The sequence below is a fragment of the Gobio gobio genome (genome assembly GCF_949357685.1).
Source record: "Gobio gobio genome assembly, chromosome: 11".
In the NCBI taxonomy this organism is placed as follows: Eukaryota; Metazoa; Chordata; class Actinopteri; order Cypriniformes; family Gobionidae; genus Gobio; species Gobio gobio.
Window position 1 is genome coordinate 53,044,795 of NC_137104.1, and position 72,089 is coordinate 53,116,883.

At 37.8% G+C, this 72,089-nt stretch overlaps 2 protein-coding genes across 7 annotated transcripts in view; one reads left to right on the plus strand and one right to left on the minus strand.

Moving 5' to 3' along the window:
• Window positions 1–2,401, minus strand: part of dgat1a (diacylglycerol O-acyltransferase 1a) — a 39,269-nt gene extending 36,868 nt beyond the window's left edge. For all 6 annotated transcript variants that reach the window (XM_079829808.1, XM_079829809.1, XM_079829811.1 and 3 more), the window contains exon 1: window positions 2,080–2,401. In XM_079829808.1, the coding sequence (XP_079685934.1) occupies window positions 2,080–2,276 (197 nt within the window). In that variant the 5' untranslated portion in view covers window positions 2,277–2,401. The remainder of the gene's footprint in view (window positions 1–2,079) is intronic.
• Window positions 2,402–6,993: 4,592 nt separating this feature from the next.
• Window positions 6,994–47,202, plus strand: LOC307133978 (TBC1 domain family member 20). The gene is made up of 8 exons (XM_079829390.1): window positions 6,994–7,243; window positions 7,830–8,015; window positions 8,093–8,173; window positions 14,302–14,488; window positions 17,887–17,988; window positions 25,358–25,499; window positions 33,028–33,212; window positions 45,999–47,202. The coding sequence occupies exons 1-8, from the start codon at window positions 7,180–7,182 to the stop codon at window positions 46,252–46,254; spliced, it is 1,203 nt and encodes a 400-aa protein (XP_079685516.1). The 5' UTR covers window positions 6,994–7,179; the 3' UTR covers window positions 46,255–47,202.
• Window positions 47,203–72,089: the final 24,887 nt, after the last annotated feature.

Genomic DNA, 72,089 nt, shown 5'->3' on the forward strand with positions numbered 1-72,089 from the left:
CATTGCGGGTGGAAAGAATAGGCTTGGTGCTGGTAACCCAATGCACAGGACAACGGTGACAGCAGAATAAACATATTCATGATTCTGAGGCTGAGTAGATGAAATAATGTTGGCCACTTTTTACTAGTAACATACAACATTTGGCATTATCAGGTCACACAAGTATTCCCCCATTGCATTATTATACATTATATTCAACATTATATATACATGTAGTAGTTTAATGTGACACTAAAACTCTGTAAACTTGAACTATACACAATTGTTGCATTTTTGTATTATGGCACGATATATTGTTACACCCCTAGTATGCGTTGTACAGTATTGCTCAGTGTGCTCGTATGCATGGGAAGAAGATATTTCACTTCCATTCTCTTTAGAGATCTGCATTATCTTGATGGTCATTGCTCAAACCGATCCAAAGTGAAATATCTAAATAATGTGACTGCTTGCACCATTTCTCAATCCTGACCTCCCTAAACTTTCCTGCCATTCTTCACTGTGCATATGAATACACAAAGCCTCAATTCAATTAGTAGTGTTTGCTAAATTCTGCATTTATTAGAGATCAAATGAATATATAAATAATAAAGTGTGACTGGAAAACTAGAAAATTAGCCCAATTTACTGTGATTTGACAGTGACATCCACACATACATTTTTTGTTCAAATATATATTATATATATATATATAATATTTAAGTATATATAGTCTCTTATGCTCGCCAAGGCTGCATTTATTTGATCAAAAATACAGAAAAAAATAAAGAAATATTGTGAAATATTATTACATTATAAAATAATGGTTTTCTATTTTAATATACTTTAAAATATAATTTATTCCTGTGATCAAAGCTGAATTTATCATCATTACTCCAGTCTTCACACTCTCAGAGAAAAAGGTACAAAAGCAACGGTCCCCATTAAAAAGGTTCTAATACGTACAAATTTGGTACCAATATGTGCCTTTGAGGTCCTAATAGGCACTCTTTAGGTACAAAGGTGTACCTTTTTGAAAGGGTACCACCCCAGTGACAGCTTTTGTACCTTTTTTTCCTGAGAGTGTCACATGATCCTTCAGAAATCATTCTTATATGATGATTTATTATGTGTATAATAATTTTTTGGGTACTTTTTTCAGGATTCATTGATGAATAAAAAGTTCAAAAGAACAGCATTTATTCAAAATTATTTTCTAACAATATAAATCTTTAATATCACTTTTTCTGATCTATATAAAATCTATTTAACACATCCTTGCTGAATAAAAGTATACATTTCTTTAAAAAACAGTTTTTTTTTTTTTTTATTAAGTGAAACTACTCAACTTTCTATTGTGTTATTGACTTAGATATTAAAGCATAGTCTACATTTTAGTAAAAATGTATTGCAAAAGAAACTTCAAATAAGTAGAAATTACTCAACCTTTTACTGGCCTTATTATAAGCGTGCCATAATGATTCAGGGTAAGACACAAACACGGTTTGGAAAATGGATTCATGTTGTACATTCTCATTATATAATCTTTGTAAATCTTGAACACAAAAAAAGTTACGGACAGTAGCTTTAATTTCATATGTGAAATGTACTTAAGAATATGTGTGCAAAAACTTGCTAAAGAAAAATTAAGTAGATCTTTTCAGTGTATTTTGAATAAACGCTGTTCTTTTTTTAATTTCTTATTCATGGAAGAATCCTGAAAAAAGTATCACATGTTAGCCTATATATATAACACAGTGTTTCCAACACTGATAATAAAGCATATTAGAATGATTTCCGGAGCATCATGTGACACTGGAGTAATGATGCTGAAAATTCAGCTTTGATCACAGAAATAAATACTATTGTAAAGTATATTAAAATAGAAAATTGTATGTAATTATGTAAAAATAATTTTTTTTTTGTTTGTAACTGGAGTGTCCACATACGTTTTGGTGCCTCTGTTGATCTTTATATCAAATGAAGATGTAATATGCTAGTATGAACAGGCCTATATATATGTGTGTTCCCAGCGCTATGTATATGCACAGATGCTGCACACATCAAGTCAAAACATAGTTTTTCAACAGCATATTTCACCTGAACGTGTCCTCTCCAGCATCGCTGTGGTTCTTCAGTTTACTCGCGGATGTCTCGTGTCGCGGCTCTTTCTCCTTCACCTGCCCGCTGAGCGTCTCTCCTGCGCCGCTGCGCTTCGCTTGAGCCGCCGCCGCGTCTCCGGAGACCGTGGTTCTCCGCTTGTGCTTCCCCGAACCCCTCTCGCTTCTGTCGCCCATGTTATACGGTTACAGTGAAACAAACACACACATAGTTTCTCTCATGTTTGATATCACCGCGCGGAATCGAGTCGGGAACGGCGCGTCAAGCCATCCGCGCTGCGCGAGCGTTGCGCAATGCGCGCGGCGACACCCAGATGCACCATGGCATAATTCACCCGGCCATAAAGCCACTGATTACACTGATTTACAGTCAGACACAGGATTTACCAGATGTCATAAAACACATGTGCTTTCAAGCGGTGTATTGATCCATAGGCGAACCTATCATATCAATAAAGACCTTAAAAATAAAACAAGATTGAGATTATAATTATAGTTAGGCCATATATAAAGAACCTACACATTGTTTATTTACTGCTTTAAGTTTCTATACATCTATGTGACCGAAAACCAGTCAATTTTTGTAAATTGAGATCATCTGAAAGCTGAATTAATATGCTTTCCATTGATGGTTTGTATGACTATATACACTCACCTAAAGGATTATTAGGAACACCTGTTCAATTTCTCATTAATGCAATTATCTAATCAACCAATCACATGGCAGTTGCTTCAATGCATTTAGGGGTGTGGTCCTGGTCAAGACAATCTCCTGAACTCCAAACTGAATGTCAGAATGGGAAAGAAAGGTGATTTAAAGGTCCTGTTCTTCGTGATCCCATTTTTCAAACTTTAGTTAGTGTGTAATGTTGCTGTTAGAGCATAAATAATACCTGTAAAATGATAAAGCTCGAAGTTCAATGCCAAGCGAGATATTTTATTTAACAGAAGTTCCCTTTCAAAGCCTACAGCGAACGGCCGGTTTGGACGACATCCCTGTACATCCTGCTTTAATGACGTCAGTAGAACAGTTTGTCGACTAAACTCCGCCCACAAGAGTACGCGAAAAAGGGGGCGTGGTCTTGTTGCTCCCTCGTGGAGAAGAGGAAGTGTTGCGTTCGGTTCGGTTCGGTTCGGTTGCGTTTGTCGCCATGTTGTTCAGACGCTGTTATTTTCATCCCGGAGTCAAATCACATTTGTTTGGCCTTCAGGGGCTGTAGTTTGAGCGCGTTCATCTCTCCGTTATGGTAAGAGGCGGGACCTTCCCGGGCAACGTGCGCTAAGCTGCTGTCCAATCACAACACGGGAACCACTGGCACAATCAGAACTCGTTACGTATTTCTGAAGGAGGGACTTCATAGAACGAGGAAATTCTCAGGCCGTTTTGAGGACAGTGAAAACAGCGGTATACAGATCAGTAAATTGTGTGAAAAATACTGTGTTTTTTTACAACTGAAACATGAACACATGTTATATTGCACACTGTAAACACAATCAAAGCTTCAAAAAAACACAAAAAACGGGACCTTTAAGCAATTTTGAGCGTGGCATGGTTGTTGGTGCCAGACGGGCCGGTCTGAGTATTTCACAATCTGCTCAGTTACTGGGATTTTCACACACAACCATTTCTAGGGTTTACAAAGAATGGTGTGAAAAGGGAAAAACATCCAGTATGGGGCAGTCCTGTGGGCGAAAATGCCTTGTTGATGCTCGAGGTCAGAGGAGAATGGGCCGACTGATTCAAGCTGATAGAAGAGCAACTTTGACTGAAATAACCACTCGTTACAACCGAGGTCTGCAGCAAAGCATTTGTGAAGCCACAACACACACAACCTTGAGGCGGATGGGCTACAACAGCAGAAGACTCCACCGGGTACCACTCATCTCCACTACAAATAGGAAAAAGAGGCTACAATTTGCACAAGCTCACCAAAATTGGACAGTTGAAGACTGGAAAAATGTTGCCTGGTCTGATGAGTCTGGATTTCTGTTGAGACATTCAGATGGTAGAGTCAGAATTTGGCGTAAACAGAATGAGAACATGGATCCATCATGCCTTGTTACCACTGTGCAGGCTGGTGGTGGTGGTGTAATGGTGTGGGGGATGTTTTCTTGGCACACTTTAGGCTCCTTAGTGCCAATTGGGCATCGTTTAAATGCCACGGCCTACCTGAGCATTGTTTCTGACCATGTCCATCCCTTTATGACCACCATGTCCCCATCCTCTGATGGCTACTTCCAGCAGGATAATGCACCGTCACAAAGCTCCAATCATTTCAAATTGGTTTCTTGAACATGACAATGAGTTCACTGAACTAAAATGGCCCCCACAGTCACCAGATCTCAACCCAATAGAGCATCTTTGGGATGTGGTGGAACGGGAGCTTCGTGCCCTGGATGTGCATCCCACAAATCTCCATCAACTGCAAGATGCTCTCCTATCAATATGGGCCAACATTTCTAAAGAATGCTTTCAGCACCTTGTTGAATCAATGCCACGTAGAATTAAGGCAGTTCTGAAGGCGAAAGGGGGTCAAACACAGTATTCCTAATAATCCATTAGGTGAGTGTTTATAGTTATTTTTGGTGATCTTAAATAAATAATTATTTTTTTATAATTATTATTAATATTGATGAAGCTTCAAGTATACAGAAAAATATATATATATATTAACTGTCTGAAACTTGAAAACTTGAAATTGCGGTTGAGCAGCTTCATCATCAGGTAATCTGATATATTAGATATTTGGAAAGTTTCTATACATCTGTGACTCAAACCCAGTCATAAGGGTCAATTGGAAATTGAGATCATCTGAGAGCTGAATTAATAAGCTTTCCATTGGTGTATTGTTAGGATATTACAATATTTGGCATGACAATAATCTGGAATCTGAGGGTGCAAAGAAATCTAAATATTGAGAAAATCTTTAGCAATGCATATTACTACTAATAATATATTTTTAGTAGGACATTTACTAAATATCTTCATGGAACATGATCTTAATATCCTAATGAATTTTGGCATAAAAGAAAAAGCAATAATTTTGACCCATACAATGTGTTGTTGGCTATTGCCACAGATAAACCCGTGAGTCATTTAGGCCTTATTTCAAGTCAAAGTTGGGCCAAGCTGAGGTTAAAGGGACAGTTCACGCAAAAATGTAAATTCTGCCATCATTTACTTCTTCCAAACCTGTATGAGTTTCTTTCTGCTGTAAGATATTTAGAAGCCAAACAGTTGACGACACCCATTGAGTTACATAGTTTTATAAGCCTTCCATGTCAATGAACTACATGTACTAACGGGTTAGGGTTGGATTAGATTTGTTGCATGTAATTATGCATCATTTACTGTTATTACTATAGTAACTGTAAATAGTATAAAATTATACTATTATTTTTATAAAATTATTTTTATTAAAGCTTGACCAAGACAAATTCCTTGTGTACGGCAGTAAATCTCATTCAGATTCTAATTGTTTTTATGATATAATAAGTATTTATTTAAGATTACCAAAATAAATCACTATATATATATATATATATATATATATATATATATATATATATATATATATATATATATATATATATATATATATATATATATATATATATATATATATATATATATATATATATATATATATATATATATATATATATATATATATATATATATATATATATATATATATATATATATATATATATATATATATATATATATCTATCCTATAACTTTTTAGCTACACCCATATTATTAATTATAATAATTATTAAATAATAATTATGTATTTGGGATTACCAACAAAATAAAATAATAATAATATTTTATTTTGGCGCACATATATATATATATATATATATATATATATATATATATATATATATATATATATATATATATATATATATATATATATATATATATCATTTTTTATAAATATATATTATTTTCTTTTTTAATAAATAGGTATATAAAGTTTTTTGTTATTTATTTTGTACACCAAAAGAAAATATTATTATTAATACTTTTATTTTGTTGGTAATCTTATAATATAATATAATTAATATAATATAATATAATATAATATAATATAATATAATATAATATAATATAATATAATATAATTAATATAATATAATATAATATAATATAATATAATATAATATAATATAATATAATATAATATAATATAATATAATATAATATAATATAATATAATGTATAATTCAATATATATAGTTATTTTATCTTGGTAATCTTAAATAAATTATTATTATTTAATAATTATTATAATTAATAATATGGGTGTAGCTAAATATATATATATATAAATATTTTTTTTAATTATTTTATTTTATTACTTATATATTAAATAATATAACACAATATAACACATTATAATATAATATAATATAATATAATATAATATAATATAATATAATATAATATAATATAATATAATATAATATAATATAATATAATATAATATAATATAATATAATATAATATAATATAATTAATATAATATAATGTATATATATATAGTTATTTTATCATGGTAATCTTAAATAAATTATTATTATTTAATAATTATGAATAATATTGGTGAAGCTTCAAGTGTACAGAAAAATATATATATATGAACGGAAACTTGAAACTTGAAAACATGAAATTGCGGTTGAGCAGCTTCATCATCAGGTAATCTGATTTATTACATAACAAGTAAATACCATAGGTAAATACAAACACGCCGCATGAGCAGGTGGAGAATCGATGTTTAAAATGAGCCAATGGCGTTGACGCCCCTTGACGTCTTAAATCGCTTTAAACCAATCAGGTGAGACGTCGACAGCAGTCAGGGTAGAGTGACTCACCGGCGTTTTCAGCCAGTGAGAGACTAGTAAAGCTCGTGTGACGAGCACTCCTCTCCACGTAACGACGCGGATCTGAGGGGAATCATAATATGCCACTTCCCTTTCGTTTCAACGGCCAGTTCTGAATTAAAATTATATTATCGTTATCGCAAAGGCATGTGTTTGATATCCTCATGACTGTGAGTCGCAGTAAGAGATGAGAAAAGCGAGAAAGCGACTGCCTGCGAGTGGATCGCAAGCGTCTGTCAAGAGACATGAAGGTACCGGTGTCCATTCGGTCCATTATAAACTTACTCAATGTGTGTGGGAAATCTCTTATAATGTGTTAGAGTTCCGCTGTATTGATCCATTAGGAAACCATTGAACGTGTGTAAGACATTTGTTATGTCACTGAATGTGTAAGAAGGTCCATTATGTTGTTATTGAATGATTGACAGGTCCAATTATAATGTCATTGTTACTGTTATGATATGAGGGAATGAGGGTCTTTCATATCACACCACTGAATAAGATCCATTTGGATGTCATTGCAAAATATAGGCCTTATTTGTGGTCTAATTGGTATAAATGATCTCTCCATATGTTTTTTTAAATGCTAATTTTATTTACATTTCACTCTCTGTGAAAAACATCAATACTTCATTCATGATTTGGTTCCTCATGTTTAGTTTTGGTGGTTTAACCGCACAATTCTGTTCATTTTTGGCTACAATGAAGGAACAAGTTTGTCTAACTTCTTGCCTGTTTACTTTCCACTGAGGTAAAAGTGAACTATTTGACTCCATTTGGTGCATGTTGAGTGTTAATTTTGCATCCTGCCTCATATGTCATGTGCTTTATCTGCAGAGCAATTGCCGTTGAAGAAACAGAAGCTTCTGGATATCCATCAGGCCCTGAACAGTGACCCCGTGGACATCGAGACCCTTCGGCGGGCGGCTGTGAGCGAAGGCGGTTTGCTGACGGATGACATTAGGAGAAAAGTTTGGCCCAAACTCCTTAGTGTCAACGTGTACAGTCTGCCTGCCAAACCCTGTAAGTGTGTGTGTGTGTGTGGAACGTGCCACAAAAACTTCCAACGACGCTTACTCTCTTATTTTCCTCTTTTAAAGCCAAAGATGTCCGAGAGGACCACAAAGACTACAGACAGGTGGTGCTCGATGTCAGGAGATCAATGCGGCGTTTCCCGAAAGGTCAGTATCTGATATATCAGAGACACACCATCACACACTCACTCTGGAGACGGATACATCCAGTCAGGGGTAAGATAAACCGCTTGAGATGATAGAAGTTTGTCTTGTATGCCACAGAAGTTGACATCAGAAGCGTGAAAAATTTGATCTGACAAAAACTCTGACAATTACATGACTTTTAAAAAAATAATTATATTTTATTTCAGTAGTTTCTTCCATTATTTAAAAAAAACATTCTTCCATTGTTTTAACTTGAATATTAAACATTTTCATTGCAGATTGTAGTATCAGTTTAATATAAATAACAATTTGAGTGCAAATCAGTGATTAATATTTAACCCATATCACATTTTGTGTACATTTTTATATAGAAGAGAAATGAGATTTGACAAAGTTGCATGACTTTTTAATTTTTAAACTATTTTAATTGAGTAGTTTCTTCCATTATTATTATTTTTTTTAATTCATTATTTTAACTTGAATATCAAACATTTTCATTGCAGATTGTAGTATCAATATAATATAACAATTTGAGTGCAAATCATTAATATTTATTATTGCCAGTTTTGGTATCCAGTGTGCCACAGAAGAAAAATTAGATTTGACAGTAGGGTTGGGTAAAAAAATATAGATTAGGGTGTTTCCTTTTTTCAGATGATGAATGAACAGAACATTGTAGCGCTCCTCCCATCCAATAAATCGCAATAATCTTTGTGCTTTGTTACTATTGATATGACTCAAAAGTCTCAGATACATCCATTTTATTATGTAATTAAAAAACATAAATACCGTTTTGGCGCTGTGGCGTGAGATCGCTCTGGCTCAGCTCAGCTCAAGAGAAGCGGTAGCACACGTGAACTGATCCGCTTTAATACTAGTTACAGCACAAAATCAGTGTTTCAACCGCAGAAAGACGTCAGTAAAACAGCTTGTATACAATCAATGTCATGTAATGTCAAATTTACCTCAGAAAAACCATATTCAGTGTCTATAAACTCGTTAGTCAGCTAGAAAAATGTACTCTAGAGAGGAGCATTTTGCTAAATATATGCCACATATCAAATATTCATTATAATTTTTAATGTTCTTTAATATTTAATGCATGTATGAATAAATCTGGCAAGTTTTTATGACAGCCACCATTTAAATGTTTATATATATATATATAAAAAAAACGAATTTGAGAAGAAATATGATTATTAAATTGTAAGGTTAATATTATAACTTTATTATAATAAAAAAAAAACATAATTGAGTGTAATTTAAGTGTTTCAGTAAACTTTTACCTTCAATATTATAGTAGGCTATAGTAGGTACCTGATATATATCCAAAATAATCGATATTGAATCGAATCGAAATTTAATCGAATTGTGAAATTTGTGTCCATAGAGTGCCGAAGTTATGACGTCACTTTGTAGGCCAAAACGCGGAAGTGAGTTTGCATTTTAGCCCTTCCGGTTCCCTCGCCCTAAAGTCTGTGGGTTTTTTGAATGGGTTTTTGCTAAATCGCCTGAAATAAGGTCTGTGGTTAACAAAGCCTCTAAATATTTTCACGTTTTGATCTATGACATAAAACACATTAGTTAAAACCTGCTTGTGATTTTTAAAAAACTTTATTGTGTCTTAAAAACGGTGGTTGCTAACAAGTTGCTAAAAGGGACTACATCCTTTGGCGGGGACTAGGGATGAAACGGTATGGAAATTTAACATCACGATTATAGTGACCCAAATTATCACGGTTACCAATATTATCACGGTTTTGTTCAAGTTTTATATTTGAAAATTAACAAACAAACTAAAGCAGCTCTATGCACTTTTTTAAGCAAGATTCTGTGGGATTTTCTTCCTTATAATGGCCGTCGTCAATAGCAACGCATAAATAATAATAATTTCTCGTAAATATAATCTCTAATATTATCTCTGTAAATATATTCTCAAGCAATATTCTCATCAGTGTTCAGCAATGATGCATTTAAATCTAGCATGTTTTGTGTAAGAGCCCAAACAGTATCCTAGAGAAATAATGCATATCCATATTTCCATATGATTTGACAGTTTAGTTTATTTTATTAAATATCAAAATGTCTGCATCATACCTGACACCTAGATGATCACTTTACAGTCAGTTTTATGACTTTCATTCTCTTCAAATGCTATTAAAGTTTCAAACGTGTATAACGTTACCAATGTTGTGTGTAACTTTAGAGACGGTCCCTAAATTCACCAACTTTATGCCAGTCACATCAGATGCGCTGTGGTTCTGCTGTGTTTGTTTGAAACTATTTTCGCTGCTGAAATAGAACAAAAACAGTCAACCTCTGTATGATGAATGAATCTCTTGTGTACATCGCATGTTTATCTCTGCTTTTAGTGTAGATTTCAGCGAGTGACAGCGGCGCGCGCTCTGAACAAAATTCCGGATAATCTGAACGCCTCTGATTATGAGACATTGCATTCATAACTCAATATAAACACGTGTGAGTGGTTATAATGCGCAACGCGATTATAACAGATGGCTTTTGAGAAGACTATAATAAGTTTAACAGCAGAGTGGCTAATGTGCAGCCGAAATAACGTTAATTTACACCCGCAAACGGCGGTTGTTAATGGCAAACCCTGATTATTATGCCTTAAATTTCACCCTAGTCTTGTCTGAACTTGTTCGTTCGCTTCACGTAATTATTTCCCAGACGTAGTTTTGGTATTCAGGTCAAAGTCCACTTGCCTTGCGTTCGTAGTTTTGAAGTGTTTCCCCCATTACAGCGACTTTATTCTGGCATGTTCTGCAGACAGGGTGACTCTTCGATTGAGTTTCCCTCAGGACTTTTGTAAAAGCCAAAATATGACAACGCCTCAGATTTTGTCCTTTTAGAAGTCTGAACAATCTGAGTGCTGTCACTGCCTTCTGCCATTTCTTCTTATTCAGAAAACAGCGGTGCTGCGCCAGACTGACGCTGACTGGACAACATTTACCGCGAGTTTTAAAATCGTGATAATCTCACGCGGTTTTAATGATAATTAAATTTTATACGATATTACTAACCGTCACTAAATTTTACCGTGGTTTATCGTGAAACCGGTAATCGTTTCATCCCTAGCGGGGACTTTAGACGTCATCGTGACAAACTCACTAGCCCGCGTTTCAGCCTCACTTATGAAGAACTTCTGTGGCGTGAATAAATCGCGCTATTCGCGCAAAGTTGGATGCTTGAACATTTGGAGTTTACTGTCTTCACATGTTCGTCTCGTTGAGAAATGGCTGACATGGGCTGTGTTTACACGTCTTTTTGTGTTAAAATCTACTGTTAATGTGTGACAATGTAGTTTTAAGACTTTTTCAGTCGATAATATAGTTGTTTAAAGCTCAAATCTGTGGTTTATTTATATAAAGAGTGCCTATTTGAACATTTTATCTGGTGTTTTTGGAGTTGTGAGCTCCAGTGGATCAGCGGCGCTCAGCGCTCATTAACCCCGGCGAGAGCAGCCTTTCCTCGGCCAGTCCTTCTGCCGTCTGCCGCTGGCTCTGATGTCTCTGTGGCGTCTCGAGCTATAATTCGTCTTGTAACGGCCGATCTTTGGTCACATGGATCTATAATTTGTTCCCTGGCAAATCGTTTAGGCTGAGGACAAAGATAAGTTTCATTACTTGTTTATTTTTTGGCTATAACTTTACGTTACCGTTGTAGCCGACTAGCACTGACTTTGAATGTTTGACTGAATTGTTTGCTTTATTTAATGTGTAGCTTATTATACATTTTACTTATACTTTTGTATTATTGATCATACATAAACTTGCATTTAACAAAAAGAGACTGGGTTGTGTTTCATGTCATTTAATGTTATCACAGTGATAATCATATTGTCTGAAAAAACATTAACAAAAGATAAATCTCAGAGAGACACGCATAAACAAAATTAGTTTCTAACATTTTTGGAAAAAACGAATGGGCAATATTTCTCATGAAAAAGTGGATAAGTGTTCATACACAGCGCAGATCATAATGAGCGAGCGTGTTTTTAAAATAAAGTTTGAGGAAGCTTGATGACGACGTTGATCCGCGACCATGGTGTGCTGTAGTCCGTTTATAGCCTACCGTTAGCATTTTATATCTGACGGCTTTATTTAAACTTTGTTTAGCTTCAAACTTTATACATTTTGGATTAATTTGTAGAGATTATCTTGATAGACAAAACGTGTAAGGGTCATAACTCTTTGTTGAACACAGATCTATGGGGAAAATGCATGGCTTTTCGATCGAGGGAACCCATGCGCCGCTAACTTCCGGGTTGGCCTACAAAGTGACGTCATAACTTCGGCACTCTATAGAGACAGAGCGTATTTAGGCCACGCCCACAACGGGGAGGAAAACAATCCAACACTCTTCATTGACTTTGCATTGCGTGAGGCTGCCTCATTGTCATTTCGGACTTATAACAAAAAACAGAACAATGTCTAAAAGCTGGTATGTGACAAGGTGTACAGCAAACAAGCTAAAAAACACAGAAATATGTTTTTATAAGCTGTCGACCCAAAAAAACGAGTGTTTAAGGAGACAAAAGTGTTATAAAGGAAATAAAATGTGAAGCTTCAGCAGGAAGAATGGGTACATTTTGGGATCCTGACACTCAGTATGCCTCAGCAAACATTCTGTCACTGTTAAGTCAAATATCCAAATGTCAGTTTTATACATGATATTTCCTGTCTCTGATGACGTTCTCCTCTAGTGTGTGTAGTTCTCAGTGTAATATAACATATCGCGCTCTGTCTCAATTGCCTGTATCCACTTTTTTGTCCTTAAACGCTCGTTTTTTGGGTCAACAGCTTATAAAAACTTCTGGGTTTTTGCTTCTTGGTTTTGTTTAGATTGTTTGCTGTACACTTCGTTGGATTGTTTTCGTCCCCGGTGGGTGTGGTCTTCAGATTATGACGCGTGTCGCTCTGTCTCAATACCCATCCAGCCCTATTTGACAGTATTTTTCATTATAAATTGCATGACTTTTTTAAAATAAAAAAGCCAAACAATTGTTTTTCAATAGATGCTTCCATTATTTATTTAATGTTTTTTTTTGGAATAACTTGAGTAACACAAAGACTTTCCATTGCAGATTAAATGATCAGTATTACAATTTGCTTAATTGATGTATTAGACATTAGTGACTAAATTAAATATTTACTGTATACATTCATTTAGCAGGTGCGTTGATCCTAAATTAATCTTAAAGCTACACTGTGTGATATTTTCACCCATCTAGCGGTTAAAAGGTATATGACCATCCAGTGAATATTAGTTTCTGTTCCTCTCAATTCCGATTTCGTTTTAACTCCTACGGTGGCCGATTTAGTCCAAGATTAATATGGCTTCCAGCTCGACCTCGTCCACATTGGACACGGTGCCATCGAGTGTTAAAACGCAAAAGGCGAAGCTTGAATTTACGGGTATGTCCCTCTTTGGCTGATGTACTTTCAAGATGGAGGGGCAACATGGTGACCGGCATTCGAACCCATTACCGTATTTATTTTCAATGGCATATTATAAACTTACGAGAATACTTTATTACTTGAAAGAAGTAAATATACATTAATGAGCACATATATTTTTTAAAGAACGAAGTGTTTTTAGCTAAGAACAAACTAAAAAAAGTTACACAGTGTAGCTTTAAGGAGGCAATAACATGAAAAGTGCTAATAATACAACGTTTCAAATGTTTTATAAAAAATTTCAGACTAGAACAGGGTGGGAAATAAGATATTTATTATATTTATTTTCACTTATGTCTTTTTTTTTATTTGAATTGTTTTTTCTAAAATTAAATTAGATTAGATTTTAAATCCCATATTTTCAATATGCTCTCAGATTTAAATATTTTTCCTGATATAAAGGATTGCTTATATAATCGCCCCAGTATTATTCCCTCGTTGCGCGTCTGGAACAATGCCTTGATATTGTGTGTTATCTATCTGATCACAAATACGTGGAGCTTCCCATGTGATATTTGAACACTTGAGGTTTTTAGGTCACAAGAATAAGGGAGACTTTTACACATCATCATGTCTGTAGGGTGTGTTTGATCCTGTGATAATCCTGCTCATAATGACAGGTTTTGTTGTTGATGTAATGGTTCTCAGGCATGCGTGTGGACGAGCGAGAGGTTCTCCAGGAGCAGCTGATAGACATCATTCTGGATGTTCTGAGGAGAAACCCTCAACTGCACTATTACCAGGGTTATCATGACCTCGTGGTGACCTTCCTGCTGGTGGTGGGAGAGAGGATGACCATCGCAATAATAGAGAAACTGTCCAATCATCATCTCAGGTGAATTAAACTGACCTAGAGCTGCACGATTAATGCCTAACACGCAATCTTATTCCTAAATAACAGCGATTCTATTTAACCTTTGACAGGTAAACTTTTATCCCACAGACGTACTGGGAGAAAAGTTTATAGTTCAGATGTAAACACTGATTTTTACGGTAGCGATCAAAATAGAGTAAATCAGCTTCTGAAAGTAACTTGGCACTTCAAATAAAGATATCAATTACATTGTAATGAAACAAGTGAAGCCTTTATGAGTGAGTCATTGAATCATTAATTCAAGAGATTTGTTCAAAAATGCTGATTCATCCAGTAATGAAACAAGTGAGGCCTTTATGAGTGAGTCATTGAATCATTCGCTCAAGAGATTTGTTCAAAAACGCTGATTCATCCAGTAATGAAACAAGTGAAGCCTTTATGAGTGAGTCATTGAATCATTCGCTCAAGAGATTTGTTCAAAAACGCTGATTCATCCAGTAATGAAACAAGTGAAGCCTTTATGAGTGAGTCATTGAATCATTCGTTGAAGAGATTCGTTCAAAAACGCTGATTCATCCAGTAATGAAACAAGTGAAGCCTTTATGAGTGAGTCATTGAATCATTAATTCAAGAGATTTGTTCAAAAATGCTGATTCATCCAGTAATGAAACAAGTGAAGCCTTTATGAGTGAGTCATTGAATCATTCATTCAAGAGATTTGTTCAAAAATGCTGATTCATCCAGTAATGAAACAAGTGAAGTCTTTATGAGTGAGTCATTGAATCATTCGCTCAAGAGATTTGTTCAAAAACGCTGATTCATCCAGTAATGAAACAAGTGAAGCCTTTATGAGTGAGTCATTGAATCATTCGTTGAAGAGATTCGTTCAAAAACGCTGATTCATCCAGTAATGAAACAAGTGAAGCCTTTATGAGTGAGTCATTGAATCATTCATTCACAAGATTTGTTCAAAAATGTTGATTCATCCAGTAATGAAACAAGTGAAGCCTTTATGAGTGAGTCATTGAATCATTCGCTCAAGAGATTTGTTAAAAAACGCTGATTCTTCCAGTAATGAAACAAGTGAAGTCTTTATGAGTGAGTCATTGAATCATTCATTCAAGAGATTCGTTCAAAAATGCTGATTCATCCAGTAATGAAACAAGTGAAGCCTTTATGAGTGAGTCATTGAATCATTCATTCAAGAGATTTGTTCAAAAATGCTGATTCATCCAGTAATGAAACAAGTGAAGCCTTTATGAGTGAGTCATTGAATCATTCGCTCAAGAGATTTGTTCAAAAACGCTGATTCTTCCAGTAATGAAACAAGTGAAGTCTTTATGAGTGAGTCATTGAATCATTAATTCAAGAGATTTGTTCAAAAATGCTGATTCATCCAGTAATGAAACAAGTGAAGTCTTTATGAGTGAGTCATTGAATCATTCGCTCAAGAGATTTGTTCAAAAACGCTGATTCATCCAGTTATGAAACAAGTGAAGCCTTTATGAGTGAGTCATTGAATCATTCGCTCAAGAGATTTGTTCAAAAACGCTGATTCATCCAGTAATGAAACAAGTGAAGTCTTTATGAGTGAGTCATTGAATCATTCACTCAAGAGATTCGTTCAAAAATGCTGATTCATCCAGTAATGAAACAAGTGAAGCCTTTATGAGTGAGTCATTGAATCATTCGCTCAAGAGATTTGTTCAAAAACGCTGATTCATCCAGTAATGAAACAAGTGAAGCCTTTATGAGTGAGTCATTGAATCATTCATTCAAGAGATTCGTTCAAAAATGCTGATTCATCCAGTAATGAAACAAGTGAAGTCTTTATGAGTGAGTCATTGAATCATTCGCTCAAGAGATTTGTTCAAAAACGCTGATTCATCCAGTAATGAAACAAATGAAGCCTTTATGAGTGAGTCATTGAATCATTCATTCAAGAGATTCGTTCAAAAATGCTGATTCATCCAGTAATGAAACAAGTGAAGTCTTTATGAGTGAGTCATTGAATCATTCGCTCAAGAGATTTGTTAAAAAACACTGATTCATCCAGTAATGAAACAAGTGAAGCCTTTATGAGTGAGTCATTGAATCATTCGCTCAAGAGATTTGTTCAAAAACGCTGATTCTTCCAGTAATGAAACAAGTGAAGTCTTTATGAGTGAGTCATTGAATCATTCGCTCAAGAGATTTGTTAAAAAACACTGATTCATCCAGTAATGAAACAAGTGAAGCCTTTATGAGTGAGTCATTGAATCATTCATTCAAGAGATTCGTTCAAAAATGCTGATTCATCCAGTAATGAAACAAGTGAAGTCTTTATGAGTGAGTCATTGAATCATTCGCTCAAGAGATTTGTTAAAAAACACTGATTCATCCAGTAATGAAACAAGTGAAGCCTTTATGAGTGAGTCATTGAATCATTCGCTCAAGAGATTTGTTCAAAAACGCTGATTCTTCCAGTAATGAAACAAGTGAAGTCTTTATGAGTGAGTCATTGAATCATTCGCTCAAGAGATTTGTTAAAAAACACTGATTCATCCAGTAATGAAACAAGTGAAGCCTTTATGAGTGAGTCATTGAATCATTCGCTCAGGAGATTTGTTCAAAAACGCTGATTCTTCCAGTAATGAAACAAGTGAAGTCTTTATGAGTGAGTCATTGAATCATTCGCTCAAGAGATTTGTTCAAAAACGCTGATTCATCCAGTAATGAAACAAGTGAAGCCTTTATGAGTGAGTCATTGAATCATTCGCTCAAGAGATTTGTTAAAAAACACTGATTCATCCAGTAATGAAACAAGTGAAGCCTTTATGAGTGAGTCATTGAATCATTCGCTCAAGAGATTTGTTCAAAAACGCTGATTCTTCCAGTAATGAAACAAGTGAAGTCTTTATGAGTGAGTCATTGAATCATTCGCTCAAGAGATTTGTTCAAAAACGCTGATTCATCCAGTAATGAAACGAGTGAATTCTTTGAGTGAGTCATTGAATCATTCACTCAAGAGATTTGTTTAAAAAAACGCTGATTCATCCAGTAATGAGCCACAAATTGCTGTTTTTGGATTGTAAATCAAAAACTTAACAGTTTCTGCAACATTACCTTTTACATTAGCTTTAATTTTCTTTAGCAGGAGCTTTTATCCAAAGCGACTCACATTTCGGACACTGTTGTCTTCTGTAGAGCTGCTTTAAAGCTGAATCGAATTGGTTTCATAATTGATTAGTTGTTTAGCACAGACACCGTTATTGAACTGAATTGAATCGAAATTAAACTGAGCTGTATATCATATTTTTTTACAATGTTGCACTGTACTCTTATTTGAGCTCCAGGAATGCTTCTTTTTTCATTTTACTCTGATAGTAATAAGTATCCTCAGACATTGTTTTCTGGTTTTCTTCTGTTGGGAACGGCAGGGATTTCATGGACCCCACCATGGACAACACAAAGCACATCCTGAACTACCTGATGCCCATTCTGGAGCGAGTGGACCGAGAGTTACACGACTTCATGATAAGGTAAGCTGTGATTGATCCACCTTCTTATGTGCACATTCTACACTACAACCATTTTCCCACAGGTTAAACACTAAGATAGTTCTGGCTCTAAATTCAGCTGCAAACAGTCTCTAGTTTGACTAATAGATGGTTAGATGCAGAAAACATGGACAGAATCGCAGAATCCAGTCATAAAAACTGAATTTACGGTTTATCTTGGAATTGAATAAATCAAAAGCAGGTCAATACAGTTAAATCAAATCACAATATAGACTAGTGTCTGTGAATATTAAACTGCAAAAAGACTATTTAAATATGAATCCTGCATGTTCAGCGTATCTCTGTGTAAGTTAATGGTTTCATTTCCCACACACACACACACACACTGAAGCACACGTGGCGTTTGTGGTGTTTTCAGCCTCTGCCGCCTCACTATATGAGCACATGAACTTCGAGGGGGCACTACTTGCTTTATGCAAGGACTATATAGGATAAATCATAATACAGGATTACCCTATTATTTACATTTTACATTTAGTCATTTAGCAGATGCTTTTATTCAAAGCGACTTACAAATGAGAGCAAAAGAAGCAACTAGAACAGTCAAGGGCGTCAATATGCAAGTGCTGTAACAAGTCTCAGTTAATCTAGCACAGAACACACAATTATTATTATTTTTTATAAATAAATTAGACAGACAGAAAATGAATAGAATGATAAGTGCTATTCCTATTATATTTTATCGACACAAATTGATAGGTCAAACAGTTGTTACTGAACATGGCTTGTCAGCAGTGCAATTCTCTGTGCCTACAGTCTTTCATAGATGTCACGTTTAAACGCACTACATTTAAACAACGTTTTATTCAATTAATTACTTTATATTTATATAGCCTAGTACTTTAGATTTAGCTGTAGGCCTATATTACGTTGTTCACGCAAGTGCAAATACATTTAAACATAGGTTATAGCCTAAAATCACAAACATTTTAAATTAAAACTTACAATAGGACAAAAACAGCCGACTCTCGCTTTTTATTTAGTTTTTCAATCTTTTTACAAGAACTCGTGCAGGTCATAAAGAACTTTGTTTTCCATCTCCAAGAAAGTACGAGTGCTATCCATAAATGCCAGGTAAGGTGTCATATTCCTTGCTTTACCCGAGGAAAAAAGCCATGTGTTGAGGTTTTCACGTCAATACATATTTATTTTAATGCGAGCAATGCTCTGTCATAAACGTACATAGACTCGGTGCTGCGAGGAACGAGGATCCATATGCAGGTCCTTATGCAGTGTGAAAGCTCTATGGAAAAAAATACGCACTGTAAACAGAGTATGTGTGAAACAGGCGTTACTCGTCAGGCTACAGAAGAATACCATAATTCCTCCATTCAACTAGGCTTAAGACAGTCAGTACGTTTACATGGACAACAATACTCCGATATTAAGCTGATTAAGACCATACTCTGATTAAGAAACTACCATGTAAACAGCTATTTCTAATTACCTTAATCCGGTTAAAGCCATACTCGAATTAAACAAAAATCGAATTAAGACATGTGGAGTATGCCTATTTTAGTCGCATTATCTAAGTGCATTCTAGACATGTACACACCTTAATCTAACTATTAATGTCGTGTAGGAGTTTTCGCCGCATTTTGTGACAGGACACACATACACACACACACACACACACACACACACACACACACACACACACACACACACACACACACACACACACACACACACACACACACACACACACACACACACACACACACACACACACACACACACACACACACACACACACACACACACACACACACACACACACACACACACACACACACACACACACACCAGGCAAGTGCAGAGGGGAGGGCTTTGGGGGCTCGTATCAAAAGTATATAAAGTGCCCCTCTAAACAATCATCAATAATATTGTGACAAATAAAATTTTTATTATAATTAATAAAACCGCGCGTACAAAACAGTAACAAATTAAATGTTAAATGTCGTTGCCATGACGTGTTGCTATGGGGCGTGACTGCGTGTCTTGCTTGACTGCTCTCTCAGACACGGCCTCCTCTATATATTTTTTTTGTGTTGTAATAATTCTGCTCATTGTAAAAGTAAAATACAATAAGTTTGTATCTGTAATCCCAGATTCATAATTGTCTGCTTACAACAGCGGTCGGGAACCTCTAGGCTCGCGAGCCATATGCCATTCAGTGAGCGCTTGTGGCTCGATGGCAGAAAAAAACTATCCAAACAATCACGATTTTGAAACCATTGTATTTAGATTTCAGAGGCCTGGGGTCAGCTTCCTTTGCTGTTCGTCCAGAAATCCAAGAAGTGGATATTCGTTTATATATTTTTTTCTACGAATCTTTGCGTTAACATGTAGGCTGCTAAACTGCAGCTCCACCACACCTTGATGCTCATGACAAGAATAGTATGTACTATCTTTATTGAAGGGAATTAGATTTAAATCGCCGTCATGCATGAATGAATTAGATTTTTGCAATTTTACACATAATAATCCACGATGATCACATTACACAAAACTGAAAGTGCACTTCAAAATAACACGCTGTCAATATTTTTTGAGACCCCCCCCCAAAATTTATACAAATCGCGTTTTCGGGGTTTTCGCGCCTTATTAAGGGGAGCCGAGCTCCGCCTAGCTCCCCCGTAGTTCGCACCCTGGTTTCATTTCATATGATTAAAACATAAATTAATGTTTTATGCCTTCACGTGATTGCCAGAAAAATTTAAATATCCAACACAGAATTTCTGAAAAAAAAATTATTAATAGAATTGATTCTTAAATCATTGATTGTTGAAAAACAGAAAACAGAATTTGGTAAAAAAAAAAAAATGGAATTTGAGAAAAAACAAACAAATTTCATAGGGCCATATACAATTTTTTTAAATAAATTACTGTTAAATCAATGAATTAGAGATGCTTTTTGAGTACTAAAAATGTATTTAAGTATTAAAAATAAAAAATAAACAGATTTCATAGGGCCCTAAATAAACTACATTTATATATAGTTGTGAATGATTTAGTATTGCTAAATTATTTATTGAACATTGGTGTCTTTTTATTAAACTGCTGTTGTTGGCAGCACTTCTCAAGGCTTTAGTAGATGAACTGATCGGTGTAGATGTGACGTAAAGCTACTGTATATAACTTATTAAGCTTTAGCAAACCCTAAGTTATCTTGACTGAATGTGCCGGGTTAAATACAAGTAAAACTCAAGCTGTCGATTCAACAAAAAATGTCTTGACCCTGTGAAATGATCATAACTCATAACAAGAAATTCATCCTCCAATAAAAAAAAAAGTCTTTCCTCTAAATAGGGAAATTTACAGTCTTTACAGTTCAAAAAACACACATTTCTGTATGGAAGAATTGATGTAAGCAGGAGCATCGTCTTCTGGAATGCTTGTGAAGGAATGATTGAATGAAAGTGTGTGTAAACTGAAACCTTTCTGTCTGAGCGGCTGAGGTTAATGCAGGTCTCTGTCCTGAAGAGGGCAGCAGAGGGCGTCTTTAAATGTGTAGTCATGAGAGAGTGACGCCTGCTAACAGGTTTATCTCTATCATCCTCTGTCTGAGACTGTAAAAGCTGCTGAAAGCTGCGATGTGGATCTCGGGTGTCTATAGGTTTGTTGCCAGTAGCTGTGGACATTGCATCAGGTGAGAGAAGGGGAGGATGCCGTTCGCTTCAGCTCTGTCACTTATAAAACTGAAACCCCACAAGGACACACACACACACACACACACACACACACACACACTTGCTTTATGTAATATTCTCACGGGAGACAGTTTTGTGTGTAACCCTTCGTCAAAGTCACTGTCACAGGGCTCAACAGTAAAGATTTGTTACGGTTGGGCCAGAGTTTTACTTCCCTGGTAAACGTTTTAATCTGCATTATTATTAATAATTATAAGTGCCAGAAAAATCTAAAATATGTATTTTTAACAACCAATAATTGTTCAACCAGTAGAGAAAAATGTGTTTTAAATAAATAGGCAAAATTTGTGTTTTTTCTTTTAAGATTTTAGAATTAGATTTTTTTTCCTTCACTTTAAGTAATTTATAATAAATAAATAATAATTTGTTTATTATTAAGACATAAATGCATAATGTTTAGTTGATGTGCCTCTACTCTGGAATTTATTTAATCTTCTAATTTTGTGTTATTTTAGTCGTGATTTAATTAATCGTGATTAATCGCATCCAAAATAAAACTTTGTGTTTACTTAATATGTGTGTGTGTGTGTATAATTATGTATATTTGAACACACACACATTTGTTATATTTATGTATAAAATATTTATAAATAATATAAATATATACAATATATACATGCATGTGTGTGTATTCAAATATACATAATTATTATACACACACACACGGATATATTATGTAAACAAACTTTTTTTGGATGCGATTTATCAATTTGACTGCACCAATTAATTAATTAATTTTTAATTTTGGAAGAAAACAATGTCATTTATCTCATTTATCTCATATAATATATATGATGGAGTTGTTTTGTTGTTCATATTAATTTGCATTAAAATATCATATGAAGTGCAAAACATGACTGGTTTGTTTACAAAATTCAGCCTGTTTTACAGCAGCTGCTGGTTCCTTCATTCTTGCAATATTAATAAACCCTCATCTAATGTCTGCTAGCTAGATAACATGCATATTTACATCAGCAGAAGTAGTTACACCTCACAGAAATGACAAATATTCAAGTTTGCATAGAAATGCATGCACACATGTTGTTCAGCAACTATAAGATAGATGGCTGGGCTGAAACTCACACACACTGACTATCTTTATCGTTGAGCCCTGTGTCAGAGAGTTTAAAGTGTTGCGTATTCCCCACACGCTCTCGATGTCATCCTGCGTTTTAGCTTTTGACAGCCATGTGTTGTTTATTTGTCCTTTGCAACCTGATGCTTAAAGTTGCGCGCTTTCTTGCAGTGCGACCATCTTGTTTATGTGAAAACTGTTTGCTTTGACAAGCCAGAATCACTGATATATGATTCACTCAAGACAAAAAAGTGTGTGTGTGTGTGTGTGTGTGTGTGTGTGTGTGTGTGTGTGTGTGTGTGTGTGTGTGTGTGTGTGTGTGTGTGTGTGTGTGTGTGTGTGTGTGAGTGTGTGTGTGTGTGTGAGTGTGTGTGTGTGTGTGTGTGTGTGTGTGTGTCTCACATAAACCTGTAGCTCTGCGTTGCGTGAGGCTTTTCCGGCTCTAGTTTGTAAAAGCAGGTTATTTTTAATGGCGACTCATCTAAAATGTAGAGAATAAGAGGTTGTTCATCAATATTGCATCGGCGCGTCTCGTCGCTGCGCTCGTCCACAGGTTTAATGGTGTTGCTCACTCAGGTGCTGTTGCTTTTGCTTTTATGAATCTTTCCAAACAAGTTAATAAAACTTCAGAACTTCCAAAAAGCCCTATAAAAAGAAATGTTGCTTTTCCGTTCCTCTTCCGTACAGAAGAAGCATTTACTGAGCTCTTGCCAATCGTTGCGACTCCTTTGTTATTGGTCACGCAGACAGTTTTATTCTCGTCTAGCGTGTGCTCGTGACCTTGCGGCGCGTTTACAAGACGGAGAAAAGGCCTACAGCGCCGTTAAATTGCTCACGTGGAGTATCAGTGACTGTGATTAATGAACGTGTCAAACATGCGCTCTTGTGTTTCGCACACACTTCGGTGGGTTTTTTAGAGGGGTTTCGGGAGGATCGTGGGAGCTCTGCTGTGTCCTGTCATGTCTGAATGTCGGTTTCACACATTAGAGGCTCTTTCAAAAGGTCATGTTGCCATTGAGCGTGTTTACTTATGCCAGATACACGCTCTACATGTGTACGGTCACGCTGTACATGCCCAATGCAGCATGTATTGTGTAATGTAAAATAACACAGCGCTTTATTGATAAAATATAGGCTATACCAGGGTTCCCGCAGGGTCTAAAAAAGACTGCACTATGATGGACAGATGCACTTTTATGAAGGATAGATGCACTTTTATGAAGGATAGATGCACTTTTATGATGGACAGATGCACTTTTATGAAGGATAGATGCACTTTTATGAAGGATAGATGCACTTTTATTATGGATAGATGCACTTTTATGAAGGATAGATGCACTTTTATGATGAATGGATGCACTTTTATTATGGATAGATGCACTTTTATGATGAATGGATGCACTTTTATGAAGGATAGATGCACTTTTATGATGTTAGATGCACTTTTATTATGGATAGATGCACTTTTTATGATGGATGGATGCACTTTTATTATGGATAGATGCACTTTTATGATGGATATATATGCGCTTTTATGATGGATAGATGCACTTTTATGATGGATAGATGCACTTTTATGATGATAGATGCACTTTTATGATGGATAGATGCACTTTTATGATGGATAGATGCACTTTTATGATGATAGATGCACTTTTATTATGGATAGATGCACTTTTATTATGGATAGATGTGCTTTTATGATGGATATATGCGCTTTTATGATGGATATATGCACTTTTATGATGGATGGATGTACTTTTATGATGATAGATGCACTTTTATGATGGATATATGCACTTTTAAGATGAATGGATGCACTTTTATGATGGATAGATGCACTTTTATTATGGATAGATGTGCTTTTATGATGGATATATATGCGCTTTTATGATGGATAGATGCACTTTTATGATGATAGATGCACTTTTATTATGGATAGATGCACTTTTATGATGGATAGATGCACTTTTAAGATGGATAGATGCACTTTTATTATGGATAGATGTGCTTTTATGATGGATATATGCGCTTTTATGATGGATATATGCACTTTTATGATGGATGGATGTACTTTTATGATGATAGATGCACTTTTATGATGGATAGATGCACTTTTATGATGGATAGATGCACTTTTATGATGGATGGATGCGCTTTTATGATGGATGGATGCGCTTTTATGATGGATAGATGCACTTCGCACTCGTGATCGGTTCACAAGCAGCTTTAACTGAGGCGCTATAGCGATCTCTGACGAGTCATGACACATTAAAGAGCCACAAAACCGTATTTATTGTTTAAATGTTTCATATCAAAAGTAACCTGCTCTGTCCTGTCTGTCAGTGCGTTTTCAGTGTCCTCTTCGTTCTGCTATGTATTTTTCACTGCGTGAGAAAAACGTGTGTGTGTGTGGTGTGAGAGCGCCATGGCTTGTCGGACAGTAACTAAAGGGGGCGGGTCTTTGCGAACGGTCAATTATGTACTTAATATTATGTGAAAGTGTTCATTACGCTGATATTTGATTGTGTCCGTGTTGCAGGTCTGAGGTGGGCACTATCTTCGCCCTGAGCTGGCTGATCACATGGTACGGCTATGTCCTGTCAGATTTCCGGCATGTTCTGCGGCTCTATGATTTCTTCCTGGCTTCTCACCCACTCATGGCCATCTACTTCGCCGCTGTGGTAAGGAGGAGCGTCTCTCTCCGCAGTCTGTACTTTAGTCAGTCCATCGAGCCAGTGCTGCGTTCTGACCTTTTCAGTGTTCGTGAGAGAGAGAAGGACTGAAGTGTCTTTTAAAACTATTTTTAACGTGACCGGGTGTCCTGCTGATGCCACAAGATGCTGAAAAAGCTGCTTTCACACATTTATATTACTGTAAAAGTCAATTTGATGGCTTTTTAGCATTTTATTTTTAATCTTAAATACACAAATACACAATTTTTACTGGTAAGATATCACTGACATTATATATCAGTAGCAGAAGCTCTTTAGTCTCATGTGTCCAATTTGTTTTGAAAACCGTGAGACCACGATCGCAAGACATGATGCGAGGCATCCAGTTGTGATGCACCGATCATGATTTTACATGGCCGATTCCGATACCGATTTTTTTCAAGCAAACTGGCTGATTCCGATACCGATTTCCGATTAAAAAAAAAAAATGTACACAATAAAAGAATGAAAGTATTCATGAACAAGATCTTTATTTGGTATTTAACAGGCCAAATTGGCTTTTGGCCAATGAAAACAAGTCCGCAATCTGAAATCAACGGGAAATTGAATTGGGTTGAACTTGTGTGAAATTAAAGGCAACAACTGCATATTCTGCAATCCACACAACACAATCAACACACATTCAACAATTCAAACAAAGATGTTACTTAAATCAGCATTTGTTTTTAAATTTAGTGTAAAGAAAAAAGTATTAACCAGTGAAATTAAACCAAAAGTATATAAGTGTTCCAAAATGTTAAATCAAATAATGTTTAGTGCAACGAAAAAAACTAGGATGCTACAGCAGGTGCTTTTTAAATCAAATAAAGTCAATGTAATTTTAAGGTAAAATAAAAATGATCATCCTATACAGAACTGATAGTATTTCATTTCAAAAGTGCATGCATGTTCTTCTTTACAAAAATAAGTATTTCGGCTTTGTCACAAGTTAGTCTGTTTTGTTCTCATCCGATCCAACAGGTGAGAAGCTGAGCTGAACAAACGCTCACTATCTACACTTGTGCAGGGCGGAGAGGTAAGCTCGCGCAACTTCAGCTCGTGCAACTTCAGCTGGCGCAACTTCAGCTCGTGCAACTTCAGCTGGCGCAACTTCAGCTGGCGCAACTTCAGCTGGCGCAACTTCAGCTGGCGCAACTTCAGCTCGTGCAACTTCAGCTGGCGCAACTTCAGCTGGCGCAACTTCAGCTGGCGCAACTTCAGCTCGTGCAACTTCAGCTGGCGCAACTTCAGCTCGTGCAACTTCAGCTGGCGCAACTTCAGCTCGTGCAACTTCAGCTGGCGCAACTTCAGCTGGCGCAACTTCAGCTGGCGCAACTTCAGCTGGCGCAACTTCAGCTCGTGCAACTTCAGCTCGTGCAACTTCAGCTGGCGCAACTTCAGCTGGCGCAACTTCAGCTGGCGCAACTTCAGCTGGCGCAACTTCAGCTCGTGCAACTTCAGCTCGTGCAACTTCAGCTCGTGCGACTTCAGCTGGCGCAACTTCAGCTGGCGCAACTTCAGCTGGCGCAACTTCAGCTGGCGCAACTTCAGCTGGCGCAACTTCAGCACGTGCAACTTCAGCTGGCGCAACTTCAGCTCGTGCAACTTCAGCTGGCGCAACTTCAGCACGTGCAACTTCAGCTGGCACAACTTCAGCTCGTGCAACTTCAGCTGGCGCAACTTCAGCTCGTGCAACTTCAGCTGGCGCAACTTCAGCACGTGCAACTTCAGCTGGTGCAACTTCAGCTCGTGCAACTTCAGCTGGCGCAACTTCAGCTGGCGCAACTTCAGCTTGTGCAACTTCAGCTGGCGCAACTTCAGCTCGTGCAACTTCAGCTGGCGCAACTTCAGCTCGTGCAACTTCAGCTGGCGCAACTTCAGCTCGTGCAACTTCAGCTGGTGCATCTTCAGCACGTGCAACTTCAGCTGGCGCAACTTCAGCTGGCGCAACTTCAGCTGGCGCAACTTCAGCTCGTGCAACTTCAGCTCGTGCAACTTCAGCTGGCGCAACTTCAGCACATGCAACTTCAGCTCAGCTGGCGCAACTTCAGCTGGCGCAACTTCAGCTCGTGCAACTTCAGCTCAGCTGGCGCAACTTCAGCTGGCGCAACTTCAGCTCGTGCAACTTCAGCTGGCGCAACTTCAGCTCGTGCAACTTCAGCTGGCGCAACTTCAGCACGTGCAACTTCAGCTGGCGCAACTTCAGCTCGTGCAACTTCAGCTGGCGCATCTTCAGCACGTGCAACTTCAGCTCGTGCAACTTCAGCTGGCGCAACTTCAGCACGTGCAACTTCAGCTGGCGCAACTTCAGCTCGTGCAACTTCAGCTGGCGCATCTTCAGCACGTGCAACTTCAGCTGGCGCAACTTCAGCTGGTGCAACTTCAGCTGACGCAACTTCAGCTGGCGCAACTTCAGCTGACGCAACTTCAGCTGGCGCAACTTCAGCTGGCGCAACTTCAGCTGGCGCAACTTCAGCTGGCGCAACTTCAGCTGGCGGAACTTCAGCTCGTGCAACTTCAGCTCGTGCAACTTCAGCTGACGCAACTTCAGCTGGCGCAACTTCAGCTGGCGCAACTTCAGCTCGTGCAACTTCAGCTGGCGCAACTTCAGCTCGTGCAACTTCAGCTGGCGCAACTTCAGCTCGTGCAACTTCAGCTGGCGCAACTTCAGCTCGTGCAACTTCAGCTGGCGCATCTTCAGCACGTGCAACTTCAGCTGGCGCAACTTCAGCTGGCGCAACTTCAGCTGGCGCAACTTCAGCTCGTGCAACTTCAGCTCGTGCAACTTCAGCTGGCGCAACTTCAGCACGTGCAACTTCAGCTCAGCTGGCGCAACTTCAGCTGGCGCAACTTCAGCTCGTGCAACTTCAGCTCAGCTGGCGCAACTTCAGCTGGCGCAACTTCAGCTCGTGCAACTTCAGCTGGCGCAACTTCAGCTCGTGCAACTTCAGCTGGCGCAACTTCAGCACGTGCAACTTCAGCTGGCGCAACTTCAGCTCGTGCAACTTCAGCTGGCGCATCTTCAGCACGTGCAACTTCAGCTGGCGCAACTTCAGCTGGCGCAACTTCAGCTGACGCAACTTCAGCTCGTGCAACTTCAGCTGGCGCAACTTCAGCTCGTGCAACTTCAGCTGGCGCAACTTCAGCACGTGCAACTTCAGCTGGCGCAACTTCAGCTCGTGCAACTTCAGCTGACGCAACTTCAGCTGGCGCAACTTCAGCTGGCGCAACTTCAGCTGACGCAACTTCAGCTGGCGCAACTTCAGCTGGCGCAACTTCAGCTGGCGCAACTTCAGCTGGCGGAACTTCAGCTCGTGCAACTTCAGCTCGTGCAACTTCAGCTGACGCAACTTCAGCTGGCGCAACTTCAGCTGGCGCAACTTCAGCTCGTGCAGCTTCAGCTGGCGCAACTTCAGCTCGTGCAACTTCAGCTGGCGCAACTTCAGCTCGTGCAACTTCAGCTGGCGCAACTTCAGCACGTGCAATTTCAGCTGGCGCAACTTCAGCTCGTGCAACTTCAGCTGGCGCAACTTCAGCACGTGCAACTTCAGCTGGCGCAACTTCAGCTGGCGCAACTTCAGCTCGTGCAACTTCAGCTGGCGCAACTTCAGCTCGTGCAACTTCAGCTGGCGCAACTTCAGCACGTGCAACTTCAGCTGGCGCAACTTCAGCTCGTGCAACTTCAGCTGGCGCAACTTCAGCTCGTGCAACTTCAGCTGGCGCAACTTCAGCTGGCGCAACTTCAGCTCGTGCAACTTCAGCTCGTGCAACTTCAGCTCGTGCAACTTCAGCTGGCGCAACTTCAGCTGGCGCAACTTCAGCACGTGCAAAATGACAAAGAGCTCTCATTCGTCAATCACTGAGGATTAATCTGGAAACGAATTTGCATGTATTCATTTATTCTTAATCAGTTTTACACCTCTTACTGACTTTTAATAAGGGAATATGATATAACTAGATGGTATATAAATTAAATAATCCCCTTTATTTAACCTGTGTTACACTGGTCCTTCCAAGTCACTTCCTTCAGAGGCTAGGCGAGGCTCCTCTTAAGCATTCGGAAAACACGTAAATGGAACAGGCTAGCAAGTGCACATCATTGCCTCATTACGTCAGTGAAAAGGTCCGTTTGCCATCAATAACGTAATTTGTATAATATCAATACGGTTGTAATTTGTACTGGCATTTAAAAGTTAAACTTTACTTAAATTTACTACGGTTATAACAAATGTTTGGTAACGTAAATACTTACACTTGAAAGCATATTGCCCCGTTAATTCTGCGGCTCCGCCAACGTCCGATTTCTTGTATTTTTTTTATTGCATATTTTTCGAACGAAGGACTCAGACCTTGGTTGAAATTCCGAGGATCCTCGACATTGGAACAGCCCTTCGACGGACGTCGATGACGTAGCATCCTCAGAATTCTGGCTTCCGGGGATCCTTCCTTGACATTGAGAAACGCCTTGTGTGTCCACCTGACATTAGCGCTCTTCTGCTTTCTTCCCATGATCCTCCATGTGCTGTTAGATTACACACAAGCTTCAGTGATAAAAAGAGGAAGTTGTTTGCCATGTTTTGCCTGCGTATTTGTTAATTCACATCTTTAGGCGACCGCTAATCCATCAGCACAACAACAACAAACATCTTTCCAAAGAGAGGCAGAGAATCTTCTTTATTTTCCCACTCCTTCCTCATCTAACGCGAGAATCGAGGGCACTTTGTTGTAGCGGGATCAGTTAATTAAACAACTCTAATGAATTCACCAGAGGTTTGTGTGGAAGGCTGTGTGTTTGTGCTAGAATCCTCTTTCTTCTGTCTCCACGAGCCGCTCCCCTGCTAGAGACAACGGGGGCCAGGGGCCGTTTGAAGTCAGGATAAGAAAGCCGGCAGGAAATGTAGTTCATCCTGCATCTTAGGTAGTGGATGTGCTCTTGCTCGACCTCTGCTGGGATGAGTCTGACCGGCCATGAGGAGACTGGACTGTATCTGTGAGCTTTATTTTATGCTGTTTGCTCATAAGTGAAGGACCAAGGCTTTCCCACACAAGTTCAGGTCCATTTTGCATCTCATTCTGACCCAGAATCCCCCGCTAAGCCTGGAAAAGACCGTCTGAGCAACATGTGAACATGTGACCAGACGCAGTAAATACCAATGTGGTGTTTACACTGCAAATATCATTTACTATTAGTATTTATTAAGTTAAGTAAACATCTATGAATCCTTAAAACAGGATCAATTACAAAGAAGCAAAGGCGACATTATTTGTTTTGTTCAAGGTTTCTTTTTTCTAATTTAGGTATAACAAATTTGAGGTTTTATCCTTAAAAACTAGAAAAGGCCATTTGAAAACTAAAATAAAACACATTTTAGCAGAAATGGGGCTCGATACATAATTTCGGCTGATTTATCATTAATTTTTTTTATCTTTTTTACTATTTATATATAATTTATATGAACATTTTTAGTATTATTATTTTTTTTTAAATGAACATTTAAAATTGTTTTTGAAGTATAAATCAAACACAATAATATAATATAAAATATAAACTTTATGATTTTTTATATGGCAAAAATCCTTCTGTTAGTAGTTTTGTTATATTTTTTGTATTATTTACTGCATTATAATTTACAACTTTTTTAGTAGAAGTATCAACTTTCATCATGCATTTTTTAATCTTAAATTATTATTATTATATATAATATATATAATTTATATGAATTTTTTACTTTCATTTTTTTTAAATATTATTTAAGTATTAATTGAACAAAATAATATAATATAAAATATGAATCAAACTTTTTCTATATGATTTTTTAATTACAAAAATCATTCACAGTTAGTAGTTTTGTGTATTAGTGTTTTTGTATTATTTACTGCGCTATGATTTACAATTTTTGTCTTTTTTTATTCAAAGTATCTAAACATCCTTAAAATATAATATATTTATATGAGTATATAAGTAAATTAATTAAATATATAAGTAAATTAATTGATCATACATTTTATTTTTAAATACTTTATAATAATTTGTATGTTTTTACATAGATTTTTTAAATCTTATTTATCAAACAAAATAATATGATATAAAATATAAATCAAACTTTTTCTATATGATTTTAAATTGCAAAAATCATTCAGTTAGTTTTTTGTGTATTATATATTTTTTATTATTATTTATTGCATTAAAATTTAAAAATGTTGTCTTTTATTTTAGTAATAGTCTAAAAATCCTTAAAACAATATATTTATGTGAAACAAAATTGTAGAATATATTAATTCAATTTAAGAATTAAGGTTTTAATTAATTAATTAATCATAATTAAAAATATATATTTTAGTAATTATATATAATTAATATACATTTTTTTACTTTAATTTAAGTATAACTCAAACAAAATAGACTGACTTTTATGCTTAAAACAAGAAAAAAAACTATTTTAAATCCGTAAGCACCAAATAGGGCAGAATTTGTGTTCGACACACATTTCTTCAGTGCTTTTTTTTTATTTTGTTTTAGTTTTTTCTTGTTCTAACCTGATCAGACCTGTATATTATATAATAAAATGTATACTACTTGTCTAACTTTGTCTACTTGAGTGACTTTCTCTCTCTCATTTTAACATCATAAACATGACTGATATTCAGATTGAATTGTCATTTTAGCGTCAGGCGGTCAGTGAAGGATCTGTGGGCGTCTGACGCTGAGACTATTATGGTGCGTTCACACCGGATGCGATTTGCGCGAGTGATTTACATGTTAAGTCAATGCAGAGACGCGAAATGGCATTCTGCGGCGCGATTCGCGCGATTGAGGCGGCGCGAAGGACATAAGGCTGCGTTCACACTGCAGGCTGAAACGACCCAATTCCGATTTGTTTGCCCTTATGCGACCTGTATCTGATCTTTTCATGACAGTCTGAACGACACAGATCCGATCTTTTCAAATGCGACCCAGGCCACTTGGGTATGTGGTCCAAATCCGATACATATCCGATCTTTTGAAATGCGTCTTCAGTCTGAACTGCCAGGTCACATGTATCCGACCCGCACGTCGTTGATACGCGACAAACGTCATCATTGTACGTTGAAGTAGGCGGGAATGAGAAGATACAAAACGCCATGGCCAAAAACCTTGCTCTCCTCCTCTTTTTTAATTTTCTTCTTAACATGAGAAGGTTGTAATGGTGCTGGCTCCGTTGCGAAAATAACTTTAATAAAGCTAAACGAACTCCAATGCTGACACCCATATTTGGCTACTTCCGTAAACAACAAGTGACGTGGTTGACCGTTGAGTACTCTTCTGCGCATGCGGGTCACTTCTGGGTCATTTCACGTTCACACAGGAGATCACAAAAGGTCGCATTTAATTGGAAATGTGAACGGCCTTGCAAAAAAATCGCATTTTTTCAAAAAAATCGGAATTGAGCATTAAGCCCTGCAGTGTGAACGCAGCCTTACACTCCTCTCACCTCTCTCTCTCTCTCTCTCTCGTCAGATTGTGCTGTACAGACAGAAGGAAGTGAAGAGCAGTGAGTGTGATATGGCCAGCGTTCATCACCTGCTGTCTCAGATGCCTCAGGATCTGCCGTACGAGGAGCTGATTGGTCGAGCTGAGAGCCTGTTCATCAGCTGCCCGCCCTCTCTGCTGACCCAGTCTGCAGCGCTGCAGTCGCGCAACTTGTGAGACTCAAACACACACTTACATTTACACACACACACACACACACACTGGTTCATCAAAATCACGACATGGCTTAGTGCGATTATCAAACCACAGCGGCAGTAATTGAATCTGCGCTGCGTGTTTCAGAGTGAAGCGCTGCACTGTGTCCTGTCTGTCACACGTGAGAAGGTGAAGATCTGGTGTCTTCAGATTATAATAAGAAAGGTTTATTAACTTTAAATCTCCCTGGCTGCGTTTTTCTGATAAAACGGTTATGTTTCAAAATAAAGAAATTAAAATGATTAATTCCTAGAATATTAATATTGTACTTTCACAGTTGTATAGTAAAATTAAAAATATATTTTCATTAAATACTCAATTTTTATTTTTAATTTATGGAGTATTAGTATGGTCTTTTTTTACAGTTATACAATCAAATAAAAGGGTTATTATTTATTTAATGCAATTTTTGTTTAGTATTAATTTCTGTTGTATAGTATTGACATTTTACAGATATGATAAAAGGGTTTTTTTGTATTAATTTCTGGAGTATTAGTATTTTTTTACAGTTATGCATTAAAATTAATATATTTTTCATTAAATAATAATTATTTATTCATTTATGGAGTATTAGTATTATCTTTACAGTTATACAGTCAATTAAATGTTTATTAAAAGCATTTTTTTATTATTAACCTCTGTTGTATTAGTTTGACATTTTTACAGTTATATAATAAAATACAAGTTTTTAAAAAAAATATTATTATTTTTAGTGTTCATTTTTGGAGTATTAGTATTTTAATGTCATTTTTTTTTACAGTTATGCATTAAAATTCAAATATTTTTCATTAAATACTTTTTTTAGTATTCATTTTTGGAGTGTTAGTATTATTATTATTTTTGTACAGTTATATATTAAAATTAAAATAAATGTTTCATTAAATACTAAATTATTTAGCATTCATTTCTGGAGTATTGTATTGTCTTTTTTTGTACAATTAAAAAATATATACATTTTATTAAATTCAAAAAATTTTACGGTTATGCAAAAAATATATTTTTTTATTTTATTAAATACAAATTTTCTGTATTATTTTCTAGATTTGATATATATGTGTGTGTGTGTGTGTGTGTGTGCACTCTTTTTTAAATACAGTACAAAATCATTATCACAAAAGTAATACATTTCTTGTTTTATTTAATATTTTATTTAACAGTAATATTATTATTTTATTATTATTATTATTATTGTGTACTCGTATATAATCACGCTATGATTTGATTTGACTAACTCTCCAGCCTTACAAACACAGTATTTTTTTTTATATTTCACATTTTAAATCACAATCCAATTTTTATCAGAGGAATCGCTATAGATTTTTTTTTTAATATCCCCAAATAGTTCAGCCCTACCTAGTATACAAATAACACACCTGTTCTAGTGCGGTTATACTGTAGGATTACACACACACACACACACACACACACACACACACACACACACACAACTGCCTCTGCAACTGCCTCATCGACACGGCATCTCAATAAACCCGTCTCCAGCGTGTTGCCTCCGATCATTCGAATATTGCACTTTAATAATTATTTAATCAACATCATCCTCAATAAACCCGTCTCCAGCATGTTGCCCCCGGTCCCTCGAATATTCTGATCTATTATGACCTCCGAGCTGTAAAACTGCCATAATAATAATAATAATACGCTGTTTGTTAATTGGCCAGAGGAGAACTGGCACCCCGACTGAGCCTGGTTTCTCCCAAGGTTTATTTTTCTCCATTAGGTCACCTAATGGGGTTTTGGTTTCCTTGCCACTGTTGCCTCTGGCTTGGCGTGCTCAGTTGGGGACACTAAATTTTTCAACTAAACATCGAAATACATCCAAATAATAAACTAAATTAACCATTTAAACTAAATTACTGATCAAATTATTGATCTAAAGCCCACACTGTCACTGTATGATACTTGAAATTTTTCCGGAATGGCTATACAGCTGAATCAAATTATGCTGCATTATTTTCCTGTTTAACACTGTAAAGCTGCTTTGAAACAATCTACATTGTTAAAAGCGCTATATAAATAAAGTTGACTTGACACACACACACACGTTTAAACTGTCATCTTTGTCCCTGAAGGGTGTTGGTTTTCACCTGTGTCCATCAGGTGGAGCTATTGAGTGATATATTTCCCCTCTGCACGCGGTGAGACTGTTGCGCCCCTGTTGTGACGTGAAGGACGCTCAGCCGGAGCTGTCTGTGGCTCGGCCCAGTGTGTCTAAACACTCGCTGTCAGTCTGCAGATTGCATTTGCAGATGCAGGTGAAGCCACTTTAATGATTTATCTCTTACGGCAGCCGGAAACGATTCCTCCGGCATTCAGCGGGAACTGAATCCGAGTCCCTCAGCGCTGAAAAAGCCATCAGAGGAGAGATCTGTCTTGTTTAAGATCTCCCTGCGTCTGCTGTCGCCTATGAAGATTAAGAGAGAGAGAGACAGAAGTGACGGAAATGAGGAGGAGAGATAGAGAGGGACAGCGAGAGAGAGGTATTAAGACTTAAAATGCAAGAAAGATGTTTTCTTTCTGCCTGTCTTATGCAAATCAGTCCTGCAATAAGTAAGCCCCGCCTCTCTGGGTTATTAAGGCTCTCCCCTGATTTGCATAACCCCTCCCCCAGCAGCATCTGTGGCCTCGCTGAACATACGTGTGTGTGTGTGTGTGTCAGTGAAATGAGCAGCCCCTCTCGAGGCCGTGACCTGTGACCTTGATCTCTATTGTTCTGTTTGACCCTGTGGAGTGCTGTAATGAGGAGTGGCACGTCCTCCCTAATGGCTTTGACCCCCAAATGTTCTTCATTAATACCCCCTGCACACACCCTCAGGCTAACACCCTGCCCTCCGCTCGCATCCCACTTCATAAACGCAGTAAAATGATATTATCACCCAGAACGATGCTCTGATCTCATCTCTCGGTGTTAGTTACCGCTGCCTGTTGCGGGTTTGATTAGATCACGCATGTTCAGGAAAGAAACAAACTGAGGAGAGTTTACAAGCGTCTGTAGTGTGTGTGTGTGTGTGTGTGTGTGTGTGTGCTGTTATAGGGGATGGATCTGTGGATTGAGGGTGTTTGTGTGCAGACTGCCTCCAGTACCTCAGATCTCACAATTGCGTCTATTTTTCGTAATATCTCCCATTTGCGACTATATTTCAGAATTTTGACTTTATATCCCACTATTCTGGTTTTATATCTCCCAAGTGCATGTATTTTATCATAAATGTGAATTAAATTTTTTTTTTTCACAGATCTAACTTTCTATCTCCCAATTGTGTGATTCGTAATTGCAAATGAATACCTTCCAGTTGCATCTATTTTTCTTCTATTATTTCTCCTGATTGCGTCTGTTCTTCTCACAAATCTCACATTTGCATCTTTTTTTCGGAATTGCAGCTTCTATCTCACAATAATGTGACTATTTCTGTATCCCACAGAGTTCTCTGATTGGTGGGTGAGCATATATGCAGGTTTACGTTAAGTTGTGCAACTTGTAATCAAGAATTCCTTTCTTAAAGGTGGGGTAAGTGCTTTCTGGTAGCCGATTAATATTTCAAATCACGCCCCTACCCCAAAAGGGTCCCGCCCCTATATTGATAGCTCCGCCCCACACGTAACCCAGGCAACGACTATGGCAGAATCTGCTGTGCCAGCCGTAGAGGTCTGCACGGGCTTCAAACTTTTTTTAAAAAGTCTATCGTTTCAAATTATGCTCTATCGTTTATTTCGTGGTGTCGCAAAATATATTATTTACGGCAATACCTTTTGATCATTTGGATGACTGCAATGTTACATGCTTCCATGCCACTGACTGGACGCGGCGGGGTCATGTGACTGGAAGGGGCGGAGTCACGTGACTACACGCGCTGTAGTTTGTTTTTAGGGGGGAAAGTATTAACAGGATTAAAAACCGAAATAACCGACATGGGAAAATTACATCGGTTAGGTTCTGAATTTCGGTTTCGATTACTTTTTGCTACGTCAGGTGTTAAAACGTATGAAACGTTAGAACAGGCTTTTGCCTGCGCAACTCCATTAAAAAGAGACTTGCAAAGATGGAATAATTTGAATGGAGTCAATGTCTCATTCATCTCATTATTAATTTTGTAATAAATCCTTTAAAGGTCCCATGGCATGACATTTTCATTTTATGAGGTTTTTCAGCATTAATATGAGTTCTCCTGGCCTGAATATTGTCCCCAAGTGGCTAGAAATTTCGATGGGTGTAAACCGAGTTCTGGCTGTCTTTCTCTGCCTTTGAGAAAATGACAGCCCAGACGAGCTGATCTGGAATTTTCCTGTTATGACGTCATAACAGGAACGGTTACCTCCCATTCCTCCGCCCAGAGGATTTGGCAAGCCCATGCCGGCGCCATATTTGTTTGTCCTCGAGAGATCATGGCTTGTGAACGAGTGAAAGCTGGCAGTTTCTCAGTGTTTGGATGTACAAATGAAAACAGAAGTCTTTTTTCAGTTCCTTCTGATCTGTGATCAGTGATTTCTGATGTGTAGCTAATTATTCAAGTTCACACAGAACTTTATTATTCGTGCTGCGGTTTCTCTCTCTCCCGACAGAACAGTGTTTTCTGTTTTCTATCTTGTGAGTCAGTGTTTTTGTACGTCCTCGTTGCGTCTATCTGTTCTACAATGTGCATACAGTCATGAGTTTCTGCTCAAAATAGGCAGAGTCACATCTCTGTAGAGATAAACCTCACACACGCCGAAGCTCGGGCTTCAACATCCCCGACCCCCAGTACTGCATCTGGCCCACAGCGGAGGCACCAAACGCGGGCGAGATTAAGCAGAAGGGGGGTAAGCGTGAGGGTATCCGGGCTAGCCAGCCTAGCCCACAATAAACTGGATTACATTCGATTACTGCTGTTGTGTCTTTGTTTGCGCTGTGTACTCAATGCGCGTCACTGGCGCTTTTCATATGATAGGAAAATATCTGAAAATAATGCTATAATCAACACTTCCTCGTAACTCGTTCATCTCCTGTAATAGTACATTACATGTGTTACAAAGTTGGTAATAAGGAGGAAGACGGGCTCAGCGTGACTGGAACTCGTGTTTATTAAGAACTCTCAGATACAAACAAAATAAATTCACAGCGCTGACAGCGCTCTCACAACTCAGTAGTTACAATATAACTTTGTTAGCAATTGCTCCGTCTCTGGTCCATTGATGTCCGGTTCGCGAACGAATCCCGTCTCGAGTCTCGAGTTAGCGCTGATCCATCATTTACTAGAGTTACTAACTTTCTGACATGAGTGACAGTCCCTCCGACTAGAAATAAACTAATAACCTGAAGTATATGCTAGTAACTACAACAGTTCACTGAACTGAGACGTGCTGAGAGAACTGATGAGAAGTGACATCCATCTCTCTGGCACAGCCTTGTGCCTCGTAGACCTCGTTAAACCACGCCCCCTCCGCTCATTTCAAATGCAAAGATGTCAGCCAATCACAACAGTAGGCGTTTTTACTGAAGTCTCACAGCAGACACGCCCCTTGAAGCAGGGCATTCAGCCAGAGGGCAAACATCAGTATAGAAAAAATGCCTTTTATTTCTAAATTATGACATTTTATGATGTAAAAATCATACTAACAATATAAGTACGCCTCAGGAAACATTATAAAATAAAATAAAAAAATCCATGCCATGGGACCTTTTAACACTTCTAAATAAAGGGAGAAAAATAATCACAAATTATTACATTTCTGAGTATATTCTTTAAATGTAAACAAAAGAAATAGTCCCTTCCATGTGATCAAACTATTAATTGATTGAATTTACGGGTTCTATATCGATATATATATAATTATTGGGATATGAGATGACTTCTATCGTGATATGATATTATGGTCATATCGCCCAGCCCTAGTCCGTTTTTTTGCATACGATTTTTGGATGCTTTTTGCTATTTTGAGGCTATTTTTCTGCAGAACCCCACAACACTGCACCTTTTGGTTTATTTGAAATGCCTAATTCAGGTCACGGAGCGCTTGATGAGCTAATCAGTCGAATCAGGTGTGCTAAATAAGGGAGATCTAAAATGTGCAGCGATGGAGAAACGAAACTGGCAACATGCATCAAACGTCAATCTCAAATCTTTTTTTTTTTGGCTGGGTTTTTAATTATTCTTATGAGAACCAAAGCCACCTTTACAAATTCCCGGACTACAATGAGCTCTTCTGAGAGAATGATCACTGTAAGTGAATGCGTATTGAAAACCTTCAGATCTTCAGGAGCATGTAACCTCCACCTGTAACTTGTATGTGTTTTTGAGAGCGTCCAGTAAGGAAAGGCCTTTGGTGCATCACAACACGCTTGAACGAGCAGCTCATGGTGATGTGACAAAGCGCCAGCACTTACAGGTCATCAAACCAGGGCTGATTCACAAAGGCCTGCAGGACACACAAACACACACACACACACACACACAAGCCGAGTGCAGACTGATGGGTAATTGGACGTACCATCTCAGAAGCAAGTGTCTAATAATAGGGCCATCATGCGTGTTAGATGGAAGGACGCATTGAATTAGAGCATCCCACTGAACTGTGTTAACCCATAACGTTATGACAGCGAGAGAGAGAAGGGTTTAAGTTATGCTCTAAAAGCCAATAACAGGCTCCCAAGGCTTTAATGGTGATCAGGTTTACGGGCAATTTTAGGGTCAGTGTATATTTAGCACTTAGTTCCGACATCGACAGAGGTCGTAACTTTATTATTTACAATAATGAATGACGTTAATGTTCAACGGATTTTTTTGTGTGTGTGTGTTTGACATAAGAAGTCCTATATAAAACGTTTGCCCTCGATGTATGCGTGCATGTGATTAGTGAACGAGGCTCTTGAAGACGAGGAAGACGAGGATCGTGTTTCCGCGAAGACTGTGGAGTTGTGATGGTTTGACTGAGTGCAGTCGTGGAAATGTTCCTCCAGTGTAAACACATCCATCATCGGCTGTGTCTTCTTCACCACAGCAAGAACAGATTGAGCAAGAGGAAGAGGGTGAGGGAAGAAACAGAAGAATGATGTGACAGAGGTCACACAATCTGCTGCTTCTGAGAGAGGAAACGGTAAAATTAGAAACTGTTTTAGAGACAAGAGGGAGGGAGAAAAAGCGATCAAAGACCGCCAGACGTGCCACCTTGAAGAGAGCGGTTAGAGGAAACCAAAGACGAGAATTCATCTCTGAAGATGCTGGAAGAGAGGTTCCCTGCAGAGCTGATTGCGATAGCAGTTAAAGGGACAGTTCGCCCACAAAATAATTAAATTCTGTCATTATTTGCGCACCCTTGTGTCTTGTATATACTCTGAATAGAATCTGTGTAGAATTATCACACAGGTTTTGCCATACAACAGCAGTTCATAGTTTCGGGACAAGCTCCAAAAAGGACAAAAACACAAAAATAGGGACCATACGCAAGTCTTCCGAAGCTTTGTGCTTCATTCCACATATTCATGAGAATAAGTTGTTTTTGGGACCAATGACGACAAAACCTGAAGCAAAGCAACTAGGCACCATTGTTGCAAATATGATTTCAGTTAATATTGTACATAAATATTGTACATTTTAGTATTATTTTTTGTGAGTTGTAAGTTTTAGTGGGTTTTTTTTGTATAATTTCTTTTAAAGGTGCAGTGTGTAGTATTTATGAGGATCTATTGACAGAAATGCAATATAATATACATAACTATGTTTCCAGTGGAGTATAAAGACCTTACATAATGAAGCGTTATGTTTTTATCTCCTTAGAATGAGGCATTTCTATCTACACACACCGCGGGTCGCTTACAGTGAAGCCGCCATTTTGCGTTGCCATGTTTCTACAGTAGCCCTAAACGGACAAACTTCTCTACAGAGCGCTAGTCACTCTCTGCTGTCTCAGACAAGGACATGTTTGTCCTGTGTCGGCCACTGTAGCTTCTCTATGTGCTTTGAAAGGGAGGGGTGGGCGGTTGCAATTCACTACCTCACCACTAGATGCTGCTAAAATTCACATGCTGCTTCTTTTAAATCTCTATATATTTTTTTATTAAAGGGTCATTAACCTCATTTTTTTATTTTATAATTTTCTTTTAGGTCTACTTATAATGTTAGCAAGGTTTGTAACATCAAAAACATCCTAATTTAGAAGTAATAAGCTACTTTCTCCTGTTTTTGATAGGCGTGCGCATTCAAGACTCGGAAGTTAACATCCGCTGCTGTGATTGGCTGACAGTTTCGCATATTAAAATAATTTTCATCCTTTGAAATTGTTTTGAAAGCTTTCGATGTTGAAAAATGTCAACCGGTGAAATTCAGCCGTACATGTACACGTCGTATTCTGTGATTGTTTCCGAAGAGCGCAATTTTGGTGACGTACAGGAGTCATACAGTATTCATACACAAAGAACAAACCGTGTGTGTGTGTGTGCGCTCTCGATCACTGATCGCACTTCACTTTGTTTCCACACACACTCAGGAAGGATAATGTTTGATTTGGCATGTGTACGTTGTTGTGTTTAGTAATCGTAGGTTTATTCAGTCAAAGCGGTTGAGTTTTTGTTGCTCTGTACACTCTAAAAAAAAGGCTCGTAATCATAGGGGAACCTTTTTTAGTGCTATATAGCACCAATTTTGGTGCTTCAGTGGTTCTTCAGCGGTTCTTCAGAGGTGCTGTATAGCACCTTAGTCAAAGAACCGGTGAAGAACCTCTGAAGAACCGCTGAAGAACCTCTGAAGAACCGCTGAAGAACCACTGAAGCACCAAAATTGGTGCTATATAGCACTAAAAAAGGTTCCCCTATGATTACGAGCCAAGAACCATTTTTGGTGCAATATAGAACCTTTTTTTTTTTTAGAGTGTACACACACTATATTAGTGTTGTCAAAAATATCGATATTTCGATATGTATCGATACTGAAATTACGAAACGATACGATACTCAATCTGCGCTCTCCTCTCCTGACCGACAGTGAGTTGACGCGCACCCGCCTCCTCTCGTTCAGTCCGGCTAACCCTCACAGTGAACGCGTGTTCTGCTGGATTTTTCCTCATGACAGTGTTAGTATTGGTGTGACCGGTCTGAATTTCGGACGGGACTGCACATAACAATAAATCTACTCATTTTTTTTAGATTTCGCACTCGATCTGAAGCGCACACACAGATATAAACACTACCGTAATAAAGCCGCCTCTGACATACAAGTGCAAAAATAAGCTCCTTTTTCTAGTTTATTAATGGTCAAATACACTCAAAAATTGTCTCAATGCCCATCTTGGTGAGTATTAACGTAAACACAGTTACGTAAATGTGAAGATAAAATGTGTAACAGGAAGTGTTTGGGACAAACCGTGTGTGTGCGTCAGGTCTTATGTGGCGTTCGCGCAAAGGTGGACGCTTGAACATTTTGAGTTTACTTGCGTCAATCGCGCGTGACATTCACTTCACAACAGATGTGAATTCGCGTCATGGGCGGGGCTATATATATATATATATATGTGTGTATATGTTTTATATACAGTATTTAGTGTATATATTTTCCCCATGGTATCAATGTCAAAACTGTGTGTCTAGTAATTTTGAAAAATCACTTGCCACAGTGACTGCTGAGCAAAAACCTTCATGTCAAGCCCTGATTACTACCACATGATATGCACGAATTGTGGGCGGGGCTAAAGAGGCTGTGATGTAGAAGTAGGCGTCGATCTCCCGCAGAGGCGGTCCTTCATCACACTATGATGTCACACTGAAGCGAGTCGTTTGGCAGCGAGTTTCAATAAAAGCTGTTTTTGGACAGTTTTATAGTACTGTGACCTCTTATATGTCAAAAGATGGAGTATGAACCCTTACAGGTTTAGTTTAAGCTGAAAAAATGACTAAGGCTGTGCATTGTATTTTTGTTCTTTTATTTGAAGATTATTTAACCACTTTGCTTTCAGAAGACCTTTGAGAAGTTCTCTGGAGCTTTTAGTAACCTGAACGCTGTGGTTTTGATGAACTGTTGCTGAATGGAAAAGAGCTTCCCAAAATCCTTTCGGCCGCTTTGAGTGACAGCGCGTCCTGCTTTATTCCGGGGTTTCGTCAGCGCAAACCGCCGGCTCTCGTGGGCCTTCCGCTGGTAAAGGGAAAGTTGAAAAGTTAATTGCTCTGCTGTTACCTGTCAGCTATTTCCAGCGGTGGCGCATTAGCCGGAGATACTAATGAGAACTGGGGGAAGCCAGAATCACAGGCAGGAGAGGAAATAAGCATAAAAACCAATGAAGACTTAAAGACGCTGAGCCCGTCAGCGCCTGCCTGGGCACTTTTTCATTAAATGTCGAATGTATTTCTGCCTGTTTTTTATTATCTTGAGTGAAAGGCATTTGCATTCCATGTTTACTATTCTTCCATAGAGACCGTAATGAAATGGAATTGAATATTTTATGATTTTTTAATGATGTTTTTCCTCTAAACTGTCGAGAGAAAGTCGTGTAGCCCTCAGCGTGGGCTCCGCAGGATTTGGGAAAACTCCAGAAATGAGGATCCGATCAGGACCAGAGGCCATGCCTCCGTTCCCTCTTTCTTTTGTTCTCGTGATTCACCCAGTTCTTCTCCTCGTGCTTTTGTTCACTAACCAGGCGTCTAATATGCCCTTTTTGTCGGCCGCTTGGTTTCTATTTCTGTCCTTTAATCTCATTGGTCCCACATAACTCGCATTTTTTGGGTGCATGTTATTCTGAAGGAAAACTGATTGTTTTCTTATCTGTGAATGCCTCTTGATTTTAAACCTCGAACCTGAAGCTTTTCTCCTTCAGTAAAGACAAAAGTTACGTCACACTTGTGTCACGCCCGTTAAAGATACGGTTAGACATTAAACTTGATGAAAACATTCACACTAAATCATCCCGCATTTATACTTTATAGCGTTTGTTGTGTTTGCAGTTTTGCTAATGGCTAGCCAGATGATCACAGATCACTTTAAACTAGTGTTATCGTTAACTAAAACAAAAATACTAATACTATATTAATGGAAATAAATGAAACATGAACAAAAATAAAATATAAAAAAAGTAAAAAAAAATTAGTTTGTTGCAAAGGAAAATTCCTAATTTTCATTTTGTTTAATTTGGAGTACACTGGAAAAAATGATTCGTTGAATTTACTAAAAAAATTTATCGTAAGTGGTCGCAATCAATTTATTTTAACTCAATTTACACAAAAACACATGCAATTCCCATAAAACCAATTCATTTAAAAAAAAAAAAAAAAAAAAAAAATTAAATTATTTAAATGAGCACAAATTAATTATGCTAATTTAATCGGGCCATAATCATTTTTTTCAGTGTATTAGAAATTAAATGGACATATTAAAAAGATAATAATAAAAACTTTAAAATTAAAATGTTTAATGTCCATTTAGTTTTAGTCGAAGTATTAAACTGAACAAATTAAACTGAAGTAAAAATATATAGAAATTAAATAGACATATTAAAAGAAATGCTACAAAACAACAACAAAATTACTAAAACATTTTAACACTTGTAATTGTCATCAAAATGACGAACTAAAACTAAATAAAATTAATAAATTAGACATATTTAAAAAAAACTAATAAAAATTACTTAAAACTTAATTATTAATTTGACGTATTAGAAATGAAATGAAATTAATTAATTAAAAATTAAATGGAAATATAAAAAAAACTATTAATAAAAATGCAAAAATATTAACAATTAATTAATTAATAAAATATATATGCAACAAAATTACTAAAACTTTTTCAAATTAAAATTTTTAATTTTTATCAAAATAACAAAGTAAAAATAAAATCAAATTAATAAATTAAACATGTAAAAAAAGGAAAAATTCAACATTTTTCTTTACTTTAATTTAAGGCACAAGCAATTAAATAGACATATTAAAAAAATAAAGATGACTAAAACAACTTTAGAATTAAAATGTTTAATGTCCATTTAGTTTCTGTTGAAGTATTAAAATGACAAATTGAAACTGAAGTAAAAATTAATAGAAATTAAATGGACATATTAATAGTTTTAATAAAAATGCAACAAAATTAATAATTAATTAATTAATAAATTCATCAATTAATAATTACAATTTGTAATGTTAATCAAAATGTCCAAATAAACTGAAATTAAATATATAAATTTGACATATTTAAAAAAAAAAAAAAAAGAGTAAAACTTTGGAAAAATTTTAAAAATCTAAAAAAATGATGATGATGACTAAAACACAAATTTAAAATGAAAATGTTTAATGTCCATTTAGTTTCAGTCGAAGTAATAAAATGTAATAAAAGTAATAAAATAACTTAAAATTAAAGTAAAAATTAATACAAATTAAATAAAAAATCAACAAAACAACTAATAAAACACAACAAAATTAACAATTAATTAATAATTAAAATGTATCGTTTTAATCATAATGACAAACTAAAACTGAAATAAAATTAATAAATTAGACATTTAAAAATTATAATAAAAATGACTCGGTGTTCATTTAGTTTACTTTGAACTACTAGAAATGAAATGGACATATTAAAAAATAATAATAACTTTCAAATGAAATTTGTTAATGTCCATTTAGTTTCAGTTTTGTTGACTAAAAATGACTAAAGCAAAATTGAAATGAAAACGTGATACTTAAACACAACAAAATGACTAAAGCTTAACTAAACCAGAAAATGCTAAATATCTAACATCATAGTGTCAGTGCAGTAACCCTGTGTGTGATCTCTCCTCAGAGTGGCCATCAGCAGCTTCACGGCCTTCCAGTCGTCCACACTGAGGCAGCGTCCAGACTCCGTCCTGCGCCAGCAGCACCAGCACCAGCACCAGCACCAGCACCAGCACCAGCACCAGCCAGCCCTTCCCATCAACACTAACCAGCTCCTCAAGATGGCCGTGTGGGGGCTGTCGGCCACCTTAGGGGCGGCGGCGCTGGCTGTGGCCCAGACGGCCATGGACTGGGCTCCGGACTTTCTCTCCCAGCTCTTCTGACACCAAGAGCCTGGTTCTCCAGTGCCAAACTGGGTGTATCGCATTTGTTCAAATATGTGTTAAGTGGCGCAAAACACCCGGAGAAAATGAAGCTGTGGCTTATTTATTTCCCAAGCCTTTCCTTTTTTCTTATTTATAGATTTCAGCCGAGCTAATATTGAGGAAGTGGGAGGAGTCAAAGGAGGTTTTTGTAATCATAAGCACTTCTGGATGTCGTTCCATCAGCAGAATGTCAGAGAAAGTGCTTCTGCTAGGGCATTCAGAACAGCAGCAAGAGCACAAATTATTAAAGAACGCCGTCAGTCGTGAGTGAAGCTCATTAGAGAACGGGTGAAGGCTGAAAGAGCACAGAGACTCGCTGGTGAACGCAGCACTTTACTGAGCCAGAACGCTTCAGCTCCAGCTTCAGCTTCAGCGGTGAGATCTGAGGCTCATTACACTCACTACACTGAACAAAACACTCACTGATCACAAACAAACCGCAACATATGAATCAAACATGACTTTATCAAGTGCATTTATGACAGTTTCTCGTCAGACTTACTCAACTTTAATAATCTTTGATGCAAATGAAAATAATACTCCAATAATCTTTTAATAAAAACTAAAAAAAATCCACTATTTAATAATAAATTAATACTCCAATAATCTTTAATACATTTTTTTTTTAAAAATCCAATATTTAATAAAAATGAAAACTCCAACAATGGTCCAATTAATACTCCAATAATCTTTAATAAAAAAAATAAAAAAAACAATAATATTTAATAAAAATGAAAACGACAGTAATACTCCAATTAATACTCCAATAATCTTTAATAAAAATTAAACAGACAGTAATACTCAAATTAATACTCCAATAATCTTTAATAAAATGAAAACGACAGTAATACTCCAATTAATACTCTAAAAATCTTTAATACAATTTTTAAAAAAAATCCAATATTTAATAAAAATGAAAACTCCAACAATTGTCCAATTAATAGTCCAATAATCTTTAATAAAAAAAAATAATACAATAATATTTAATAAAAATTAAAACTCCAATTAATACTCAAAAAATCTTTAATAAATTATAATCAAATAATACTCCAATGATCTTCAATAAAAACGACAGTAATACTCCAATTAATACTCCAATAATCTTTAATAAAAATGAAAAAAAATCCAATATAATTTCATAAAAATAAAAATAAAAACTCCAATAACGCTCCAATTAATACTTTAATATTTCTATAAAAATTCCAACTCCAATAATACTCCAATAATATTTAATAAAAATTAAAACTCCAGTAATGCTCCAATTAATACTCTAAAAACTTTAATAAATTAAAATCAAATAATACTCCAATAATCTTTAATAAAAATGTAAATACCAATAATACTCTAGTAATGCTCCAACTAATGCCCAAATGATCTTTAATAAAAATGGAAACTCCAAATAATACTCCAAAAATCTTTAGTAAATTAAAATCCAGTAACGCTCCAATAATCTTTAATAAAAATGAAAAATTCCAATAATGCTCCAATTAATACTTTAATAATATTTTATAAAGATGAAAACTCCAATAATCTTCAATAAAAGTGAGTGAAAAAAATACAAATCCAATAATATTTCATAAAAATTACTCTAAAAATTTTAATAAATTAAAATCAAATAATACTCCAATAATCTTTAAGAAAATGAAATCTCCAATAATACTCCAATAATCTTTAAGAAAATGAAATCTCCAATAATACTCCAATAATCTTTAAGAAAATGAAATCTCCAATAATACTCCAATAATCTTTAATACAAATTAAAATAATACTTCAATTATCTTCAATAAAAATGGAAATTCCAATAATACTCCAATAATCTTTAATAAAATGAAAATACCAATAATACTCTAGTAATGCTCCAACTAATCCCCAAATGATCTTTAATAAAAATGGAAACTCCAAATAATACTCCAAAAATCTTTAGTAAATTAAAATCCAATAATACTCCAATAATCTTTAATAAAAAGGAATAATTCCAATAATATTTAATAAAAATTAAAACTTCAATAATGCTCAAATTAATACTTTAAAAATCTTGAATAAATTAAAATCAAATAATACTCCATTAATCTTCAATAAAAATGGAAACTACAATAATACTCCAATAATCTTGAAAAAATACTCCAATAAAAAATGAAAATAGAAATAATACTCCAACTAATGCCTTTAAAAATCCTAGTCTTTAGTTTTTGAACCAAATGAAATATGGAGTCTACTGTGACTATACGCGGCGTTATATTCACACATTCAACCTCTGGAGCTTCACCTCCTCAGCCCTGTGCTCTGATGCCCTCGCAGACTGTGAAGTCTTCTAAAAAGAGCAATGCGTACGGATGACAGTGTTGCGTTCCCAGACAGGCGGAGAGAGAGAGAGAGAGAGAGAGAGAGAGAGAGAGAGAGAGAGAGAGAGAGAGAGAGAGAGAGAGCGACTCCAGGAAGTGATGTGAGAGCTTCCACAGCTGGCTGCCTCTATTTGTGCCTTGGGTGTTGATGAGCGGCTGCTACCAGACGGTGCCCTCGGCCCGAAATCACCACTGCCAAAAGAGGAGGAAATAATGTGTTTGTGAGAAGTAAGTCTTCATCCCGGCAAACTTTAATGTGTTTTTAATGTGATTCAGACGTTCTCCGAGTGGATCATGAACGCTCTCGTATTTTCCACGTTAGGTGCATCGCAGGCAAAATTCGGCAGACCAGCTTCGCTAATGGGAATTTAATCTAAACCAAAGTGCAATTTGTCAGGTTTGTTTTTTTTTTTTTTAGACAGAATTTGACTGCTTATCGAAAACAATTTACAAATTTCATTTGGCTAGAAATGCTCAACTTATGCATTTGAACCTGCTTTATATAAGTTATTTAATTTATATGCATAAAAGTAAGATCATAGCTATTAGTTCATCACCGTAACCACTCAAAACAGACATTTTAATGCAAGTTGTTTTTAATTTGACCTCGTGCATTTTGAAGTTCATTGACGGTTTTAAACGTTTTAGTTTGGGGTCGATAAGTCTTTGAAAGACGTCTCTTCTGCTCACCAAAGCTGCGTTTATTTGATCAAAAATACAGTAAAAATAGAGAAATATTATTCCAGTGTAAAACTATATGTGAATATAAAGTAAAGTGTAATTATTTCTATGATCAAAGCTGAATTTATCATCATTACTCCAGTCTTCAGTGTCACATGATCCTTCACAAATCATTAGGGGCCAAGCACAGAAGGTATTGAAACCGTTAGATTTCTTATTATCCCACCATTGAAGTCTATGGCAGCCCATAGAATCGTTTGCGGGAAAGTTATGAAATTTGGCACACAGATAGAGGACTGGCCCAACATTAACCACACCAATTTTGGAGTCTCTAAAATAATCCCTCTAGCACCACCACCTGTCCAAAGTTTCACTCATGTTAATTTTAATAACTTTTGAACCCTAAGGGATAGAAACAAAATTCCTAAACCAAAAAACCTACTTTTGCGAACTTCTCCTAGGCCGTTGCTCCAATATTCACAAAAATTGAACCAGATCATCTTTAGACCGTGCTGACAAAAAGTTATGGAATTCAAGTTGATTCATCAAATCGTTTTTGATAAACCTGTGAACAAATTTTACGTAGCGGTTGCGAAAATACACTTAAGGCTATATCTCCGCAACACTTTATCGTATTCAAACCAAACTTGGTACATGTCATCACAAGCATGACCTGAGGCAACATGCAGCGTTTCGGCGCAGCGCCACCTACTGGTCCGGAGATACAAAAAATGGCTATTTTTGCTTATAACTTCTGAACTTTTTGTCCAAAAATTTTACCATATCGGCCATTTTGGCTGTTGGACATTTTGAATTATGTGATAAAATGCTGTATTTTATGAACACATGAACAGATTGTTATGAATCTCGGTATGGGTCATCAGCACGATGCCCTGAAGGAGCCTGAGAAGTTTCGAAACAGTGCCAGCTAGTGTAGAATTTTCTTCTACCAAATGCTTCTAACTTTGGGTGCGGTTGACTTATTTTTATGGGAGTAACTTGTTTTGTCTCCTGAATCCTTGCCGAGTCCAACGATACCAGACTTGCCAGGTTTCGCTGTATGGTTTGTGCATCGTTGTAATTTAGCGCTTTAAAAACATTAGCTGATATCTTCGAAACCGCTAGTCCGATCGAGACGAAACCAGCGTCAGAAGTTCGGAAACATAGGTCGATAGCCGAACAGTAAGGCCCAAAGGTCAAAATATTGATAGTTAGTAAAATCCAATTAAAGTCAGCTGTCAGTCTTTTTTTACGTGTTTTTTCAAATAAATGTCTACAACTCCAAAACGAAATGAGATATTTTCACCAAAATTGACACACATGTATGGGCTCACTCCGAGGACACATAAAGAATGGTGGGATTGTGCCTCTTGGTAGCGCTATAATAGAACAAAACATGAAATTCCCATAGACTACAATGCATTTTTCAGCCTTTTTGCCTAAAATCATCTTAAAATGTGTTTAATTGCTCATTGCTGACATGTTGGCATGTCTTGTCTTCTTCTTTGCGCTTGGCCCCAATAATGGTTGCTTGCAGCTATGTTGTATGATTATTATCAATGCTGAAAACACATATTTCTGTGGAAACTGATACATTTATTCTCAGGATTCTTTGATGAAAAGAACTTTCAAAGAGATTCTATTTCAGAAGAGAGTATTTGAAATAGAATCTTTTGAACATCTGTCACTTCTGATGAATTTAAAGGGGTGATGAACTGAGAAATAAACTTTCCCTTGAGCTTTTGATATATAAAAGGTCATGGTAATATGAGAATATCCTGTACGTTTCAGAGCTGAAAACTTCTTTGTTGGTCAAAGAAAAGCTTTTATAGACACCAGGCCCAGCAAACGCTCGATCTCAGAATATGCCCGGCTGTGACGTGAGAGTGAAGTGAAGCATCGCCTCAGCAGAAGAAGACTCGCTCCTGATTCTGTAGCCCCGCCCACCGACTCTCACGTGGAGCTAAACCGGATCGAACTTCCAAGCAATAAAGCTTACGGCAACATGAATTAAGCTTCCTTCGGATTCCAAAATGCATGGTTGAGATTTATTTTTAATGAACATCCAGCTCACATGGGAAAGACATTGCATTTGTTTGCTTCATTTCACCGCGGATTCGTTTGTAAACAAGAGACTAGATTTATAGACAGTCCTGAAAAAATTGATCAAAATTTTTTTTGATTATCGGAACGGTTTCTTGAGCTCAAATCCTCATATGAGAATGATTAAGGGTCATGTGACACTGAAGACTGGAGTATTGATGATAAATTCAGTTTTGATCACAGGAATAAATTACACTTTACTATATATTCACATAGAAAACAACTGTTATACACTGGAATAATATTTCACAATTTTTACTGTATTTTTGATCAAATAAATGCAGCTTTGGTGAGCATAAAGGCCCGTTCACAGCAAGAACGATGACTATAAAGATAACTAGCCTATAACGATAACTATATTAGCGTCCAAATCAGCGCACAATATCAATCGCATGCTGCAATTTTGTTGTCTGTCGCTTTAAATGCTCAATGCTCCAATAAAGCAGGATGGATTCTGATTGGCTGTGCCGTTATCGTTACACTTGTGCTGTGGACTTGCTTATTTAGAACTATATCTTTATCGTTAACATTTATAGATATCATCCTTGGTGTGAGCGGGCCTTAAGAATCTTAAAATTCTTAAAAATATTACCAGCCCCTAAACGTTTGAACGGTTGTTTACAGTGCATAATTATCACCACAACCCAAGGTGTGATTTTGGTTTAATTTGTGTGGAAATAAATCACGTGTTTCTGGTGTCCAGACAGTCAACAAACAAATCACATGTGTTTTATTAAAACTATGGATCATGTCCTGTTTCTGCTCATCAAAAGTGTACAAACACAAATAAAACCTTTGCAAGAGATCAGTTTTGTACTTCTTTCAGAATTGCTTGACATCATCTGTTGAATCTCAGGATGCACCCCAAACACATGTGTGTGTTAGGCCAAGCACACACTGATTTGAGTTGCATTTGATACACTCTTAAACATAAAGGCTCTTTACTGGCATTGATGGTCCATGAAGATCCTTTAACATACATGGAAGCTCTTTAAAGTGGAAAAGAGGTTGGGTGATATCGATTTCGATCTTGATTCGTTATCAATTCATATGTATATAGCCTACTGTAGCTACATATAAGGAAAAATACATTTTAGACCTATTTTAAACGTTTCTTGGGTTAAATTATATGTGCTCGCATTCATTAATATTCACTTGTGTGTGCTTATATAGGTATCATAACAAGGGCTTAGCACAAAATCCCAGGCCATATGCATAGGCAGTCCTGATGTTCCATGTTAAAATATATTCCAGACTTTTTAAGGGCCCTCTGCCCTTGGGGCCCTGGTAATCAGTACTGGTTTTACCCCCAGTCCAACACCCCTGATCATTTAAAAATATTAAGATGTAAGTTATTAACGTTTTAAAATTTCACATTTAAAGAAATCTAGTCTTTGATCATATCTAAATATTTATTAAAATGCTAAACTTCAATACTTTTTTGAGCAACTAGATTAGATACATGTATATTGATTAAAGAGTGGGTAATGGCATTACATATGAAAATTATTATTTTTTAGCCACAAAATGACTCTAATTTGCCTCTTTGAATTGGAATTCTCTATTTTAACCTTAATTACTACACTAATTGTAATATAAATAATAAAAACATTAGAGGAAAAATATTTTAAGGGGTCATTAATTGACAATTATTACACAAATAGTATTTATTCCCAAAATATCTCTTCAAAATATTCAAAATGAACTGAAATATAGAACATTTATTTAATTGAAAAATAGTTAAGGTGTATGGTCACATTTGACCATCAGTGAGTATGAGTGTGACCAATTAGTACGGAATACCCGAGGGCTAAATACAAGAAAACCATTAATAACATTAATGTTCACAATGTTGCATCTTCATCACTCTCCATAATAAAACGATCCTGTAAATATGGTTGACGTAATAATCAATGCACACTACGTATGCTGTACTGTTTACCAAAAAGATGAAAGCATGTCCCAACTCTGTTTTTCAACGCCTCTGGCTTTAATTGTTATGCCACATTAGCGCCAAAACGAATTTATTGTTTGAATTTCGTATTAAAACTTTTAAAAATGTAAAAGCTTAGACTTTGTTTAATATCAAAAGCAGGTTTGGTAATTTGGTGTGACATTAAGTTGGGCAGAGTGAGACCGTGAGACAGAGCCTGAAAGCGTGTGTCTCACGCCAAATGTTATAGTTATCAAACAATTCTGAAACGACTTCCATGGGCCCTATTTTACTGATCTGAGCACATGGTCTGAAGCGCACTTAGGGCGTGTCCCAATCCACTTTTGCTAGTTTAAAATACATATTATTCCCTCTGGTCTGCTAATGTGTTGTTTCGCCAACACTTAGTGGCCTGTGCATACCAGCTTGCTTGATTTACGTTAGTTACACACATTTACGCGTTACGTTAAGTAAGGTACTTTGTGTCGTACGTTGCCATGACGTTCACACGCGCACGAAACTACTACGATGGTACCTCAACGCTTTCAGTGGTTACACCCAATATGTTCAGTCAATGACTGTTTATTGTGTTCAGTGAACATAACACATTTGTGATAATCTGTTGCCCAAATATTTTATTTAATGCAATGTTGAATTGCTTTGCTTGCTAAGAAAATGTAAACCCATGAGGCAAGAAAAACTCAAAAGCATATTCATATATCTTACAACTTCTGGTTACATGAGCCTAAGCTCTTTACAAAGTTCATATCAGATAATTTTAGAATACAGTATTGGATGTGCCGAATATTCTTCAGTTTTATGCAAAACAGAAATACCAGATCTCTGTCATATGGCCAAAAATAAATGCAAAAGTTGCGTTTGACACATGAAAACTGTAACTATACAAGGAAACACGATGTAACCTTGCTCTCACGTGAAATGTGTCCCCACATTAAGTTCTTGAGTTTGAGGGTATTGGACCTGGAAAGTCCTTGAAAAGTCTTGAATTTGAAGTTAACCAAGGTGTGGTAACCCTGGGTCGGCACGCCCAGCGCATGGTCCCTCGTCTCTTAATGAGTCGTGGCTGTGTTTTGGGGGCTTAACATGCAATAAACCAATCAGATCTCATCTCCCTTTCCCTTTAAAAGCCAGTTGTGCTCGCGCCATGGCGGATTCGCTATTAACATGGAGGAATAAAGTAACCCCCAACTTGACGAGTCAGTTTGTGTATTGCCACGATTGGTCAGATTAGCTAATTTCATTCATCATTACTGCAAACAGGTAATTCTGATACATGCAATGTCCATTATGGCATGTAGGCATTTTTATCTTCATGTACACAATAATAATCTTTTACATTGTAATCCTTTTATTTTTAATATTTGGCATGTGTGCGCGCTGCTGTGTGTGTAATAATCAGAGTGTATGTGTTGTGCACCGCCTATAGGCTCATATTACTAACATGCCCTTTCACGTCATAACGTCATAAGTTGACCTCAGATAACAGTATTAAAAAAATTAAAGCTGCAAACAGCATTTGAGCAGGGTTCAAGCATTTAAGGCCTTTAAGCACTAAATTAATTAAAAGTGAGAGCTCAGGTGAAAGGAAGTGATAAACTGACAAAATGTGATTGTAAATGTTATAATAGTGACTTTATAAAGTCTAAATGTGGATTATAGAACAATATTAGTGAGTAGTATGACAAAATCACTATTTTAACCAGCAGGTGGCAGCAGAGGATCAGTAATTGGCTCACTTTCATTTTTAAAGTGTCTGTTTTGAGCCTATAAAAAATAAAGTATAGGGTCTGAGAACTTGATTTTTGAGCTGCTGGTTACAAAAACTTTATAAAGCATTTTGACATGCGAATCAGAGAGGAAAAAGGTTGATTTTTGCATTTTCAGCTCATTTATCATGGAAATGTGGTGTTTTCTTTCAACCTTTTAAACCGTAATAGTTCTACTTTTGGCCCGATCTCCGTAAAAGTTTGCAGGCTTCTTTAGACTAATATATGGCGCACATGCTCAGGTAATCTGGTGAAGTTTTGCACAGAGCAGACAGTTTTTCAGTCATTTAAAGGTCATTTTGCATAGGATAATATAGAGCATTTTTTCACCTTTATAAGAATTCAACCACCATTAATGGCCCAAAGGCCATAAAAGTTTGCAAGCTTCTTTAGGATCACGTGACGCATGCGCACACCCGATTTGGTGAAGTTGTATGCAAATCAGACAGGAAGAGGGCCGCTTTAAGCCATTTAATGGGATTTTCCATAGACATGCATCATTTTGATACCTTTTTAACCGTTAAAGCGCCACAAAGTGGCCAGTCGCTGCGTCCTTTTTCACGTGACCACAGAATGAGCGCTTACATAGGCGTGCTGAGTTTGGTGGAAATATATTGTTCCGTTGACGAGTTATAGCCAATTAAGTAAAAGTGGCTCCTCCCACCTCGAACGTTTTGCCGGCCCTTAGGGACCGTGAACCCAAATTTGCACTTTTTTTTTATAACTTTTGACATTCAGACTTAATATAACCTCGCTGCACTGGTTTGGTTCCGGTCGGGCCAAACACCTAGGACTAGTTCGCAAAAGTATGTTTTTGGAAAAAGGCAAAATAGGCGAAATTTTTCCCAGGGTGACGGGCCAATCCGACAAATTGTCCGTCTTGAGCCAAGGATTCCAGCGATATAAGACACTTGAGCCCACGCCTAACGCTTTAGGAGTTATGAGCCATTTCATGCTTTTGCTCACTGTAGCGCTTTAAGGTTTGGTCTGCCTGATCAGTTTTAGATGAAGAATGATGCATCATGGGAAATTTAGCAATTACAATAGGGTTTCAGCCCTTTGGGCTTGAACCCCTAATAAAAAAAGCCTTTCTTTTTAGAACAGTTCACTGAAAGGTTCTACTATATATACCTTTACTTCAAACTTTCATAGTGTCTGCGACTCAAGATCAGTCATCGATGGGCATTTACTGTGAGTTGGCTATTTTTTAAGTAGACTTGAAACATGACGGCTATAGTGTGCACTGTGCTCATGTTTATTGCGGCTGCAGTCTAGGGTCGGCGTGTGTGTGTGTGTGTCACTGTATAGCAAGGGTCATGGAGAGCACAGCAAGAGCAGCGATAGATGCACGAGGACACAAAGAGACTGAGAGCTTCACTAAAGGGCAACTGGGAACTCAATGGACCCGCCAAAGGCCAGGAGAGAAGCAAACGGAGCGAATGCAGCCAGGAATGGAGGAGAGAGCGCTGGCATTCAGCCGGAGCAGCGGGGCGGTGAGTGAATGGGCGCCCGTCGAGATGGAGGGCCTGCCGATTAGATTTCTCTCCGCTCAGGTAATGAAAGACTCGCAGCACCCATGCAACGAAGTTTCTCGCCGTTCCCTCTGCCAATTCCATGTTTAATGCATACCGGCAGGGTTAAGCAGGCCGGCAGCGAGGCTTCTCCCGTCTTTCGCCAGGAACACACTCGGAGGCGAGACCCCTGATGTGAGTGGATATCTGCGGATTCCTGCCACCGTTTGAGTCCAGGACAAAACTTTGGTTTGTATTCTTGATGGTGAAGAACTAATGAGCCTGTGAATCTGGCTTCATGTTTTTCTCTCTGGTTTTATTCAAAAGCAGGCTGTGTTCGTGAAAGCGGCGCATTAAGGTGTTATTTATGAATTTTAAAGCCTGTAAACCTTCAAACTTCAAGGCCTTTTTAACCTTCAAACAAGGCTTTACAAAGCCTACAAAATGAGCTTTTCTTGGTCAAATGTATACACTCAACAAAAAATGTATTCGTATTTCAATTAATAGTACAATTCCATCAAATGTTACTCTAAGAAAATGCTGGGTTAAAAACAACCCAAGTTGGGTTGAAAATGGACAAACCCAGCAATTGGGTTGTTTTAAGCAAACATTTAACCCAATTGCTGGGTTTGTCCATTTTCAACACAACTTGGTTTGTTTTTAACCCAACATTTTTATGAATTAAGATTTTTTTTTTTTAAATGGAACAAGGGAATGGGCCATTTAGTTTATGTGAGTCATATTCATAAATTGACAAAAAAAAATGAAATATGTTTTAATGTAAGTTTAAGATTTATACAAAATGTTTTATTACACTCCAAAAATGCTGGGTTAAAAACAACCCAAGTTGGGTTGAAAATGGACTAACCAGCAATTGGGTTAAGCAAACATTTAACCCAACCGCTGGGTTAAAACGACCCATTCACTGGGTTAAAACAACCCAATTGCTGGGTTAGTCCATTTTGAACCCAACTTGGGTTGTTTTTAACCCAGCATTTTTATGAATTAAGATTTTTTTTAATGGAACAAGGGAATGGGCCATTTAGTTTATGTGAGTCATATTCATAAATTGACAAAAAAATGAAAATATGTTTTAATGTAAGTTTAAGATTTATACAAAATGTTTTATTACACTCTAAAAAATGCTGGGTTAAAAACAACCCAAGTTGGGTTGAAAATGGACAAACCCAGCAATTGGGTTGTTTTAAGCAAACATTTAACCCAATTGCTGGGTTTGTCCATTTTCAACACAACTTGGGTTGTTTTTAACCCCACATTTTTATGAATTAAGTTTTTTTTTTTTTTTTACCGAACAAGAGAATGGGCCATTTAGTTTATGTGAGTAATATTCATAAATTGACAAAAAATAAAAAGAAAATATGTTTTAATGTAAGTTTAAGATTTATACAAAATGTTTTAAGCTCTAGTTTTTTTACTTTTTTTAAAATTCTTAATTGAACTTTTTAAACTTTCAAACAAGTGTGGCGCGCACTTTGGTTTTCTCGTTAAAAAGGATATTTATTAGCCTGGACGCCAGCCGAATTTAGCCCCGCCCACAACATTTGAGGTCAGGACGTTCGGTCTGGACTTGATCCGTTGCTCAAACCAGAGCTGTTCCAACCAATCAGATTGTCAGGGCGGGTTTTATTGAGACAGAGCGACACGCATCATAATCTGAAGACCACGCCCACCGAGGGGGAAAACAATCAAACCGTCTCCATTGACTTTGCATTGCGTGAGGCTGCCTCTTTGTCATTTCGGACTTATAACAAAAAACTGAACTATGTATAAAAGCGGATATGTGACAAAGTGTACAGCAAACAAGCTAAACAAAACCCAGAAGCAAAAACCCAGAACTTTTTATAAGCTGTTGACCCAAAAAACAAGCGTTTAAGGACAAAAAAGTGGATTCAGGCCATTGAGACAGAGCGCGACGGGTCATATTACACTGAGAAGTACACACACTAGAGGGGAACATCATCAGAGACAGGAAATATCATATATAAAACTGACATTTGGATATTTGACTTAACAGTGACAGAATGTTTACTGCACACATAGACATATTGAGGCATACTGAGTGTCAGGATCCCAAAATGTACCCATTGTTCCTGCTGAAGCTTCACTTCGTATTGCCTGTATCCACTTTTATCTTCTTAAACGCTCGTTTTTTTTTGGGTCGACAGCTTATAAAAACGTATTTCTGTGTTTTTTAGCTTGTTTGCTGTACACCTTGTCACATATCAGCTTTTAGACATTGTTCTGTTTTTTGTTATAAGTCCGAAATGACAATGAGGCGCCTCACGCAATGTAAAGTCAATGGAGAGCGTTGGATTGTTTCCCCCCCCGGTGTGGGCGTGGCCTAAATGCGCTCTGTGTCTATACGATGATGGACAGATGATCAACAGTAACGTAACCATCCACGTCACCAAAGAGCGCTTGAGCGACAAAATATTTATACTTATAAAATATTTATATTTATAAAATTGTTAAATATTATAAATATAAAATTAACCGCACCTATGGGGCATGTTGTCACATTTCACTTCCATTCTTTCAGGGGAAACCAAGAAAAAAAGTACACACTGTATTAAAGCTGCACTATGTAAAATGTTTTCAGTAAAATATCCACAAAACACTAGGCCAGTGTTATATACTTTGTTCAGTTGAGCACTTACAATATCCCAAATGTTTCCAACTATTTGTAAATCGTGAGAAATTGCTATTTTAAGTGTGAGGGCGTGGCCTGTCGGTGACATCATCTCTGCAGTAATTATTAACAGTAACATTAATAATCACATCCATCAACATGATTTCTGCCCGAGTCCTATCCCGATTCTTTCCCACCGGCTGTGAGCTAAAGACCACATGTCCCAAGATTCTGCGCTCAAACGTGCCGTCATCAAACTACGCCTTTGCTTTGAACAGGCGACCTCTAGTGGACGGAAAAGTTACATAGTGCACCTTTAATGAAACAAAACCACATAATTGTACTAGACCTGTGGGAAATTAATTTGGGAAAAAATAAATACTCTGGATTTACAGAAACTGAGAAAGTCAAAATGTGTTAGCTTGTGTCCCGCTCTCCCCTACCTCAATTACAATTCATAAACTGACCTGAAATTCAGTTCTGAATGTCATTATCTTATGATACTACACTCATTAATATGTATTTTGTCTTACTGCACCTGCAGATGTGTCACTTGTTTACTTACAAACAAGATAAAATACACTTGCATTAGATAAAATCTAAGTTTGAGACCTATAAATCTTCAAACTTTAAGGCATTTTAAGTTTCAAACAAGGCCGTATAAAAAAGTTTTTCCATGTAAAATGTTTCTTTACATTGCAATTAATTTTATATATTGCTACCTCACATTCAAATTCGAGTTTGCTGCCTCAATTAATATTCAGAAATTACATTCTCAATTCAAATCTGAATGTCATAATATCATATGCAACATCTGCTTCACAAGTCAATTGTTCTGGTTTGAACGATTTTGAGAATGGGCACTTAAAAATACTTGTTTTTGCACTGTGAATGAAGTGTTAGTTGCATTGCATTCTGGGATTGCCTTATATGCAAAAGATGTGATTTGGCCTTCAAACGTGGCTTCTTAGAAGCGGTTGTTGGGTAAACGCTGATTTTATGCTTAAAAAGTGTGACATTAACTCCATGTGTTTGATTCCTAGAGATTGCATGAACTGATTCAAAAGCGAGCTGAGTGAAATACGCCACGTGTGAGCCGGCCATCTCGCAAGGTTTCGCGGCAGTTCGCTTGGGGACCCACGAAAGCGTACGGGGGTTAAAGGTCATTCGCGACGAGAGCTTCGTGGCGCCTCCGGAGAAACTTGCCCCGTCTGAAGGGGGTCACACCGGATACCCAGATGACAGAGGTGAGGATTAATATTCATGCCCATGACCCGGTTAATTGATGAAGCCTGGAGATCTGTGATTCTGGCCTGACTGACGGTCAACTGCTGATAGAGAATTAATAATGAAAAACGACAGCCCAGTGTTTTTCTGCACAGGTAGGAAATGAGCTGCTGTTAATTAGGCCCCTGAGCTCCTCCAAGTCTGTAATGAGCTTTCTGAGCACGCCCAGCTCTCTTCCCAGCATGCATCTGTGCCTCTTATTCACTCAGCAGCTCCGTTTCAAAACCTGAGTGTTGTTTTCGCTGTCTACATTTCTAAAGATGCCATTGATTGATGTGTAACACTTACACATCGAGTCAGCAGCACACAAATTATAATATTTGATATCCCAATAGAGTTTTTAGAGTAAATCCTACACCAACATACACTCACTACACGCCATTTTAGTTCAGTGAACTCATTGTCATGTTAGAGAAACTAATTTGAAATGATTGGAACTTTGTGACGGAGCATTATCCTGCTGGAAGTAGCCATCAGAGGATGGAGACATGGTGGTCATAAAGGGATGGACATGGTCAGAAACAATGCTCAGGTTGGCCGTGGCATTTAAACAATGGCCAATTGGCACTAAGGGGCCTAAAGTGTGCCAAGAAAACATCCCCCACACCATTACACCACCACCACCAGCCTGCACAGTGGTAACAAGGCATGATGGATCCATGTTCTCATTCTGTTTACGCCAAATTCTGACTCTACCATCTGAATGTCTCAACAGAAATCCAGACTCATCAGACCAGGCAACATTTTTCCAGTCTTCAACTGTCCAATTTTGGTGAGCTCGTGCAAATTGTAGCCTCTTTTTCCTATTTGTAGTGGAGATGAGTGGTACCCGGTGGGGTCTTCTGCTGTTGTAGTCCATCCGCCTCAAGGTTGTGTGTGTTGTGGCTTCACAAATGCTTTGCTGCATACCTCGGTTGTAACGAGTGGTTATTTCAGTCAAAGTTGCTCTTCTATCAGCTTGAATCAGTCGGCCCATTCTCCTCTGACCTCGAGCATCAACAAGGCATTTTCTCCCACAGGACTGCCGCATACTGGATGTTTTTCCCTTTTCACACCATTCTTTGTAAACCCTAGAAATGGTTGTGCGTGAAAATCCCAGTAACTGAGCAGATTGTGAAATACTCAGACCGGCCCGTCTGGCACCAACAACCATGCCACGCTCAAAATTGCTTAAATCCCCTTTCTTTCCCATTCTGACATTCAGTGTGGAGTTCAGGAGATTGTCTTGACCAGGACCACACCCCTAAATGCATTGAAGCAACTGCCATGTGATTGGTTGATTAGATAATTGCATTAATGAGAAATTGAACAGGTGTTCCTAATAATCCTTTAGGTGAGTGTATGTACACACACGTGGATAAAATCAATCAGTTGAACTTTTATTTGTTAATCATTTTAAATGATGATATCAAAATTTCAACAGTTCTTATTGTGTCTGATCGGATCAAACTGGAAACCGAGGGGAACGCAGATATGATGTCATCGACAGGCCACGCCCTCACACGTCCCGGTTCCTCGGTTAAAATAGCATCTCACGATTTACAAATAGTTGGAAACATTTGGGATATTGTAAGTACTCAACTGAACAAAATATATAACACTGGCCTAGTGGTTTTTGGATATTTTACTGAAAAAAATGTTACATAGTGCAGCTTTAAAGCATATTAAAAACACCACATAGACAAAGAACCACATTAAACAACATTAAAAACTTGATTTTCACCACAGGGGGTCTTTAAGTCCTTTTTGACTGTCAAACAAGGCCGATGCATTTAGCTTTATTTAGTTAAGAATTGAAGTTACATTAATTTCTTTCAATTTCAATGAACTTAAATCTGCTTCCTTGCATTCAAATTTGAGTGTGCTACCTTAATTAAAATGCAGGAATTGAGAATTATAGGCTTTCTGAGCTCAGTTCTGAGTGTCATAATATCTTCTGCAATAATCTGCTTCTAGTTTAAGGGGTTATCTGGGATTGCTTTATATGCAAAAGACTCATGTGATGATGCCGAGTGTTGGGTACACACACCTATGATATCTTAAAGGGATAGTTCACCCAAAAATGAAAATTCTGTCATCCTTTACTCATCCTCAAGTTGTTCCAAACCTGTATGAGTTTCTTTGTTCTGCAGAACACGATAGAATATATTTTGAAGAATGTTTGAACCAAAGCAGAGAGAGCAACCATTGACTACTATAGTATTTTTTCCCCTCCTATGGTAGTCAATGGTTGCTCTCTCTGCTTTGGTACAAACATTCTTCAAAATATCTTCTTTCGTGTTCTGCAGAACAAAGAAACTCATACAGGTTTGGAACAACTTGAGGGTGACTTCATTTTTGAGTGAACTATCCTTTTAAGGCAAAAACAAGCAACTCCAAAGTCACAGGCTTGATTCCTAATGAATGCATGAACCGATTTAAAAATGCATACCTTGAATGCAAGTCTCTTTAAATAAAAGCGCCTGCCAAATGCATAGATGCATGAGATCTAACGACTCAATCGCTCTGCTTTCTCCTCTCAGCTGAACTTTCTAAACGGACGAGGACTCGCTGAACGAGTCGCATCAGGATGAGTTACCCAGGGCTGTGGATCTGACACTTAGATTTCAATAAAACCCCTACAGTCTGCTTTTGAATATCACGCTCGCTTTCTATGAGCATCCCGGCCAGCGTCCCACACCTTAAAAACATTTGACTGAATTGAGACGCCAACGCAGGGCATTATGGGATGCCACGTGGCCTTGGAGCATGATGCAAACTGCCTGTAATGAAAGCAATGATGCTCGCGCAGCTTGTATCCCGCCAGGGCGTTCGGGTCCCCTGTATGGTGAGACCAGAGGCAAATGTTTTAAACGTGTCCCATTTCTTACCGCATGCATTTATTTATGAGCGCAAGCCATAAGCCTCTGTGCGGACCCGGTGACACGGAACGGCATGCATGTCGTGCGCTTTACAGTGCATTACGTGTTCGGCGAGAGCGAGAAAGACGATGTCTTTGGCCTCCGTGACGGAGGTAGACATTAAAACCACAGTTTACAGGAGCAGCGCTGATTGAAGCACTTGTCAATTACAGGTCAAACTGTGTGTTTTTAGCCGTGTGTGTGTAAACAGCGAGGCGCACGAGGGCTCTTTGTTTGTTTACTGGCAGTTCGCCTCGGGAATCCTTCGCTCTGCAGACGTGTAATTTAGATTTAATGTATTGGCCAGAGACCAAAGACTGCAGGTAATGACTTCCGCAGTCAAGTCGCTGTGTTAGTTACTCTGAGAGTGACACGAGCAGCAAACACTTCTCGGAGACGGTTTAAAGCCTCACTCATGGCAGTGCATGATTATACCGCATGCCTTCTAATGCCTCGCTTTGTTGATTGTAAAGTGTGCCTGTCAGTGGATGCCCTTATAACTCTATAACTACTGTAAGCAGGGCCTGACATTAACACCCGTGGATTTAAACAGTGGCGGGTTGAATTTTATAAAACATATATGCATCTTTCAATTCCAGTCTTTTAAAAAGGCATCTGAAATAAACTATACTCTAAAAAACACTGGGTTAAAACAACCCAATTTGGGTAAATATAGGACAGAACACATGTTGGGTTCATTTTACCCAGCAAATTGGGTTGTTTATTTAAACCAGCATAATGATTTGATGATTTTTTTTCTATAATACTAGCTTATTATTTTATTTCACACATGAATTAATGTCTGGGTAACACAAAATCTACCCAAACACTGGGTTGTTACGCCTGACCCAGGATCTGGGTTACACAAAAACTACCCAAACACTGGGTTGTTACGTCTGACCCAGGATCTGAGTAACACAAAAACTACCCAAACACTGGGTTGTTACGTCTGACCCAGGATCTGAGTAACGCAAAAACTACCCAAACACTGGGTTGTTACATCTGACACAGGATCTGGGTAACACAAAAACTACGCAAACACTGGGTTGTTACGCCTGACCCAGGATCTAAGTAACACAAAAACTACCCAAACACTGGGTTGTTACATCTGACACAGGATCTGGGTTACACAAAAACTACTCAAACACTGGGTTGTTACATCTGACCCAGGATCTGGGTAACACAAAAACTACCCAAACACTGGGTTGTTACGCCTGACCCAGGATCTAAGTAACACAAAAACTACCCAAACACTGGGTTGTTACATCTGACACAGGATCTGGGTTACACAAAAACTACTCAAACACTGGGTTGTTACGTCTGACCCAGGATCTGAGTAACGCAAAAACTACCCAAACACTGGGTTGTTACATCTGACACAGGATCTGGGTAACACAAAAACTACCCAAACACTGGGTTGTTACGCCTGACCCAGGATCTGGGTTACACAAAAACTACCCAAACACACAGTTATGCAGGTCTATGTTAATCTTGAGTATCTATAGAGTAGTGTTGATCCTTCATATCTCCAAAGAGTCTTTAGTTTGATCATATTTATACACTGTGCCGAAAACTCTCCGAGCTTGTGGAGGCGAGCAGTGGGCGGAGATAAAGAGTATTCATGTAAACAGTCAGTTCTGTAAGTGAACGTAAACAGTTGAGAAAGAAAGCGCATGTGTAATGCTGCGTTCACACCGGACGCGATTCGCGCAAGTGATTTACATGTGAAGTCAATGCAGAGACGCGAAATGGCATTCTGCGCCGCGATTTGCGCGGTTGAGGCGGCGCGAAGGACGCGAATTGAGCGTTTTGAACGCGCGATTCGCGCGAATCGCTCAAGTTCAAAAATATGAACTTTGGCGGATATTTCGCAACGCGTTAACCAATCAGGAGCTTGCTAGCTTGCTCTAGTAGTGACAACAATGAGGAGAAAATCTGTATATTAATATCTGGGTCAGACAATGTGATTATCACTGTGATAACATTAAATGACATGAAACACAACCCAGTCTCTTTTTGTTAAATTCAAGTTTATGTATGATCAATAATACAAAAGTATAAGTAATGTATAACAAGCTATACATGAAATAAAGCAAACAATGCAGTCAAACATTCAAAGTCAGTGCTAGTAGGCTAACGTTACAACTGCAACGTACAGTTATAGCCTAAAAATATTTAGTAATGAAACTTCACTTTGCCCTCAGCCTAAACGATTTGCCAGGGAACAAATTATAGATCCATGAGACCAAAGATCGGCCGTTACAAGACGAATTATAGCTCGAGACGCCACAGAGACATCAGAGCCAGCGGCAGAGGCAGAAGGACTGGCCGAGGAAAGGCTGCTCTTGCTGGGGTTAATGAGCGCTGAGCGCCACTGACCCACTGGAGCTCACAACTCCGAAAACACCAGATAAAATGTTCAAATAGGCGCTCTTTATATTAATAAACCACAGATTTGAGCTTTAAACAACTATATTATCGACTGAAAAAGTCTTAAAACTACGTTTTGTCACACAACAGTAGATTTTAACAAAAAAAAAGACATGTAAACAGCCCATGTCAGCCATTTCTCAACGAGACGAGCTGCTGGCGGAAGCCCCTCCCATAATGTGAATTCGCATCTGTTGTGAAGTGAATGTCACGCGTGATTCGCGCGAGTAAACTCAAAATGTACACACGTCCACCTTCGCGCAATTAGCGCAAACTATTCGCGCGAATCGCGTCCGGTGTGAACGCCACATAACAGTGTAATGGATCCGTGCATCAGCTCTTAAAGTGACAGCAGCCTAATAAACCTGCTGCCAAATTATGAGATAATATTAAAATAACTATATGGCAGTTTCCCTCCATGGTATCGATGTCAAAACTGTGGCCAGTAAGAACTCTGAGTGGCAACAGTAAACCAATAGCAACAGTGGCTGATTAGAAGTAAATCCAACTGTATACACACACTGTATATCAAAGAGCAAAATATACACTATAAATCATATCTCAACTTGAAAGTCATTCTGATTAGTTAAGAGAAATGCATTTTTAATGCACTTCAGATAAAGCGTGTGCCAAATGCATAAATGTAGTACATTGTAAAAGTTAACAAGTTTTAGTATGACCTACTTTTGTCTCATGCAGCATTGCATGAATTTTTCATAGCGAATCCAAGAGTGCATTGTTGCAAATGCATCCAAGATGTCCAGCCAGAGAAATGTCAAGGACTTAATTTTCCTGTTTTTCAATGTGCTTTTATGCTTAATATAGTTGTGTGGCACGTGTCAAATCAGTTTTTACGAGGTACAAGTTTGACGATTTTGAAGGCGTCTCGTGTCACGCTCTCACCTGTTCTGTACCCGCAATTTCTGTTGGTAATTTGGGATCGCATTCATTTGCAAGAACTAAAAGCGTTGGCTAAGCAACATGGCAGCGATGTTGACAGTAGCGCTCGCTCTTTTTATAACAGCAGGTGAGGAGAGGCAAATCTGAGAAGACGCTGAGCGATGCAGAAGACGAGGAGAGAGTGCATGGCGTCTCGGCGATGAGTTTCTTCCTCCCATATTGCCCAGCCCACAGGTATCATTACAGGCTTCATGAAGATAATATTCCTAACACTCAATACCCAGTGCCAGAAAAAGCCCCTCACGCAAAATCCATTATCCAGACATCTTAGATAATGGGATTCCTCTTCCCCTGCTCAGCTTGCAGCCCTGCAGAGTGGCCGTAATAGACTTATAATCAGTTTTTATCATTATTCCTCCCAGCGCTTGAACGTCTCTGTTGTGCTACGCCACGATGATCTGCTCTCGCTGCTGCAGACGTATCGCTATTCCAGACGGGATCTCAAACGGGCGGGAGTGGCAGTGGATGCGACCAAAGGCCAAATGGTAAAGCCCAACATGTGTTGGTGTCTGGTGCGGAGAGCAGAGGTTGTGTGTCGTGAGCACATCTGGACAGCAGCCCAGTGCTGGGTGAGACACACACACGTGAAGCACCAATCGCTCATACAGAGGTTCAGTGCAGAGGCAGGCGAGGGCATTTCTGCTGCTGGATGCACTTTATTAGTGGGATTTTAATAGTTGCAAGTTTTTTTAAAGGGTCATGAAACCCCGTTTCAGCAGCCGTCAGTTCTCACCACAGTTTAGAAAAATGCTATAAAAGTGGGTGTGGTTCTGATTAGGGATGGACCGATATGGATTTTTTAGTGCCGATAACGATTTTTTTTCATCAGCCTTAGCCGCTGACCGATACGGGCTGCCGATTTTCTTGAGCCGATATTTGAAGCCGATACTGCTTTTGCTCCCTCAATTTACGACATAAAAATCACAATGATCATGATGATAACAATTTAAAATTTAAAATAAAAAAAAAGAAACATTTATTGAACAAAAAAAAACAATATTTAACAAATAGTAAAAACAGGTGAGGTAGAACAAGAAAAAAAGAGTTCAGTGGTGAAAATAAATTCTGAAAATAAATATTTAAGCATAAATAAAATAATTACACTATTGCACACAGTATCAACAAGCAAGCAGCATAATAAAGTGCACACTGACTGTACTATACTTCATTTTAAAACTATTTACAACCTAGTCATTTAATGGTTACACTCTAAGAAATGATGGGTTAAAAATAACCCAAGTTGGGTTGAATATGGACTAACCCAGCAATTGGGTTGTTTTGACCCAGCGGTTGGGTTAAATGTTTGCTTAAAACAACCCAATCACTGGGTTAAAACAACCCAATTGATGGGTTAGTCCATTTTCAACCCAACTTGGGTTATTTTTAACCCAGCATTTTTTAGAGTGTAGGTGCTCTTCACTTAATCTCTTGTAGAGCAACACCAGCGGTAATTCAGGAAAAAATCTCCCAATGCTCCACGTGAAACTTCAGTCTTTCGACCTTTTACCATTGTGTCAATTCTCAATTGATTTTGATTAATATGCGCGAGGGAGAGCAAGACGGTTTAAAGACGGTGAGAGCTGCCCTGTGGACGCCTGTCTGTAAATAATGCAGGGAAAAAAATATCGGCGAACGCAGCAGCCTTGTATCGGCCGATGCCGATACACGTAAAAATATCGGGCCGATATATCGGTCTAACACTAGTTCTGATTTATGGTGTGCGTTCACACCAGACGCGAATGAAACAAATAAATTACGCTATTCGCGCATAGTTGGACGTTTGAACATTGTGAGTTTACTCGCTTCATTCGCACGTGACATTCACTTCACAACAGACGTGAATTCACATCATGGGAGGGGCTTCTGCCAGCCGGCTCGTCTCGTTGCGAAATGGCTGACACTGGATTGTTTTAAAATACGGCAGCTTTAACTAGCTTGTAGTCTCAATAGGGTGAATTCAGGGTGAATGGGACTCAAATTGAGTAAAGAGCGTTTTTGACAACTTACCACTGTTTGTCCGACCTCCTCACTCACTTTCTTCCAAGCAAGATGTATCGTACAGCTCCGGATATCCACATATGATTTTGTCCTCATTGTTGTCATTGTTACTAGAGCAAGCTCGGTTAACGTGGCGCGAATATCCGCCAAAGTTCAGATTTTTCAATTTGCTCAATTCGCACCGTGAAATGCTTCATTCACGTCAGGCGTAAACGCAACATTACAGTTTTATTTCACTCTCAGTAAAAACATCATAGCTTCCCAAAAAAATGTGCACGCTGCAAAATATCATTATGTAACACAATATGCACATGGTTTTGTAAGCTCACTGTAAATAACACAAATGCATAAAGTACATATCCTGTGACGGCTATCATTTATTGCACAAATAGATGCACAGCCAGTCGCATGTTCTCTGCATAAAAAATATATACGAACACACTGTTGCATCATTTAATGGGCCGTGAAGAGCGGTTACACTCACAGTGTGGATGAGTCGCATTTGTGTCGTAGACTCAGGATCTACTGAAGAGAACTTATGCGACGCAGAAACTCATACAAAGCTAAAACAAACACTTGTTTTTGATCCATTAATGCATCTCTCACTTACTGAATGCAATCTCACTGTTTGAAGCGCCTGTCAATAAACATGAGCTGCGGTGTTAAGCAAGTCGTCTTTTCATTGGATAAGGACTAGCAGACTCATGAATAATTAAGCAAGTCGTCTTTTCATTGGATATGGACACGCAGACTCATGAATAATTAAGCAAGTCGTCTTTTCATTGGATATGGACACGCAGACTCATGAATAATTAAGTAAGTCGTCTTTTCATTGGATATGGACACGCAGACTCATGAATAATTAAGCAAGTCGTCTTTTCATTGGATATGGACACGCTTACTCATGAATAATTAAGCAAGTCGTCTTTTCATTGGATAAGGACACGCAGACTCATGAATAATTATTCGAGTTGTCTTTTCATTGGATATGGACACGCAGACTCATGAATAATTAAGCAAGTCGTCTTTTCATTGGATAAGGACACGCAGACTCATGAATAATTAAGCGAGTCGTCTTTTCATTGGATAAGGACACGGAGACTCATGATTAATTAAGCGAGCCGTGACGTCTTCTCATAGGATAAGGACTAGCAGACTCATGAATAATTAAGCGAGTCGTCTTTTCATTGGATAAGCACACGCAGACTCATGAATAATTAAGCGAGTCGTCTTTTCATTGGATAAGCACACGCAGACTCATGAATAATTAAGCGAGTCGTCTTTTCATTGGATAAGGACACGCTGACTCATGAATAACTAAGCGAGTCGTCTTTTCATTGGATAAGGACACGCAGACTCATGAATAATTAAGCGAGTTGTCTTTTCATTGGATAAGGACACTCTGACTCATGATTAACTAAGCGAGCCGTTACGTCTTCTCATAGGATAAGCACTAGCAGACTCATGAATAATTAAGCGAGTCGTCTTTTCATTGGATAAGAACACGCAGACTCATGAATAATTAAGCGAGTCGTCTTTGACTTCCGGTGGCGCGCGCTGCAAGATGGCTGCACAGCACTAGGCTCCTGACAAAAACCTCCTAATTTCAGTTATTTTTTGCACTCTGAGGAAAGATAACGCCATCGCTTAATAACTTGACAAGTCTAATTCAAGAATGGCAACTAGTAAAAAGTCGATGTCTCCCCAAAAATCGTCTGGGGGCTGCAAACGCCTCAAAACGCTCGACGACGATGTAGCCTCAATTGTTAGCCATGCAATCGAAGCACAGCAGGAGGCTATCCGCGAAATGGTTTCTAGCATGTTGACTGAGGCAATAAAATCAGCCCTCAATCCGTTTAATGACTTTGTCAACGAACACAGCGCGGTTCTCCGTTCTTTGAAAGAAGAAATAGATTCTCTGAGTAAAGGAATGGCGTCGATTACAACGAAAGTGGACGATCTTCAAGGCTGCCTACGGAAAACAAAAAAAAGACACGAACCACTGCCTGTCCCAGCTTAACCAGATACAGCGAAAATGCAACGACCTCGAAGACAGGTCACGACGCAACAATGTCCGCCTGGTTAATCTACCAACAGGAATGGAAGGGGATGATCCCGTTGGCTTTCTACAGAAAATGCTACCTAAATGGATCCCCGACCTCGCGGCGCGCTCTTGCCCGATCGAGATTGATAGAGCTCATCGAGTATACTCGAACTCCAACTCACCTAAACCACGATCGATGATATTCCGGCTCCTCCGTTATCCCGACAGGCAATCTATCCTTCAAGGAGCCCGGAAAGCTAAACCCACTCTGCCCGGAGGAGCACGCCTGGAATTCTATGCTGACTACAGTCATGAGACGGCGCAAAAGAGGAAGGCATTTTCGGCCGTGAGATTCAAGCTTCACCAGAACGGCGCTGAAACGTTCCTGATCTACCCAGCATCGTTGCGAGTCACACATAAGGGTCAGAAATACTCGTTCGAATCTCCGGAGGACGCTGAAAAATATATCGAGGGTCTTGTTGCTGCACCGGTAACGACTGCTCGCAGATCTTTAAACTTCCCGCTTCAAGAAGAAATGGAAGAGGCTGAATAAAGAGAGTATGTCTTTGCTGAGAACCTGTGTTTTACATGGATCAAAGCCATTAGTGAATTGGTAACTACTCTTTTAGTTCAATACAATTGAACTGTGTATTTTATGTTATTTACTATGAGCAGGTTGTTAGACGGTTGTCTGTAAAAGTTTTTAGTCTGCTCCTTTAAGTTTGAAAAGATTCATTCTGCAAATTTAATTTCCTCATTTGTTAAAATCATAGGAGGCAAATAAGGTGAATAGCGCTTAGACATTGCCTCGCGACCGCCACGGACGTTTGAAACTGAAGGGATATGGGAGGGGGAGGGGGGGGAGGGGGCGCTTAGTCGCATAAAGCACTCAGGGTTATCTTTTTCTCTTTTTTTGTATATACGTATGGAAAGTTTAATGGAACATTTTTTAACCAGCTCTAACCTGTACAGGCTATTCAGTGTAAACTTTGTAATTTTAGACTATGGTTAGAATGAACACACTATCGTTTAATGTTAGGGGGTTAAACTCCCCTATCAAACGGACACGGGTTCTAGATTTATTGCACAGAAAAAAGATTGATGTAGCGTTTCTGCAAGAAACCCACCTAACCGCCAGTGACAACCAAAGAATGCAAAATAGACACT

Bases quoted from the DNA above. Each gene is read 5' to 3' on its own strand.
- LOC307133978 (XM_079829390.1), top strand. From the start codon at position 7,180: ATGAGAAAAGCGAGAAAGCGACTGCCTGCGAGTGGATCGCAAGCGTCT. The intron at 8,016-8,092 runs GTAAGTGTGTGT...CCTCTTTTAAAG, and splicing joins CAGTCTGCCTGCCAAACCCT to CCAAAGATGTCCGAGAGGAC. The intron at 14,489-17,886 runs GTGAATTAAACT...TGGGAACGGCAG, and splicing joins CTGTCCAATCATCATCTCAG to GGATTTCATGGACCCCACCA.